This window comes from Diabrotica undecimpunctata, chromosome 9, assembly GCF_040954645.1.
Source record: "Diabrotica undecimpunctata isolate CICGRU chromosome 9, icDiaUnde3, whole genome shotgun sequence".
Lineage (NCBI taxonomy): Eukaryota > Metazoa > Arthropoda > Insecta > Coleoptera > Chrysomelidae > Diabrotica > Diabrotica undecimpunctata.
The window spans coordinates 134,915,060-134,972,691 of NC_092811.1; the positions used below are offsets into that span (position 1 = coordinate 134,915,060).

Here is a 57,632-nt window from a genome sequence, read left to right on the forward strand (position 1 = left end):
GTAATGAACGTAGAAAATTCATATGTTAATTTGAATCACATAATTAAACCAATTGCTATTAATCTTGAAGAGGATAGTGACAGCGAAACAGAATTAGGTATTTAGGAATTCATAAATATATTTTGGTTTTTTTGAGTATTTTTTTTTGTAAATATTAACTTGTATATATTTTTCTATACTTTTTTTTAATTCATCTATTTTTTGTACATTATGTATTCGTTTGTATGTATATACTGTAAATAGAACTATTATTACTGTACATTTTTAACGATATCCGATTAGGAAGAGCAAAAACTTTTAAACACGCCAGTTTTTTGCTGACAGTTCTAAGCCTGTAAAAAGTGTGAAGGTAAGTACCTTTCTGAATTTAGATCCATATACTACAATTATTCACGTAGAACAAAAAAAAACTACTTTCTTCATGTTAAAAATTGTTCAATTATCAAGTATATTCACTTGAACAACCTGAAAATACTATATGAAATAATTTAATAAATTTTTATAATCGTGTATTACATAGCTACCAATGAAATATATTAAGTAACAAACTTTCTGAAGTGCGATCCTGTGTACTTCGATAGTTTATTGAGAGACTCTTGCATACACAATAGGATCAACTCAGGTAACCATTAAGCACTCAACCATTTTTCGTGAAACAAACTATAACTTAAATATTTATGTATTATAAATGCAAATATATAATTTTTTTTTAAAATAAATTTTACAAATAAATTTTTATTTGAAAATAAAATCTACTGTAATTTTTGACTAAAAAATCATTAAAAATATATTTTGCACAAATAAGGGCCAACTCTCTAAGTGGTGACTAAAAGTTAATCTGTTGGGATCTTACAATAAATTCGTCTCAGAAATACAACTCAAAAATACTGACGCCGTTTAAAATTGATACTTTAAAATGCTCAATAAATTGTCCAATTTCAAAATATATAGACAGTTTAAAATTAAACCTTCTCCAACAAAACGAGTTTCTTTAATTCTTTGAACAGTTTCCAACCGAACGAATAATAAAAACTTATTTTAATATTAATAGTTTGTTGCGAAAAATATATTCGAAAACTCTGAGATACCACCAAAATCGGTTTTAGAAAATGATTAAGAAAAAAAGCCAACATTCATGTGCACAATATCGATTCGGCGTTCGTACAATGGAGCAGTTGACCAACTGAAACATAACGGGGAGAAATCAATGAGAGAGCGTTGAGAAACTTCTGGGAGGCAGTATAATGGGGCGTGTCAAGGGAGCCACACTGCACGCCGCTGTGTTTTTACGTAAATACCACATTTGAAAACAGAATTCCTTCCGTGGAAAAATTAGAGCTCGGAATGGGCTATTTGAGTGATTCCGCGTTTGGTATGAGTGACCAACAATTGTAATATCTATTGTTATTATAATGAGTCAGGTGAGTACACGATTTGAGCACTTTTACATTTATGAGTTGAGATAAATCTTTCGCAATTAATCAAAAGATCGCAATTATCTAAATTGCAGGCCATTTACTAGTTTACTAGAAATTTTTTAATGTGTTATTAAATGTTCCCATTAATCACCAATTGATTTATAAGTTTTTATTTACATCATAACTTTTTTATTTAAATATTGTTTAATTGATGTCTAGAATAGTATTTATCTCCCGTGACAATTTTGTTAAAAAAAAAATGGATATCACTATAGCTACCAGACCATTAGATGAAATTGCAATGAAAAATTTGCTTTGGGCTACCACTTAATCATTTTTTCAAGGTTTTCAATTTTTGTATCTTTCTTATTTTGCCACGTTTTTATACAATTTGTCTCTTGCATATTTAGTGTAATCTTATACGAGTATGATGTCTTTTCCAGTTTTTAAGCTTTTTAAAAAGTTAAGAGGAATTCTTGGTTCTCATCTATTCTCTTTAATATATTATATGTTTACATTATTTGCAGTATTTTCTCTATAAATTCAAAACTTAAAGATTTCTGTGATTTAATACAGATATTTTTTTATTATCTTTTGTTTTTCTTCTGTCCAATTTTATGATTTTTCTGTTATTATTGTCAAATTTATATTTATTTATTTTAACATTTAGTGCTTCCGACAATGCTACATTTTATCTTACTTTTTTTCTGTTATCACGTGCAATCTTGTGCTTTAATGTCGATTTATTGTTTTTTTTTGTGTTTTTATAAGTTAAACATTTATTTTCGTAAGATATTTATATTTCATTTTATCGATATGTGTCATTATAGGTCAATTAAGTTAGTTTTTACTCATCACAATTGTATAGATGGGTTTAACAGAGGAAATGTGTAGTATGAGATAATACAAAAAGATTCTCATCTAGAATTCATCAATTTTTTAATGGAACTATTTTTAAATAAACTATCCAAACGTTAAACTCATTATTTTGCTCATAACTTAAAAATTTGCCTGTTTAGAGATTTGACGTCAACAGACAATTTTTTTAGAAAAAAAAAACAAAAAGATACACAAAATGAGATATGCTAAAATAAAATCAGATGATAAACAAAAAAGTTATTACAAAATGAACAACAAAGTCGCTGTTTTTGAATATTGCTAATAACTTTTTTATTATCTATTAAAATTTGTTGAAATGTACCTGAACTTGTGGGTCTTATCGTGTTTGAATTGTATGCAAATTTTGTTGAAAACTTTGGCTTTTTTTATAAAATATTACTTAATTGCAGACCTTAACGTTTTTCATAATTAACGTAACAGTGATTAAAAAAAAGGAGTTATCTTAGCTCCTAAGGGTTATAGAACATTTATTTTTTGGTTTTAAAACATGTGTTTTTTAACAGTTTTTCATTTTTTTAGCCTTTTAGTTTGAACTGAATTCTACGGAGGTATTGTTAAAGCTTAGAAAGTGCTATTTATTATTAAACTAGTGATGATATTTTAGTCTGTTGTACAACTTTCATAACAAATAAGTCACTTTTGGAAAACTGCTGAACCGCAGCGTAATTCTAGTTAAATATTTCATTTGTTGAGAAAGCTCGTGTTTTGTATTATATTTTTTACCGTTCACCAATATATATTTTAGGATCAATATTTTAGGATCAAAAAACTTTCAAAAGAATTAAAAATTAAATTTTTAAAATAAAAACTTCTTGCATAAAAGGGCCGGTCTTTTCACCTCCAGATAAATATTGTCCTATCTGACATAGTTAAGTATCTGAAGGATAGACATTTATTCCTACAATAAAATGTACCCGTCTTTTTACGTCAAATTATGTTGCGGTTACTTATCTGTAAGGTAAACTTAAAATTTATTTCGGAATACATCAATATTTAATTAATTGTCAAAGAAATCACAGTAATATTTTAATATCTCTTTTGATTATACAATTTGTGGTGGCAGGAATAAATTAAACGAATAAAAAAATAGCACATGTGCATTAATGATTCTCCTGAGGTTTCTCCATAAAACTAAAACATTATATAAGGTTAACTGAAACGTCTTCAACTGAAAATTCTGAAGAAGAAGTTCAACTGAAGAAAGTTCAATAATGTCTTAGTTTATAAATTCATCTCCAAAATTGTCTTCGTTTTAACCTCTCGCTAGGTCATAGAATATTGCTGTAGATTAGAACGGTTGAATCTTCTCAACTTTAAAGCCACTTCCATTGGATAAAATAGTACAATAACCTTCTCTTCCAAACATAAAAAATTCTGTTACATATTTGGTTTTAATATGGAATTCATTATAAAAATTTTCTTCATTGATTGTTTGGTGGACTCCTTAAAAATAGCTTTACCGTAGAATCAAAATCTCTAAGTAATAATCCATTTCTATTATCTTCATTTCAACTTCTTATCAAGTCCCTACCTACCAGGTTTCTTTCGTACTATTGATCAACATTTTAAGCCAAACTTGAGTTTTTTGTTCTATTAGCCTCGGCCAGTCTTTGTCATACCATCTATTTTGGCTAGATTTTTGCTTTCCCCCACTACTTTGCTATGTGCCTCTCTCTGACTTCTCACATCTGAAATGTCTAAAGCATGTCTTGCTTCTATTAAGACGCGGCAGATATGTAAACTTTCCAACCGTTTCAATGTTATCTTCATGTATAATGTTTTGTGGAACTATATTTCTTCTCGTCTGTATCATTATTTTTGTTTTTTTTTTGTGTTAATTTCTAGACCTAGCTTTTTTGTTTGCATTTTTAACGCAAAGGTAAGGGTAATGGCGCAAAAAACTAATTCCATAATTTAAGCAAGCGAAATAAGATTTTTCATATATATAACAAGCGAGTCTTCTACAGCTGGCGCCGCTTCTCGCATCCTAATTTCCAGCGTTTTCTGTCGAAGCAATCTTCAGTTGTTAAATCTCTGGCGGTCATTGTATCGTCGACATCGTCTCTCCAGGATCGTCTTGGTCTACCTCGTTTTCTTCTAGTTGGCGGAGTCCATTCTTCTATTTTTTTTGGCCATCTATTTTCAGGCATTCTCTGAAGGTGTCCATACCAGTTAAGTGTTTTGGCTTCGATTGTGTCTATTATGTCTAGATCGATTTCCATTTCTCTCCGAATATCTTCGTTTCTCACCCTATCAAGTCTAATGAGCTGGCAACATCGTCTCCAGTAGTTCATTTCCATGGCCGTAATTTTTTATTTGTTTCTTTGGTTTGTTGTTTGTTTTCTCCTACAACTAAGTACTCGGTTTTTTGTATATTAATTGTGAGGCCCTATTTGGTATACTCATCTTCCAGTTTTCTAAGCATGTAGCCTACATCACTCTCGTCTTCAGCTAGAATGGCTTGGTCGTCAGAGAAGTGTATCGTGTACAATCTATCATCTCCGATTGGAATGCCCATATTGCAGCACTTTCTTCTCCACACTAAGAGTGCCTCATTTAGATATATTTTGAAGAGTGTAGGTGCTATGCAGCATCCTTGCTTTAGGCCCTTACTAATAGGAATTTCTCTAGTTAATCTATTTCCAGTTTTAATGTTTGCCGTCATATTTTTGTAGAGCTGTTGTACTGCTTGTATATTTTTTTGCTTATTCCTTGTTTTTCCATTGCTAACCAAAGCATTGAAAGTGGTACACTATCGTATGCCTTTGTCAGATCTATAAAGACTATATGAGTTGAAAGGTTGTGGGCTAATCTTTTCTCGATAACTTGCTTTAGAGAGAATATACTGTCCATACAGGATCTGCCTGCACGAAAGCTATTCTGTTCTTCAACATCTGTCATCTCTTTTTCAATTTTGTTTTTTATTATTTTTCCATACAGTCTTGAGAGTGAATTTATGACACTTAGCCCCCTGTAGTTTGAACAATTCTTTCTATCTCCTTTTTTGTAGATGTTGTTAATATGTACTTTTGTCCACTCCGGTAGTAAGTCGTGTTCATTATAGAATAAGGTGAAGACATACGCCAGTAATTCCTGTAATACTTGTGGACTATGTTTTAATAATTCATTAGGTATACCTTGTGGTCCGCATGACTTCCGATTTTTTAGAGTTTGTATTGCATTCTCGACTTCCTGTACTGTTATTTCATCGTCTTCACTGAATTCCAGTTCATATGTTGTTGAACTGATGTTCGTGAATTGAGGTCTTGTTTCAGACAAAAGTTGTGAGTAGTGTTCGATCCAAGATCTTTCTTCTATTAAATCTATTCTACTCGTTTCTTTTCTGTTTGTTCTCAGATTTTTTACCGTTTTCCATGCTTCCCTTGATCTTGTTGACCCTACATATTTGTTGAGTTCTTCGCATTTACTTTCCTGGGAAATATTTTTTGCTTTAGTTACTAAATATTTTACTTCTCTGTTTAATCTTGCATATGTTCGTCTATCATCTGGATCATTTGTTTGTAGCCACTTTTGATATACTTGTTTCTTGTTGTGTACTGCATTGGCGATGACATTTGTCCACCACAATGGAGTATTCTTTTTGTTCTTTTGGATTGTGCCGAGCGCTTCGTAAGCTGCTTCATTGATTTTATTGATTATCTCTTTATAGGTATTCTGGGCTGAGGAGTAGATCAGGTTTGCCAATTTTTGGCTGAGTCGCAGCTTATATAAGAATAATGTCGACTCGTTTTGCAGTGCATCAATATTGTATTTAGGTAGATTCGATTCCAGGGGTTTTGATTGAGCTAGTTGGTTGTCATTTTGATGTAGTAGCCGAGGCCATTTTCATTTGTTTTAGCGTCACCATATTTTCCTACGAGTTTGTCAGTTTTTTTTGTTCCTGTCCAAGCGTTAAAATCTCCCAACAACACAATTTCTTTGCGGCTATTTATATTTTCAATGAGTTCCGATAAGGTTTCGTAGAATATTTGTTTAGCTGCTTTTGATGCATTTTCTGACGGAGCATATATTCCAATAATCTCGAGGTCGTGCCCTTTCCACGTAATAGATACTCTAATAATTGTCTCATTGATCTACTTCCAGCTTTTCAGGTTTCCTTTTAAGTCTTTTTTTATCAATATTGATACTCCTGCTTGTGCTCTTTTCTTTCTCTACTCCACTATAAATATGTATAAAACCTCCTATGTAAGATTTTTCAAAAGAGTGAAAGAAGGCCGCTCTGAAAATGACAAGATGAAGATTTTTGCGCAAACCTATACTAAATGGACAACTTACCCCCATAATTGCATAATATCTTATGGAATAAAAATAGGCTTTCATTTGATACACTCACTTGGACTACTTTTAAATTACGGTTAGAATTAGTTATACAAACCGTTCATATATGCAATTTGTTTGCATGCAAACACCATTAAGAAAACTGTTAACATCGTTATCGTCGGAGCGATCTGGCGCTTAATCAACAGTAGAGGCACTGACGGCAAACACATTATTTTAGTATAATTAGGTTATTACTTCACAAGAGAAGTTCACAAAACAGCCACATTGGTGTTTAATGTAATTATCGCCTTCGAATAGAACCTTTTAGTTATTAAAAACACGTTTAAAAATTTGTTAAAATATAAAATTGTTTTTAAAAACTATCCTTCTAAGATAATGTGGCAAACAACTACTCTCTTTATTGGAAATAAGCCAAAACTTTACTTTGTTTAAAATTATTGCTAATAAAAGTAAAATTGTGGCTTATTCCCAATAAAAGCTATAAATTGTTTTAAGTTGCCATGAGAAAACAGCTTCAAAACTAATTTTCTTAACATTCTTGAACGTAAAATTTGAATCTACTGTTATTGATCACTATTTTTGATATATATATTGTTAAGGAAGAATATTATGTTTCTCTTTTATGTCAAAAAGACTTAAATTTTTTAAAATGCTTAGCAAATAAGTCTTGGGGATCTGATGGTCTGATACTACGAAAAATATACAGAGGACTTATTCGTTCGAAAATTGATTACGAATGTGTTGCATATACATCTGCTTGCCCTTCAATATTAAAATGCCTAAACACTATACACAACACCGCATTAAGAATAATTCTAAGAGCTTACAGAACAACGCCTGTAGAAAGCCTATAGTATAAACTGAACGAACCATCACTATCTTTCAGACGAAAAATTCTCATTAGAATTCATCATTTTTCTCATCATAAAGCATAATTGCTTTAATCAATTACTGCTCACGAAAACACTTATTGCAATTGTTTAAAATCAACTTTTCCAAATAGCACCTCCCCACCAAGGAGTGTTCCGTAGTGTTTACCGCTACATATCAACGTTAAATCTCCAAAATTTTCCCAGAACATGATTAATGAATGCGCAGAACATTCCTCCATAGATTATAAAACCTCATATCTAAAATAACCGCAGTATTATAAATATGCTACCAATCCATATCTCACAGGAAGAAGGCCCCTAGAACGTCCACGAATCCGATGGAAAGACAATATATGGTTAGATCTAAGAACAATGGGGCTACCCACTGACTCAACTATTATGTACGACCGTTTAAAATGGAAGCAAGTTGTGCACTCAGGCAAAACCCACCCTGGGTTGTAGTGCTACGAGAAGAAGAAGAATCCATATCTTATATATCAAAATTATAACAAATAGTCTCGAATTACAAAAATTACAACCACATCTTCACTGATTCATCTAAGTCATCTTTCCAAGGTGTACACAGCCCACACATGGAGAACTTTATGCCCTATGCTTCTTCTTCTACGGCACTACAGCCCAAAATGAGCCTTGGCCTCCTTTATTTTTTGCCTCCACCCTTGTCTGTCTGTGGCTGCTCTTCTCCATACACGGACTCCTAAAAGTGCTTGTGCGTCGCTGCTTACTGTGTCTTCCCAGCGCTTTCTTGGCTTTCCAACTGGTCTCTTTCCCTGCATTCTGGCGTTCAGTGCTCGTTTTGGTAGCCTATCCTCTCCCATTCGTATCACATGTCCGGCCCATTGCAATCTTTGTATTCTAATGAAGTCTGACAGGGGTGTTTCCTTATACAGTTGATAGAGCTCGTTGTTATATCGAATTCTGAAGATTCCGTTTTCCCTCACAGGTCCTAGTATTCTCCTCAGTACTTTTCTTTCGAATGTGTCGAGTTTGTTTTTGGATGTTTCTTTCAGGACCCATGCTTCGCTGCCATAACATGCTATTGGCCGAATTAAAGTTTTATAGATTCTCATCTTTGTATTTCGGTGGACACTTTTAGACCGAAATATATGGGAGAGGGCAAAATAAGCTTTGTTTGCCTGCGTTATCCTTTTTCGTATTTCTCCATCCTCTGCTCCATCGGCATATATTTCTACTCCCAGGTATGTAAACTTTCCAACCGTTTCAATGTCATCTTCATGCATAATGTTTTGTGGGATTATATTTCTTCTCGTCTGTACCATTATTTGTCTGTACCTGTATCTGTCTGTACCTATTACAAGCGCTAAAATACATTTCCAGAGCAACACTCTTTAACAATATTTGATTTACTTAATTCACTGAGACTCATACATCAAACTTCACGAAAAACACTATAGCATATTAGCAGAATCCAGTGGCGGCTTTTGGGGGTAGGCAGGATAGGCCGGGCCTACCCAATAATTTTAAGAGCTTTAAAATTGAAAAACACGTATTTAAAAATTATGTTAATGCATGTAAATAACTTTTAAATGTACTAAATCACTCAATACATTGCGTCCGTTAAAACAACTATGTTATTATATTCCCACAGAAAACATCGAATCGTATTCACGCATTTTAAATATCATTAATAGGCCCGATAGGAACTGGCCGACCCAGCTCACATAAGATCCCCGTACAATAAGCGTTTGAAGTTAAACAGCTTGCCGGACAACGATTTATATTGTCGTGTTTATGCTCGCTGTTTAGGCACCAGACGATCGGGCCTACGTCGACCATCGTTGTCACTTGTAACGTAATTATCGAATTGTAATATAAATTATCTTTTAAATTATGATAAAAAGATATGTAACATAATCTATAATTGTAACATATTTTTAAACAAACGACACAATTGCAAACAAGTGCACGGTTGCCCAAATAAATTAAAAAAAAATCGTAAAATTCGAGAAAGAAAAGATTCCCATTCTCACACAAAAAAAATGTATTGCACACACTGGCGGCTACAGAATTTTTTTTGGCGAGGTCATGGATCTTGAGGGTGATTACTTTTCTCTGATGCAAGGTCACTTTTAGTCTTACCACCAATAGGATAAGTTGGTTTCCAAATATTTTTAATGGGGGGGGGGGGGTCATGACACCGTGACCCCTCCCTCTCTGATTACACATAGCTTTATGTAATTTGCTGGCTTGGCCTACCCAAAATTTTACCACACCAGCCGCCACTGGCAGAATCAAAAATAGTTTTTCTTTGGCTTCCCTCTTATTCTGGAATTGAGGGAAATGAAAACACAGATGGTTGGTCTTACACAGCACCGCAACTACTTTAATTAGCATAACAATCAATTACACCCTCAGATATAAAGCAACTATTAAAATCGATGACCCTAACTTTATTAAAAGAAAAATAGAAGACATCTACAAGAAAACTAAGAGAAATAAAAGAAGATACTGGTCCATAGAACCCACATTCAATCAACAGAGCTTACGAAGCTATCCTATCTCGTCATCGGCTAGGACACTGCAAACGTACTCATGAACATCTCATTACTAATACCCAAGCACCAAAATGCAGTAAGTTTAATATACCAATAACAATAAAACATGTGCTAACATAATGTAGTAAATTTAACTTTTACAAACAATCGATACCAGGATATTCAACCAATATGAAAGACAAATAAATGTCATATGGCTTAATTGGGTTACTAAGTACGATAGCTAAAAGTTCTTTTTAAATATTTAGTCAGAGGTTGTAGAATGTAGATCTACCGTTTAAAATTATGGCGAGTGCGCCGAGTCGAAAACAAATTGTTTGGATAATATACATACAACAAATTTTTTTTGAAAACTTTTTCATAATATATATTTGAGGAAAATTTCGTTAAATTCTTAAGAACCACTAATCGAAACTCATTATCAGAATGCACCACACATTAATAGTCATAGTCAAATAGTGAAAATGTAAAAAGAATGGACGATAATTGGTCGAAATAAAAAATATTGGAATTCTTGGAGAAAATATCCAAGACCAAGAAGGATAAGCAATTAAATAAGGAAATGTGACACATAATATCAGTATTTTTCTTTCTAATACATTGGTTGAGGTACAAAATACCTAAAACATGGCAAATTGCATAACTTTATAGATATAGTCCATAATTATTAACAATAAATTCAAAAGTATTCCAGAAGCATGAGACGCAGAAAAATAACAACAAAGTTTTCGAAAAGGCAGCAATCACTATTAACAACAATGTTTTATTATAATATTATAAAACAAATGATCGAAAAGCTAAAAGTATTTAACCTAGAAACGCACATTGCAACATTGCACATTGCAACATAATAACACAATAATGTATTCAGATTGCTGTCCTGGCCAGAATAAAAGCAGTTTTATAACAGTAGGTTGTTTAACTGCTTTACAATGCTCTGCAAATTTAAAAATTATTGACCATAAGTTTTTAATATTAGGCCATACACATATGGAGTGAGATACGGATTATAGTTTAGTAGAAAAAAAATTGGTAGTCAAATAGAACATCCACATTATTGGGCTCAACTAATTCGGCAAGTTGGGAGAAAACATCAATTTTAGTTACAGAAATGCAGCGCTCTGCCTTTTTTTAATTTTGGTGACTTATTTAATTCCGTACTAGTTAACCGCAACACTGATACTCAGAATAACAAGATACACTGGAGACAGTTTCGTTGGTTATGGCATAAAAAATCTAAACAGTTTTAATATAAGTTGTCCTTTGATAAGGAAGAACCTTTTAAGAACGTCGATTTAGGAAAAAGGGGAAAAGCGGCTAAAAATTTATTATCCAAGTAGGCATATAACAAGCCTGTGCTGATGTGCTCCCGGATTCAACTTCTGACGACGATTAAAAGTTTGAAGAATCTTTTAGCTAGATTTGTATGCATAGGTATTTCAAAGGGGTTAAGTCATATGCTTATTTGTGAAAAACGAGGTAAGCCAAACGAGTATCGCTTTAAACATATTTTGTTCCTAAATATTCAGCGAAAAAATGTTAATCTATTTACCAATGAAATAATTTTAATTATTAACCGGGTTTGATTGACTTGAACTGGAGAATTGAAGAAATATCCTAATAATGCTTATATGTCAGAATAGGAAAGAGATACATTGTGAAAACTGTAAAGCAATGTCTCGGACAAGTCTGCTATAAAATATATACAAAAATAGGGAAAAAATAGAGTGAGTTGTAGAGACTTTATGATTTTTAGACTCACAAAGAGACAAATGATAAAACTTTAGTGTTAATAAGGGAAATAGTTAGAAAAATATAAAAGAAATTTTATTTTATTTGAAAGAATTTTTAAAATAATTGTTTTAATAGAAAAGAAGAATTATCAGTTCTGATTTTTATGAATTTTTTAGGTCTTAAGTTTTGCCGTATTTAATGATTTACATAAACCCTTTATTTCATTTAAATTTAGTGTGAGGGGGATCCTTTGGTGATAATCCCGTCGTTCATGTTTCTACGATTAGTAAATTCTTATTTAGTGCGATAAAAAATAATCGAATAATAAAAACAAAATAATATTCTAACGAATTTAAAAAAAAAATTACAAGTGGCGGACTATAAGGGTTTTTAGTCTACTTAGTTTTAGACTATTATTAAAGGAGTATTTAAATTATTTTGATACACTGAGTTATTAAAAATAATTTTGTATATTGTAATCACAATATAAAATATTAGCATACATCTGCGAGAACTTGAAAAAACTGAGAAAATACGATACAGAAATTACCGCAATCGTACCGAAAGTATTTTGCAGTTTCCGCGTTCAAAATAATGTGTCAGATAGAAAACAATCTATCTGATGCTGATATGTAGCAAATCATTGTTGATGGAACCACTACAAAAATAGAAGCAGGAAAGTACAAGTTCAGTCGCGATCGAAATATGTACCCAACAAACATTGATGAAATTCGTGCCCTTTTAGGTCTCCTATATCTTGAAGGTGTAAGAAAATCAAGTCACCCTAATACAACAGACTTGTGGAAAACGGACAACACTGGTATAGAGGTTTTCCGACTGACAATGACACGAGATTCAGAAATTTACTAAGGTACATGCGAACTATGATATCAATACAAGGCATGATGGAGTTAGTTTGGATAAATTAGCGCCAATAAGAGATGTTATTACCAAGTGGAACGAAAATCAGAAAAAATGTTTCTCTCATTCGCAATACCTAACCGTGGACGAAAAGTTGAAGGCTTTTATAGGACGATGCTCGTTCCGTCAGTAGATACCAAGCAAACCCAATAGATATGGTATAAAAATATTTGTACTGTCTGATGCGAGGTTATTTTATATCAGTAACATGGAAGTATATGTTGGCAAAAACCAAGTGGGTGGTCCATACTATCTAGACACTAGTACCAAGGTAGTGGCGGAACGGGAGTGTCAATATCTCTACGAATCTAAGAGAAATTTTACCACCGACAATTGGTACACCAGCGTTGATCTTGGTATAAGCTTGAAGGAAAATGGTTTAACTCTCTTGGGAACAATAAAATTAAATAGAAGACAAATTCCTAAAGATTTCTCTAACAATCAAGAACAACCTATTGGCTCTAGTACATTTGGTTGTATTCAAGAGGAACACTAGTGTCATATAAACCAAAAAAACAACAAAAACGTTCTGTTATATTCCACTATGCACCATGTGAACGACGTTGATCCTATAACTGAAAAACCGTAAATCATATTAGCATATAACAGCACAAAAACGGTGTTGATACCGTAGGTAAATTAAGCGCACTATATGATGTGACACGTTATAGTAGAATATGACCTATAGTTGTTTTGTACAGCCTTTTAAATGTTACAGCAATAAATTCCTTTGTTACTTACAATTAAATCATTTAAAATTCCACAAAGAACCGATGAGAAGTTTTGACAAATTTAGCAAATTTAGCCTTATGTACAACCAACAGAAGAATCAAAGATAAAAGTCTATTATACCCAGTTCAAAGAACTCCGGGAGCAATTGGGAGGTGTGGTGACTGTGGATGGAAAAAGAAACGAAAAACAAAATATTTTTGTTCGATTTGTAAAAAACTACAAACAATAGATTATTTTATCGAAATTTAAACAAAATGCATCCAAAGGACTATTTTTATGACCGGTGTAGTAGACCGTGTGCGACTACCGATACACAAAATTAAACTGCGTCTAATGAAAGGTTAATATGTTAAATATGACAGACTTCCTTCATTTTGAACTTTGTATCTCTTTTACACAATTTGATATAAAAATTATATTACTGTTCAAAGTTCTATTTTTTCAAACCGAAACACGAGGTGATATGGTATTATTTGTAAAGAAAATTAATATTCTACACAAAGATATTTTAAATTATTTATTAAGTACTAGTATTTACCTCTAAATTGAGTTACATTACTGTTAAATATTTAATAATTTCATTTTTATATGTCCTATGGAATCAATACTTAAATTGTAATATTCCCTTAAAATTTATTAGATTTCTTTTATTTATTAGACAAATATATATTTTTTGTTATTTTAATAACCGTGTTATAATATTATTATATTATATCTTGCATTATTATGACAAATTTTTTATAAATATTAATTATTATATTTGATTAAACAATAGTTAAATAAAAGGATTAGTCAATTTTGACTATGCTATTCACAGATATGTTCAAAAAAAAACAGAAATCTTGCTAAATTAGTTGTCTGAACGTATTACATCCATTCGTGAGCGTAAGCAATTTTGTCAGTCCGGAGCAATTTCATCCTGACTTCTCGCCGACGATGACGAACTATGGCAAAGCTATTATAGTGTTCCGTTCTTGGACGTTAACCTTTAAATTGCCCTACAATAGGTATCAATAAAGATGACTATATGGGAACTGACCTAAGCAAATCGATACAACAGGTACGGATTTATTATTGATGGGGTTCCAAACACAAAATGATTAGGGTAAAACGACCAATTGGAGGATTATTACGCTAATGGAGTATTTACATTTATATGATTACTTGTTTTTTTTTTCAATTTTGTACAAACTTTTTGTTTTTATTTTAAATCTTAATGTTTATTTACAAATAAGTTATTTTTCTTATTTACGGGCATCTTTCCCGATGCGGCCTCTTAGTATACATATAACAGAGTAGTTATGATCAGAATAATGAAGTACTAACTTTTTTATACACATGAAAAATACACAAAATAACCAATATACCAAAGGAAAACAAAAGCATTAACGGATGTTGGTACGACATACAAAACACAATTTTAGAGGAAGTTAATTCTCCTACAAGGATTACTTAACATCTACCATAATTGATTATATTGTCTCAAATTTCTCACTTCTTGATGTACGCTCTACAATTATTAATGCAGAACTATCTGATTGTCAAGCAGTATATACCAAGTTTAACACTCTTAACAAACTCTCCTAAAAAGTCCGACGTTTAGGTAGGATTTTTTCCGCTCAGAACTTTCGTAAATTCTAAAATTTATGCTAGACTTCTTGGTGGCACTTTCCTTCTGTGGGCGTGGACTATACTATAGTGATTTTTAGATAGGTTTGTCTGTATTTTCAGTAAAACATTTTCTTTAATTACAATTAAGAAAAAAAACCCGAACCCTGGACTACTAAAGGTATCCGCATATCAGCCAAGAATATGCATTTACTAGTGTACATCAAGAAATTGACTACCAAAGAAGTTGATAATAAATTAAAAAATTAAAACTAAATATTATTGTTTGATTGGATCAGTTCAAATTTATCAACTGGTGTTATAAAGAATGAATTCGAGACCTTCTTTTTAATTAGGGAGATAGAAAATTGGATCTTGTGGATAAATAGTTGCTGTTATATTTTTACTCACATTAACGAAATATTCATTTAGATTTTCAGGGTTTGAAAAAAAATATGGATGAGCTGTGTTTTTATTTCGAAGATCGGTTATTATGGACTAAGTTTCTTTTGCGACACTTATGTACCTTCACAGACAATTTTGATAATACGATTTTTTATATGTTTTAATATGTTTTAGATAGGTTTCTCTGTACTTTGGTGATATACGAGCCCCTTCCCATATCAGTTGACTTAACAGTAAATTAATAAGAAAATTATATTTTAGAGAACAAAAATAAAAGCACAGACAGACAATAAAAGTTCTGACAAAATTCTAATGTAAACGAATCCCATATTTCCTGCAATTTTTCCTTGCATCAATTCGTTGATGGACTTGCAGGATATTTTCTCAAAGCTTTTTTTATTTCGCGCCACAAAGTCTCTATCGGGAACGAGTCGGGACTGTTAAAAACCCATTTCTAAAGTAATATGTCATGGTCTTCAATCCCTTTTAAACTCTTTTTTGAGGCATGACAACCTGCACCGTCCTGTTGGAAGACAAAAATCTTCCGATGATGTTAAACGGCGTTCCATAATCGGTTAAAGAGATTCTTCTAAAATATTCAAATATTTGTCTGTGTTTACAATTCCATCGATAAAATGTAACTTTTTCACACCTTTACACGACATGCTACCCCAGATCATGACAGAAGCAGGAAATTTGATTTTTCTCTTCAGACAGTCGGGATGGAAAGCTTCATTTTTCCTGCGAATGACGCGACCCCTACTGTCTCCAACACACACTTCAAATCTGGACTCATCACGGCATTGTATTAAATCTGATTGCGACAAGTCCAATCTTTATGCTCTTTTGACCATCTTAGTCTATTTTTCTTTTGTTGTAAATTAGTGTTAAATAGAGAAAAACAGAAGAAACACACCAATAAAAGAGTGAAACCGAGACATGGCAGAGATATTGCAAAATAAGGGTAAAGCTCGGCAAGAAGCAACAGAAATAGCGAAGAACAGGAAATAATGGAGAAAATTCATCAAAAGATAGCCGCACCTTCCCACGACACCTAACGGTAGAAGAGAAACCATGTATGTGGTCGGCACATTTATTATTTAATTTTAAATACTGACATATTAAAATAGGCCGACAGTTTTTTTATTCATCATTTGAAAATTATTAATAGTAATGTAACGTCATAAACCGGCGATAAAGAATTTAAAATATTTGAAATTATCTTAACCAATAACAAATAACCAATAAGGTATCAATATTTTTTAGTTCTTCTGCTTTAAAATGTCCTTTATGAAGACTGTTATAATCTTCTGTCATAAAACTATCCTATGATGCATTTTCAAATACAGCATAAAACATTTTAATAAAGTCAGTATATTTAAAATAGATATGATAAAGTTTAAAGCATATTATTTAACAATGTCTACTTTGAAAAAAAAGTAATGGTTTACAGGTAACATATTTTTTTTTGTTTCAGTAAACCATAATGGAAGCAACTGTGATTCTTTCAAGGACTTATTCATCAAAAATCGTTCCTTATAAAACAAATTTTAGAAGCCCCCGATTCAAAACAAGTCATGAGCGTAAGATGAACGTGGATTTTAACCATACCGTATCAAATTTCACCGACATAAAGCCAAATTTTACGTACACAACTGAAACGAACATGTCATATTGGAACCAAAGTGACTTTTTTCATAACCTGACCAATAATTCTGAATTAGAATACGATTATCAAACTTTAAATAGTACAGCCAAGGAAGATTTGTGGACTAGTTGTAAGGAATGGACTCCCGCACAACACAATCTCTTCCAGACTGCTAATTTCTTCTTTGCCGCTGCTTTTCTCGTTCCAGGAAGTTTTAAACAAAGCGTTCTGTTAGTTAGGTAAGGCCAATTCATCAATAAAATATTTTAATATTAATATACACTGCAGACTTATTTTTCACTTATTTTCTTACTATTTTCGTACTATATGTTTTACTAATAACTCTTTTTGTCACATTTTAATACAATTTTTGAACTGATAATTGTAAAAATTCGACATTATATTTATATAAAATTATTTTAAAATAAGGAAGTGTAAAAAATAAAACTTAAAGCCTGATTTCATAATGACAACCTAAACTAAACTTTAACTGATGTTCACGTTAGACTAAATTACGCTTTAGTGTCACACCCAGTTTCATAATACCTACAGCTCTTTACATGATTAAAAGCAAATTTGGTGTTTAAATTCGTAGGTTGGTAATGTGTGCTATCAATTTTGCTTAATTTCTGTCGAAATAACCCTATTTTTCTTGTTGTATGTTAATTTGTGTGTAAAATTGTTAATTGTTATTAAATATTTTTTTTATTTTTACGCACAACAGGCCGTTAAGGCCTAGGTCGTGACGGACATATTAAATATGTCCGTATCAAAAAGAACTAGTTCTTTAAATTTTACATAAAGGGGAGCTTTTACTTATTGAGGAAGTATCCAAATATAAATCAATTAAGTATAGAAACCAAGAAAAAATATTAACGAAAACTGGAAGTTTTAAATAAAGAGAATGATCGATAAGAGTCCAAGGAAGAGAGAGAAATGCTAAGCATGAAAGATATTAAGGCACAAGAATTGAAGACCTTGGGATCAGAAGGGGACATGCCATCAAACAATATTTTGGAGAAAACATCATTTTAAACTTATTTTCAAATCCTGAAATCCAATTTTTACATTTTTCTCAGAAGTACGGTCCACAATCGTTTGGAAATATGTTATTAAATACACAATAAAAGTAACACAAATTTAACAGCTTATCCCTTAAAGATATGTGCTGATTAGTATTTTGTCTATATACATTACAACATTAATACTGATTGGTTTGACTTTTTAATAATTTTTTATCCACCAATGTTAATGTGATGACAAATTTTATTATATCTTAATGATATTACCATTATAAAAACATATCTGTATCTTTTGTCAAAGGAAACCTTTCAAACAAATATAAATCATCATATTATTCTAAACAATTTATTCTTTTCGGTAAACTTTTAAGTACCGTACATATATAAATTCACTTTTGGATTAATTCGAACTTAAAGAATTTATCAGCATTATCTTAAATTTGAAAAAAATAACATTTTAAACAAACTTAAAATAAAGAAGATTGTCAGAATTTTAAGGTTAAGATGTATAGTTAAGAGATTTCTACCATTAAAGCAAGCTAGAGTTGGGTCGTAGTAGGTATTATGAAACTGAAACTTGCACTTATAGTGAACTTTTAATTTATTTAATGTTCACTTTAAATTGATTTTCATATCGGGCCTTATTAAACAGATGATTTTATATTTTTATTAATTGGATTTAATGACATTTAGGATGAATTTTAACGTTCGTGAATCGTTACGAATCAAACCCTAGTATTAATTGTTCACTTTTCTGTTTGTTTTACTATCTTTTATTGACATATATACTCTTACTTCTTATTTAATCGATGTGAAGATTTGCCGTTCTATGCCACTACTCGTAACGACGCCATCTTGTGACGCTAGTTCCGTGACACGCGCTTTATCATTTCACTATAGAGAAAAAAGATAAATACAACAAGAGTATAGAAGCTTAGCTTCAAAAATATAAATATGTCAATTGATGATGATGCATTTTGCTTGCAAATACTTGCAGTCCTAATTTTTATATCTTATACTTACCGTAGGGCCCTTTTGTCAATTGGTTACTTTTTTCTTACGATATGGGGTGGCGTAGAGATTTGTGCCCCAGATATTTTACTATGGAATCTAATAATTGTGATATTAAATGCAGGCCACACCGCCTTACTCACGTGGAAATTTCTGCCTCCGACACTAACTTTGGAATTGACAGATTTATATCTTAAGGTAAGTCAAAAATCTAATTTTTTGTTCTCTACAAATATTCTCTACTCACTCAAACACAACAAACTCTAGTCTGTTCGATAGTTAAGTGATCTTATGCATAGAAATAGTACAAATTTTAAAGAATTTTCGTTACCATTCTATGGAATCATCTTTTGAATTTTTTTTTGGTTACCTTTTGTTGTGTTTTCGTAAGAATCTTTGGGGAATTATTTAGGCCAACTAGTATTATAAACAGCAAGTCAACAGGACTAGATAAAATACATAACGAATTGTTAAAATATGGAGGTGTGACACTAGTATAGAAAGTCACAAAAATAGCTGTAGACAAACTATAGCGGAGCCCTGTTTACCAAAGAAGAGAAGCAGAATCATTCAAATTATACACTTTATAAAAAAGCATAAATTTTATAAACACAATTCTACACACAAAAGAGACAACTTAACACTTCTACACTATAGAAATGAAAACGGAGACCTTCTGACGGACCTTTGCGGCATCAACGAAATATGTATTAATAATACATTTTTTCCTCACAAAGAAACAATACAAATACACTTTTGAAAACAGTAGAAATCAAAGATGTATGACAGACTACATTCTGTCGAACAGAGAGTTACACCCCTCTCAAATCTTGGATGTAAGAGCACTAACATCAGCAGAAATAGGAAGCGATCATAAATTGATAGTGTGCAAAATCCGAATGAAAACACATATATGTGATAACAACACACCAGAATACACCACAAAGATAAAAGTCGAAAGCTTAAAGGATGACTCCATATGATACCTATTTCAAAAAAGAATAGCCAAAAAAAGCAGAAACACATATATCACAGAATGTCGAGGAGTCGAAGAAAGCTGGGCAAAAATTAAGTTTTATAACTTAGCCTCGGCCAAAGAAGTTCTTGGTCAAAGAAATATAAATAAAAATAAATCGTCCCCAAGGCGAAGAACTCCATGGTTTTGTACAGAAGCGAAAGAAAATGTAAAGAAAAGAAAAAAGCTTACCTGAAATATACATGTCAAGCAAAACACAAGAGACATACCTTAATTACAAGACAATTAGAAACAAAACACATGCACTTGTACGAAAAATAAAAAATGATCATCGGGAACGCTTTTCTAAAGAAATGGAACATACTTTTATAATCTCTAGAGTATAATAGCCACTAGAGTATAGAAACCAGCATTTCTGTGTCTGATTGACCTAATGAAAGCGTTTGACAGAGTAAGACTCAAAGATGTAATCCATCTTCTGTATGATAGAGAAGTTTCCCTAAATATTATAAAAACTATCAAATACATCAACGAAAACAACGAAATGGAAGTCAGAATAGATGGGCAACTTACAGAACATATAGAAATAGGCAGCAGAATAAGACAAGGGGACTCATTGAGCCCCATTCTTTTCAATTTAATAATGGATGACATCATCAAAAGCGTTAAAAAAGGAAGAGGGTACAAAATGGGAAACAAAGAAATAAAAATACTCTGTTACGCAGACGACGCAATATTGATAGCCCAAGATGAAGATAGTCTTCAAAGACTGGTCCACAGGTTTAACAAAAGAAGCAAAAAAATCTCATCTCAGAAAACTAAAATAATAGTAGTCAGCAAAGAACCAACCAGATGTAAAATAGAAATTGATGGCATCAGTATCGAACAAGTAATGGAAATAAAATACCTGGGAATTACACTGTCCAGCTATGGAGACCTGGACAAAGAAGTGAGAGATTAAGTACAAAAAGCAAATAGACTGGCAGGATGCCTTTACAACAAGACAAACAACAACAAACAGACACATTAACACCGAGGTGAAGTCAAGAATGTATAAAGCCAGTGTAAGACCAATAATGACATATGCCTCAGAAACAAGACCCGACACAGCCACAACACAAAGGCTACTGGAAACTGCAGAGATGAAAGTACTGAGAAGAATTACAGGAAATACGCTTAGAGATCTAAAGAAAAGTGAAGAAAATGTAACGTAAAATATATAAATGAATGGACACAAAATAGAAGAAAAGAATGGAATAACCACATAAACAGAATGGAGGAGACTCGTGTCGTAAAAATAGCAAGAGAAGTCACCAATCGGCAGAAGAAGTATCTTATGACCGCGCAAAAGATGGAGTGACAACCCTTCATAGAGGTATTAATCCTCCAATGAACAAGCAAAATTGCTTATAAAGAGGAAGAAAAGGAGGAAGAAGTAGAAGATACTAGCAGAAGAACAACGAGGCTTTAGGTCTAGTGTCTGATTAGAACAAAATGCCATCAAATACGAGGTATATTCCAGAAATAAGGCTTGATATAAGTAGAAAGAGACGAATAAGAGAAATTTTGTAAAAAAATTTATAAAACTAATATTAATACTAACCAAATTATTCCTTGCTTACGTTATTTCAAAAATAACTTAATATTTGCTCTCTCCAAAGTGGTACCCATAGGAGAAAAATTGGACTTTTCGGGTCATTTAATAACTCACTATTAAAAGGTTCCAAAAAGTAATTGTGTAGTTTGAATGTTCTTTTTGGCGTCGACAACCTAGGCACTTGCCACTTTCTTTAAATTAGACTCCAGTTACTTTTTTCTGTTTTATAAAGTTGATGATGACAGTAATGTCGAAACGCGTCCTTACGGATCTTATTAAATAAATATTGTTTTTATTTTTAAAAAGTTATTAAAAATAATGCTATAATTACGATAGTTTCTTGCAATTATTAAGCAACAAAATTAAAGAGAAATTACACTATTTGATAAAATTTATGCAGTTTTTCTTGTTAATCTACAAACTTCGTATGTCCATTAAAAAATAATCTAACTAAAGATCATTAAAACCAAAGTTGTACTGATTTTAAAAGATCTTGATAAACTGTCAAGTAATTTCGCAAGTTGCTATCTATCACACGGAAGGTTAAAGAAGAATGAAATTAAGCTAAAATGAAAGGTTTCCGATTAAGGCATCTTCGAGATAACACATTTTATGAACCACACCTTATAGCGTGTGGTATAGACGATTGAAGAGGTAGATAACTGTAAAATACGAAAATACACTTTGGAAAAGATTTAACATACACATTTTAACAAAGATTTAAAACAAAACTTATAGTAAGTATGCTTTAAAATGAACTCAACAGGTAAAAACCTATTTCGTCTTCTTCTTCATACCAGAGTTTAGCAAATTAGACATTCCTGGGTATTTTTTTTTCATTTTGCCACGAATATTTTGATTGATTTTAATCTTTTGTAGGTTTTTAAGCCCCTTAGGGTGAGTAAAAAACATTTTAAAGAATTAGTCAGAGAAGCCAAAGTAATGAACTTAGAAGAAGGTGATATTTATGCTGTAGAAGATGTCAGTCCTGCAGATGAAAGACTATCAATTTTGCTCAAAGGAAGGTAAGTAAGTAGGCCCCAATGAGTATGCAACACATAAGTCACGTCAAATACTGCTAACCTCTATACCTGCAAATGTAACTTGATTTGCTAATTGTACAAGGTATAGAAAATCAAATACCTCGTTTACTAATAAGGAAATCAAAATAATATAAGTTCATAATATTTTAATAGCTTTCCGTTCGTTTTAATATGTAATATGCTGTGCCTTAACAGTGCACCAGTTGTAACAACAGATATATTCACGATGCATTTTAGCATATTAAAATTTGGTCAGCACAAATTATGATATTGCCCCTGTTCTCACGCAAAATTAAAGTTTTTTGTGTATTTTTAGAAAAGTTATTAATTATTTTCAAAAAATCGACTGTTGAAGCTATTTTTGCAATAATTAAGCAACAAATCTGTAACAAATATAGCCACAAAACAAAGCCAGTCTTCCATATAATTTACCCGTCTTCACCTTTAGTATTTAAAACCTAATAGCGATCTTACATTGTTTATCTTTGTTTTTAAGTTAAAGACGTTTATTCTTTTGCATATTTTGTTTATTACATATTGTTATCACCAAATGTATTAAAAGCAGATGTTAGATAAATGTATCAAAGAGTATGAAAAAGGCTTCTTTTTTTGCTAATTTCGTTGGTCTAAGTGTGCCAGAAACTATGTCGTATTGATAACTTATTAAAATTTTATAGTTAGGAATAAAACATCTGTAAATCACAAATAAATTATTATACCAACCGAAAATGTATTTTCTAATTAATTATTTAAAGATAAATTTCTTTAAATTAGTTTAGGTTGATACGCTATAATTAATTCCCCTTATCTTTTAATATTTAAAAGACACGAAGCTGTGTCCCAATTCACGTGTTTCCATTTAAAACATTAATTAGAAATTATAATTAGGAAATTATTTGTCACAAGTTGACGATTAGAGGATAAGGGTTGCGTTTTTTCATTCATTGATTTATATGTATTTTACAGTATTCAGTGAGTTTTGAGCAAACTTTTTATTAGATTATGAAAACAGCAATAATTTTTTCTTGGTTTATAGACTGATAAATACTCGCTTTTGTAGATTAAGAGTTACTTGCGACGATACCCATTTGCATTTTATAAACATGCACCAGTTTGTGGATTCTCCAGAATGGGAAGCAAATCACGAACAATCAGACGACGTTTTCCAGGTGACGATTACTGCAGAAGAGGACAGTGTCTATCTTTGCTGGCCTAGGATGAAATTAGAGAGAGTTTTAAGGCATAGACCGATGTTGAAAACTGTATTGGACAGTATTATAGGTAAGGTATAAGACGTGTCAGATATTTTGCAGAGTTTCTGTAAAAACCTCTTCTACACGAACGTTGGAGAATGTAATAATGTCTCGTGGTTTTATCAATTGTATATAGTCGATATTTTAATGTTATGACACAATATACTACTTCTAATCCAAATTAAAGGGTATCAAGGATAATCATTCCTTTCTGGATATTTATAAACAAGTAATAAGAAAAACTCGAAAGTATTAATGAGATTTGTCTTTTTAGTTTGGCATATAGCCGCTTAGAGGGTGTCACTAATAAAACCTTTCGACACAAATGTATCTTCAATCTTTTGTTGACATAAATCAATACAGTGATTTTTTGGAATTAGCAAGTCGGTCGAAAAATGGATCTTAGCAGACATTTCGAACAATTATTTTTTACAATTTTCAGAGAGGATTATCTCAACAGCAATGTCTCGCTAAAATGGTTTCTGTGTTTGTGAATTAAGTACTATTTCCTATTGGTATTGCGAATTTGAACGTGGTCGCTCTAGTCTCAGCACCTAATCCAGGCCAGGTCCACCCAAAACAGCCGTCACACAGCAAAACATTGATGCGGTTTGTCAGCTAATTAAGGATGACCGCCGTGTAACACACCGGGAGATAGAGGCATCTTTGGGCATTTCAAAGACCTTGATCCAAAAGTTCCTGCATGAAGAACGGGGTATTACGAAGTTGGTTTCTCGTTGGATCCCTCATTTGCTTACAAAAGAAAGCTCAAAAAACGTTTATAGTATTATTAGTGGCGATGAATCTTGGATTTACTCCTACAAACCGGAAAATGAACGCCAATTCGTTGTGTGGTTGTTTTACTATGAGGAAAAACTAACAAAAGTGATCCGTTCTCGAAGTGTGTCAAAGAAAATGGTCGCAACTTTTGTGTCAAAATCAATGTGGCAACAAATTGCTTTAGAAAATCAAAGAATGAATACTTCTAATTGGTATGTAACCGTTTGTTTAACAGAAGTTATCGCGAAACTCCGAAAAGGTAATACAAAACGGCGAATCATTCTACATCAGGACAATGCAAGTGCTCCGACCCAAGTCCCAACCACTTCTTCACGTTCCCAAAGATGAAGAATTTAATGCGTGATCAGCGATTCCAGTCGGGAGAAAAAGCCATCGATGCCTTTAAAACAGCGATTTTGCTGGTGTCAATTGAAGACTGGAAAAATTGTTTTACCAATTGGTTTCAACGTATGCAAAAGTGTATCGGTTTTAGTGGGACATATTTTGAAAAGCAATAAAGCACTTTAAGTCTATATATTTTTTGTCTTTATGGCTATATGCAAAACTAAAACAACAACCCTTAATAGAATAGTTAATATTGTAGCGGTATCTGGAATTTGTACCGCCAACCTATTTGAGAGAAACATCAAATTCGAATATCAAACCTTCTGCATAATTTATCGATTGTCAATGACGATATGGAAATTCTGCCAAAGATCGACTGCCTGCCGTAAGAAGTTTGTACGGGGTAACCTTTGTATTATAAACATTATCAAAAAGGGAAAATAATTTTCCCTAGAAACGCGTATTGTATTTATAGATTTTGACAATACCTTAGACCTGGTCAATTAGTACTTAAAAAGAAGAGGATCATCATCATCATTAGTGATGATATAGTCCTAGTTCCCCACATTATTTCGCCAGTTATTTCGGAAAACTTTTTCCCCATTTTCGGCAATTTGACACAGTACGGCATTCATACACAACGTTTCATATCGGTATATAGATAACTTTTTGGCAACGCCGTAGATTTAGGGCTGTTCGCGAACAGTTCGTTGAAAATAGGTTTACGGCGAACTCATCGCAAACTCGTCACGATCCATGGAAAGTGACGAACCAACTAGAACCAACTTTTGCAAAGTCAAAGTTACAGTTTTCTGTTTTGAAATCATTCCTGTTCCGAGGCATAATCCTATTTCTATGAGCTGTATGTTTTTAAAGTTTGTCAGTAGGGTGCTAAAGTGGCTGTAGACACCTTCTCCTCTATCCGGGCTTGGGACCATCAACAGTTCTGTCTAGCTACTCTATCCACCCAACAAAACTAAAGGCGATGTGTATAAATGAATGGACACAAGGTATTAATCCGCCAATGAACAAGCAGAATTGCTTATAAGGAAGAAGAAGAAAAAGAAGAAGAAGAAGAACAAGAAGAGTTTCTGTTTTATTCAATGCACCCTTTCTTGTTCCGCCGGTCCCTGTAGATACCTTTTTCTTTTCGCGCATAAAGGATGCCAATAGGGTTATCATTTCCGTTTACAGTCTTCTGATGGCATGTCCACAGTCTCAACAATTTCGCGCCATGCATCACGTTTTGAGTTTTTTTTGGAAATGATCACGGTCTTTCTTTTCCTAGAGTATCATCTTATTTTGATATAAGTCAATACGTTCAATATGTTTATTCTCGGACCACTGTGCCATTATGGTAAACTTGGGTTCACGCCAAAAATATACACTAAAGGGACTAGGAATACGTCACACAATCTCGATGCGACGATACTAACAGACAATATCGCTGCGAACACCGTAAAAATTGAACTGCGAATATCCTATGGGTTCGTCCCAACCAACAGGCCGTGGTTCTTGCCGAGAGACGAATGAACAGAACTCGCAAACGGTTCTTCCCGTTGTTCAAATTATACGAATATAAAGTTCGCAAATTGTCCACGAACAGTTCAGCTCGCATATGTATAAACTCGGTTCGCTAATCCCAGTCCGAACTGTCTAGTGAATTTAGTATTTATTTTTTTGCGAAGTTAGTTACTTTTTGACAGACGTTAAGTGGCTGGAAATTACTATACAACCAAGCACCCGTACTCATAGCCAATATTAATAGTAAACAAACTAAATAGTAAATAAAATAGAACTTTGCGAATTACCGACAATCAATATTTATTTATCTGCACCATATAATAAATAGTTAAGTTAAATTATAACAACTAAATATATATTTTTTAAATATATACTACCCAAAATTTGATGGGTTTAGTATACACTTCGACTATTTAGAATAATTCTTCTTTTTTTAAAGAAAGAAGTCTGTAATAGCAGGATACTTGAGCTATTAATACTGAGAAGTAGGAATTGTTGTGTTGTAGGTTTCCGACAATGAATCTGTCAAAATATGCCCGAGCTAAGAGAATGGAGTTTACCCTCATTAACGTGTTTAATTTAATAAAGTTCCAAAACAAATCATTACTTATGAGTGGGAAGAGATTTGGCTTCGAACTGTATTCAATAGCCAGAGATCATAAACTGCAATACATACATACTTTTGAACGTCCAAAAAAAAAAAATGTGATCCAAATTACAAACGACTCCACAAATCTCGCAATTTTTTCCTTTAACCAAACATTCAATACTACCAAACTATAAATTCAATTAATGTTTAAAGATAACTTATTATCTATTTCAGTCTGATCTTGAAATCTAGTTATGTTCTAGGTTCTAGTTCTGTTGAAAGTCTGTTTGTTTATACCACTTTAGTCTACGTACTTCACAAATAACGTCAAACAGCTTACTCGCAAGCACGTTGGAATGCACACTTTGTCCTTGATAATGAAAACTTTAGGATCTCTATCTATCACTTTATGGGGCAAGTACCACGGAGCATTTACTATAATTCGTAGAACTTTGTTTTAAAATCTTTGAAGTTAAAATTACTGGTTGTACCCCATAACTGTATCCTCTAAGATTTTTTCTTTTCTGTTGTTAGTTGCAATGCCAATCATCCAGTTAGGTTGTGCCAGGTTGTGTTAGGTTTGGTTTTGTTCCAGTTAAATGTTTCCGCCAATCTTCTATCCAAATGTATACCTAGATATTTTGTGGATTTTGCTTGTGTTAGTTCAGTATTATTTAATTGAACTAAAGGACAAGTTTCAAGAATGTCTTACGGCACGATTTTGCTTAATTTGCTCTGATTTTCCATGTTGTAAGTCATTTTTGAATTTTGTTCAGATTAATTGTAAGTTTTGTGATGCTCTGTGGGTTTATCTGTGATGCAAGAATAGCCGTGTTATCAGCTTATGTAGCAGCTATGGTTAGACTAGTACTTTGTAAGTCAGCAGTAAGTAACAAATATAAAACAGGACCAATAACGCTGCCTTAAGAGGACATATAAAATTTAACTTTTAGTAGCTTGTATTTGGCTTCGTACTGTTTAACTACAAAATAACGGTCGAATATGTAAGTTTTTTAGATAATAATCGTGGAGAAGAGTTTTCTTGAGTTTATATAGAAATGCGGTGTGCCAGCAAAAGCTTCAGTTATGTTCAAAAAGTTTGACTGCAATATCTCTTGTTCTCCAGATCTTTATTTATTTGTTGTCTCAAGCGATGAACTTATTCTATGGTTCCTTGTCTGCCAAGGAAACTAAATCGATGTTGTGGGATTAAGTTTCGCTAGGTGAGGATGGCTCCAACCGTTTCATGAGAAGTTTTTTAAATCTTTTAGATATCATTGGTAGAAGACTTATATGCCTGTAGAATGTCAACTTATTGGCACATTTTCCAGGTTATAATATCATGAGCATTTACACAACGTTCCATTAGTTAGAAAGATAATTGTCGACTAGAATTGCATTAAATACTTATGTTAATGCCTTTTTTGTCTTTTTGAAAATATTCTTTAATATTTTTCCGGTTATTAGGTCGTATCCAGGGGCCTTTTTAGGATTAATTTCGTTCATTGTCCCATTAGAGATTTTTTTACAAGTTTCGTGTAAGTTACACTTAAATCACTTAAAACATGTTACGTTTTTTAGGTAAAGATATCACACAAAAGCTTTATGCCCTGAATGAGCATTTAAGCGGACTAAGTGAGCGACGAGAACGAGGTAATAGGGAAAAACTGTGGGCTAAAACACAAAGCCGCAGTATGTCTATGGATGCTGTGAACACTGGGACGACTGGCTTAGTTAGATCTCAGGCTTATAAGTTAACGCAGAAAAACACAAATAGTAAGTACCAGAATCATCATGTTAAATATTATGTTTTTATGGGATTAATCCACAATTTTATTGGTTGTGGTTGTGATGAAAATCACATTTTTAATTAACTAATATTTGAGCTTCATTATTTAAGTTTCAAAACCTTGTCAGAATCATTAAAAATTAAAATCATATGTATGTTAATTGTTATATTGTTATTTTCTAACCGTTAATTTTCAAAATATTTTTATCTGTGGATTTGTATGTCATATTTAAAAAAAGAAAACTAAGAAGCCAATATGAGCAACTTGAAGTAGATAAAAAAAAAACAAAATCTAAGGAAGTGTCAGGGGGAGAAACTATTTACGACGAGATAATGGTAGACAATTATGCCACCTAGCAGCAATAACAAATGGTTACACCATAAGCACAAACCTCAAGCATACAAGAGAACATAAAGTAACATGGCTGGTACCTGGCACAATAGATGGTAATCAGATAGTTCACATAGTGTTATCCAAAAAAATGGAAACAGTAATAATTATTATTATATAACAAATGAGGGCAAATGAACGAGCTCCTATTATACCCAAAAAACAAAGAAAAATATCCTTATAAAACTAATACCAATTATAAAGTTACAATTAAGTACATCATACAAAAATTGTAAAACAATTAATAAATAATGCGGTCCTAAAATAACACAATCCTATAAATAAAATAAAGCGCTATCAAGTTTATTTTGAAAGATGTTAACACTAGTTGCCGATATGGTGTCTTGAATCAAATTGTTCTAGATATTAAATATTCTATTTGGCAAGAAGTTCATCCTGGACCTTGCAGTTTGTTCACTCTTTAATTTGTAACGATGGCCTCTTACTCTTTCGTCTTGATTTAAAGTGAATATGGTGTTTAGGTTCCCAAAATTATGTTTTAAATTACGGAAGGACATAATTAGATCACCTCGAAGACGTCGCTGCTTGAATGTCGTGAGATGAGCCATGGATAGTCTATCTTCATAATTAGGTTTTACATGGCCGTGTGCCATTCTTGTGGCTTTACGCTGAATATTTTCAAGTAGGATTTTATCGTGACTGAGATCTGGATTCCACACTGGCCCGGTAAACTCAAGAATCGGTCTAACGTATACTGAGAAAAGTTTACTAACAGAGGTTAGAGATAATACGCGCAAAACATTTACGGATCAAAAACAGTTTCGAGTTTGCACGTTTACACACCGACAATATGTGATCAGACCGAGATCACATAGTGCCGGAGAAAGTCCGAGTTTAAGGGATGTCCATTTACACAATGAAGTAAGTTTGTGATCGAAGAACGACCTTTAATAAAACCATGCTGTTGGTGAGGGATAACATTATCTTGAAGAAGAAACTCAGGCATAGCTTCCGAAATAATCGATTCCATGGCCTTGCCGACAATAGGAACCAGGCTGATTGGACGATAATTATTGAAATCAAGTTTATTTCCTTATATAAATATGGGAGTAACCTAAGCCAATTTACAGAATGAGGGGAGAAATCACTTGATTAAAATAAGCATTCGGTATGAGAGATATAGGGATGGCTACAGATTGTTTAATAAAAAAAGAGATGAGTCCGTTTAATCCAGGTGATGAATTATTGCGTAGTTTCCATAAATTATGTTTAATTGCATCCGGTGTGAAAGATATGTCATTAAGAGTTTTAGACAAACGTGGGCACATTATTTGAGAAATGGTTTCGTTAGGTTCATCTGTAAAAACCCGAGAAAAGAATAATGATAAACATTCCGAAGATTCGTTACTCGAAGAACATAAAGACTCGTCAGCTTTTTGAAGTAATTGTATGGAGACTTTAGAAAATAAAGATGTGGGAATGTACAAACCAAATTTCATTATCTTTGGACAGCCATTCGCATATTTGATCGTAAGGTCATTTTCTCCATTATTTTTCGAGAGTTTCAAGCTCAGTACGAAGTTGCTGAATAGGTGTGTTGTTATCAATAACAGAATAAGTTTCAGTAGATTTGTTTTCCAAAAGTTTATTAACTAGCTTTATGATGACCACTTTAGAGACATGATTACTGCCTTTTTCATTCCCCAATTGAATAACCATGATGTGCAGGAGCTGTCGTTTTAATAAGATGGCGCAACATGTCACACAGTTTGTGCCACAATATTGACAGAAAAGTTTGGTAATCGCATAGTTTCGCGTTTCGCACCATGAATTGACCTCCAAGATCGTGCGATTTAACACTGCTAGACGATTGACTACTTGGATGACAACATTCTCCATTTTATTGCCGATATACCGCTACAAATATTGAAAAAAGTGATCAAAAATTGGACCTATAGATTAAACTACGTCAGAGCCAGCCATGACGGTCATATGCCAGAAGTCACGTTTAAATGATAATGCCAAATGACTATCTTTCGAATAAAGTCAATTTCATATCAATTTATAAAAATCATCTTTGTTTTATTCCATTAATAATCTAGTTTTGCAAAATAATACAAAGCAAAATCTAATAGGTGAAAGAAAATTTTCTTATAATACTTTTTTTATCTTTTTCCTGGAAAATTGTTACTGGTAGCGTTGAAATGGACAGTTGAAATCAATGATATATCCTTTTTATCTTTCCATATAAGATCGCACACCTTGCATCTTTGAAATACTGTAATGTTACGTTTTCGCAACTTTTTGTTTTTTAATTCTTTTGGAACTTCTTTTGTGCATGCCTTGGAAATAAGAGTATCAGCAAGTTATGGGAATTATAAAAATTGTCCATAGTCAAACAGTATCCTTCATTGAGTAATGGCTTCAACATATTTAGACTATCTGAGCTGAAACTGAAAGATCTGCGTAAGCTGGATCAAAATTGGTCTGCATTCCTGTGTAGACGAAAAAATTCCAAACGTAACCACTTTTTCATTAACACAATAGATAGGTTTTTATTCCAAATCTGGGTTCTTTTTAATGGAACATACTGGATCCATTCAAGCTAATTTTTGTATAATAATAAGTTTTCATCCACTGTTACGTGTTTTCCAGGTGTCACGAAATTTATCACATATTTTTTCGTACACTGGCCAAATTTTGTTCAGTTTAGGATTAGGATGTGTTGCTGAGTCGAAATTGACATTATTCCTGAAATGAATGTTTTGGTTTACAACTTTAAACCGTTTATTACTTGTACACTGTGAAAAAAAAGGTGTCATCAGTGCATATTTAGACAAATACTGTCGTATTTTAGGTTTGTTGACTACGCTTTGCAAAATAATAAGGCCCAAAAAAACTCTCAGTTCCGAATAAATTACCGGATATCAACTATTGCCTCTATTGTTTTGATCCCCATATAGGTTAGTTTCTTCTACAATGTATTTATAAGGTCATTATCCACGAAATGTTAAAAAAATGCGATATAATCCAGTCGGTAGCAGTAAGATTTATACCCGAAACAATAGTAAATGGAAAATATAGGGGTGCAGGAGCATTTGGCTGTAATTCGCACCATGTTCGTATCATAGTCATACTCCCAGTATCATCCAAAGTTAAAGAACTTTCTGAAGAAAGGTCAATAGCTAATGCACGTTATGCATTCTAGTCGTCAGTCGATCGCTAGAAGTTTAAAATTAGAATCGATAAATCAAATGGGGAACCATTATTTAGCGCTAGACGAGTTAAAACGGGTAGGCGCCTTATATGTATAGCGTAAAAATATTTTAAGTCCGAGTTAAGCACGAGTTTATATGTTAAGCGGTTTATATCGAGCTAGCTTGAGTTTTGACAAGCTTTGTCATATTTTTTTCTCTTATATTCATAGCACTGTAATTTTGTTCGTTAAACCCAATAAAATGTTTTTATAGATTCCTTAGGAAGACTAGAAACGCAAAGTTGGGTGCCTCTAGTAGCCAAACAGTTTCCTGCTAAATCTCCATTCAATCCACAAAGTTCATCAACGAGTTTGCGTATTCCCGAAGTACACACCACTCCTAGTAGAAGTCGTTCTTTAAAAAAACCCAGAGAAGTCAAATTCGAAACGAAGAAAAAATAATTACACAACTCTATTAGGTGCGTATCTGCGAAAGGTTGACAACTTTTCATATTTGTATAATTTTTGGTACAGGAAAATGTGTTAAAATCGTAACAATTTTTGTTTTTAGCTGTTTTGTTTTAAAGCTTTTTCTCCAAAAAACAACTGTATATGTAAATTTAAAAAATCTCTAATCTTCCAGAACTCTAAACTCTGGCGCTGTCCAGTTCCGTTTAATATCTTTGTCCATAATTCTTTTTTTTTTAGACAATTTTGTCTAACACTAAGACTTCAGGAACAATGACTCAGTGTTTCCCTGAAAAGGGAAAAGCCAAGGAAGAAGATATTCTGATTTTTGATTTTACTATATATTTTATTTCCTCTTATATTCCCCAAATTTTTGTACACATTTTTGTTTTTTTTATACAAAAGTGCTACAATTTTACGTTATTTTTATTGTTTATAATGTTCATGATCAAAATGTTCATATTTTTGCGCCCTCTTCTGTAATATTTTTGGCCTCACTTCTGTGCTCGTGGTTGCTCCCTACGTCGTAAGTGCTGCTACCTGTTTCAACCCTCCTCCAACCTATCCTTAATTCTATTCGAGATCGGAGAATTGCTAGCGGGAACTACTTTCATGCACTGGTAAATCTGTCTATTATCTCAGAGATGGCGCGGCAAACGTTGACTGACTTGTCGAGTAAAATACCCTACAGATTTACAGTAAAATTGTTTTATTTTTTCATTATGTTGTGTAAATGTAAACGTCTATAATTTAAATGAATCTTGTTGGAGAAAAAGATTTATTTGACTATTCATCTATTTTTATGGATTTTTAGTAAATCATTATTTATTTATCAGTATGAAATACCTATATAATAATTATAGTTATTGTATTATTTCACACTTCATTTCTAAATATTATTAGTTTTGGGTGATTTAGTCAAAAAATAACGATTTCTTAGTGTCGTAAGCAAAATATGGCCAAATTAATAATTATTAAGTTTTCAAAATTGAGTTTTTATTCAAAATTTTATCGTAGAAGTATATATCGTTGCACAAAACATTTCTATATTACATATTTTATCTGTACAGGGTTGACAGGATTTACTATTGACTCTGTTACTCTTTTTAGAGCTTTATGTGGTTTGTACCTATAATTTGTTACCCCTTAATAATAATTCATAGGTTTAGGTGGGCATACATTAGTTCGCTCCTACGGTCAGATTTTAATACCCTACAGAAAAGGGTCACAGTAACAATTCGGGCAATGTCTTAGATATATGTTTGATCTACCTTTCTTAGATCCATTAGACGTATTTTGCTTTAGACTTTAGTGAGATATTACCAGCACAACACCAAGCCGTACAAAAATTTGCTGACTACTTGGTGTCAAACTATATTTCTGAAAAGGCAGACTATCCTCTTGAGATGTGGGCGAAAAACAGTTCAGCACTTGAGCACACAACCAATGCCTGTGAAAGTTTCCATTCTAAATTTAATTTTATCCGCACCCTAAATGTTTAAATTTTAGAGTTTTTCAAGTTTTAAAAGATATTCAAATTAACACATATAAAAATACGAAAATGAGTAATGAGTGTAAGCCAAGAACAGGGAGCTGTAAGGATGGAGAAGGAAATATCCTAAGTGATATGGCCTCAATCTTGAACCGACGGGTTGAATTTTTCGACACAAAATTTAACGGAAATTACATCGAAGAAGCAAATAACACCGTAGCAGATCGAAATGATTGGAATCTATTCAATCCAAACGAAAGACCACCTACCACTGAAGAGGTTGCCCAAGCCATAAAAAGTCTAAAAAATAATAACTTACCAGGAACTGATCAAATTTGTAGTGAGCTCTATAAGAATGGCGGTAACGCCATGCTACAAGTACTGCATAAACTTTTACTTCTTGTCTGGCAAAATGAGACCATTAGACCATACCCATCATGGCAATCAGCTCCACAGAGGTATAACCATGTTAACAACTGCTTACAAAATACTAGCAAATATTCTCTACGAAAGGCTACAAGTTTACACAGTTGGAAAATACCAGGTCTGATTTACTTCAGAAAAATCAACAATTGACTAAATTCATTCAATAAAACAGATCCTCCAGAAAACATTAGAATTTAACATTGAAACCCATTGAAGGCCGCATACGACAGTGTCAAGGAACAGTACTATACCAATAAATGCGTGAGTTTGGTACCAGAAAAACTTATCCGATTAACAATAATGACAACGTCTAACTTAAAAGCCAGCGTTAGGATGCAAGGAGAAAATTCTCGATCCTTTGAGATAAAGGATGGACTAAGACGAGGGGATGCCCTGGCTTGCCTCCTATATAACATTGCTTTGGAAAACAGAATTAATATCAAAATAACTAACAAAATTAGTAAACTAGAATAAAATTTCTAGTAAAATTTCTAAATTATTAACTAACATTTTTCAAAATACGGACCATAAAAGTGACGTGAATATAATCTTAATAATCTAATTCCTTAATAATCTTAATAATCTGGCGACGACAGTGAATGAGAAGTTGGTTACCTGGAAAATATATATCGAAGAACTTTTCTGGGACGACCGCGGCAACCTTCCGGAAATAAATTGCATGACAGGGCCGTCAATTCTAGAAAGCGAGGTAAAGGCTGCTTTAAAACAGTCTAAGAATGGTAAGGCTACAGGTCCGGACGAAATACCCGTTGAACTTATTAACGTGATGAGTGAAGTGAGCACAAAGGAGTTAACTGAACTGTTCAACGCCATATACGATTCAGGTAATATCCCAGATGAATGGCTATTGTCAACATTTGTAACGCTACCAAAAAAAAACGATCTGCGAAAACGTGCGAAGATTTCCGAACTATCAGTCTTATGAGTCATGCACTTAAAATTTTTCTTAAAATCATACATGCCAGAATTTACAAGAAATGCGAAGAAAATGTCGGTGAAATGCAATTCGGATTCCGCAATTCTATGGGTACACGTGAAGCACTTTTCACCTTACAAGTCCTACTTCAGAGATGCCGCGATGTCATTTGTGATGTCTATATTTGTTTTATTGACTACGCCAAGGCATTTGACCGTTGTCAGCACCAGAAGATGGTCACCGCACTACAAAGAGTAGGATTGGATGAGAAGGACATTCGGATCATCATGAATTTATACTGGAACCAGCGTGCTCAAGTCAAGGTCGAAGACCAACTGACCGACCAAGTGAAGAACATGCGAGGATTAAGGCAAGGATGTGTGCTATCGCCGACTCTTTTCAATATATACTCTGAGGAAATTTTTAATGAAGCCCTCACAAACCTAGACATGGGAATCCGAGTGAACGGTAAATACATCTATAATATCCGCTACGCCGATGACACTGTGTTACTAGCAACCAGCCTAAACGATCTGCAGGCCTTACTAGACCGAGTGCGAACTGTGAGCGTATCATACGGACTGAACCTTAATATTAAGAAAACTAAATTCATGGTTGTCAGCCGTACAAATTTAGATCCCGGGGCACTAATGGCAGGTAGCGAAGAGATCCAGAGAGTCGACAGATTCACTTACCTCGGAACTACCCTCAACGTACAATGGGACTACGCTCAAGAGATTAGATCCAGAATTGAAATGGCACGGTCTACATTTATTAAGTTGAGATCCTTGCTGTGCTGCAGTGATCTCAGTTTGGGAACCAAGATGCGGATAGTGAGGTGCTACGTTCTTCCAGTGCTACTATATGGAGTTGAAGCCTGGACACTGACGCAAGCCACTGAAAAACGAATCGAAGCCTTCGAGATGTGGATATACAGAAGGATACTAAAAATATCTTATGTGGACCATGTCACCAACGTTGAGGTCCTACAGCGCATGACAAAAGCAAATGAAGTGCTTAATTTAATTAAACAACGTAAGCTTGAGTACCTCGGCCACGTGATGCGGAACGAAGAAAAATATCGAATTCTTCAACTTGTTATGCAGGGTAAAGTATTTGGCAGAAGAGGACCGGGACGCCGTCGTATCTCATGGTTGAAAAATCTCCGACAATGGTTTGGGATGACCTCAGCGGAGCTGTTTCGCAGAGCAGTCAACAAAACCATGATAGCCTTGATGATCGCCAACATCCGGACCGGATAAGGCACTGAAGAAGAAGAATCTAATTCCACTGTCTCGTATATAAATATGTAACAGCTAATATTGTATATAATTTCTATATAAAATACAAAAGTTACAGTACTAATTTTGCCGATATTAATTTTCCCAGAGCTTAGTTAAATACTTAATCCACTTACTAGTATACGGTCTTCGGAGGGAACTAGTATATAATTAAAATGATTTTTTGACCTCAGAAGCGAACTAGTATGCTCCAGTTTAGGTTTATTTTTTTCCCTCTTTTGAGTTCTTTCAAAGGGCCTTAAGTCAGGCGAAGTTGCTGGCTACTAAAATTTTTGCAATTCTATGAGTCAATATAATTAACTGTCAACTCCCCATATTATTTGGCATATTTTCTGAAAAAAGACTGTCTTATTTTCCACTATAAAAGTGCATTTTAATAAAATTATGCCATTGTACTCACCGCGCACGAATATGATATATTTTTTACTTATGAAACCGTGCGAAAACAATCTTCATCGACCTGTTTTCACATAAAGTTATTAAATGTTTAGATATATTTGATGTAAGTACTCCATGTTATTATGATACCTTATAATAAGTGTTATATTTCTACACAATGATAACTCGACCACAAAAAGTGCGTTTATAATGTTTAAGATCAAAAATCAAATTGTAAGTAATTCAAAATGACAACAATCTTGGTCTTAATAGATTTCCATTAGTATATATTTCGATATATAGAGCATACTTCTCAAAATAACTACTCCTGTATATATTTATACACTACACACTGAAAGTTCTGTACCTGACTATTAAAAGAAAGATATAAGACAAATACGGTACTGGCACACGACAAATGACTTAGTTAGGTAATAGGTAACATAAAAAATGGACAATATGTCTCATCTAAAAGCTAATTTGAGAAAAGCTCAAAAAAGGGATGAATATCCAACAGTCATTGCCAACCTACATTGAAGAATCAACATTTAAAAAAGAAGCAGAACGTGCAAAAGAGAAAGAAGGTTGCGGATAAAAAGAAAAGATTTAACTAAAAGTATATTGAAAAAGAATGTTGAAAATGATATCATATTCATCATAAGCTTGGCAACTTGACAACATTCTGATCTGTTCTTTGCTTTGTTCTCCCAGAAGGTAATTTTTAAAGTTTTCACATCTTATTCCACTTGTTCCATATACCAGGTAGTGAAACTTCAAACGGAAAATAGGAAACTCAATGGGAAATTCTAAAGTGTTGAATTCCTGCTTTCCTAATTATTTTACATCAAAGTCATGGGATATTATTTGTAGAGGACTAAAATCTGCATCCAAAACAAATGTTAAACTTGTTGTACGAATTAAACACATTCCAAAATGTTGCAAAAATATAATACATTTTTGTCAGAGTATCGTTGTCAAAGTTAGGCCACACGCCATACGAAGTACAAAATGTGTATAACTGGTTGCGTTCTTTTACATTGAAGTTAGATATTACCAATATTTGATTTATCGATATTTTCAGCCATATTTTATTCAGGCAATCATGCGAGCATTACCAGATCTTTATTTAGCGCAAAATATTCTAATAGATCAATTCCAGGTTAAAAAACAATCCAAAGGATTTGTTTGAAAATATTGGGATTGCGATTCCTAAATGTTTAAGTTCAAGTTTGTGGAGTCGTCACCCTTGTTCCACGGCCGCCATCTTGGAATAAGGGGGAAAAGGGTTTGGCGCTTTATCTCATAAATTAGCAATCATACAGAAAATTTCATAAAACATTATTTGTAGCAAATTAAATTTTCTACACCTTTTTTTGTTTACTTTTTATCGTAAAATTGAAAATAAAAAAGTTATAAACAAAAATATTTTTGAACAAATTTTCTTTTGGGCCTTATAACTTTTTCTTTGCTCATTTAACAATAAAATAGAGAAGAAAGCAATATTATAGAGGATTTTCAACTAATAATTTTCACTACAAATGTGTTTAATTTTATTTATTTCTCTGGTAAAGACCAGATTATTGAAAACTCAAAAGAATACGATAAAAAACGTATTTTGTTAACACTCCTATGGTATTATTAGTTTATTATTGACCTAGTTATCAGACTTCTATAAATAATTTCTCATGACTTTTGATGCAAAATAATTAGGAAAGTAGGAATTCAACAATTTAGAATTTCCAATTGAGCTTCCTATGGACCGTTTGATGATTCACCCTCTGCTATATGAAATTATGTCTTTCCTTTGACTTTTTTCTTACTGGTGTATGTCTTAATATGTTCTGCGACATTTCATTCTTATGCATTGACACTGTCGCAAGAGAGTATATGAGTGAAATGGATAAGGAAATAGAGAGTCTGGAAGCGGGGGAAAATGTGGAGGAATTGTGGACAAAATGTAGAAATATAATCACTGAGAAAGCATTGGAAATATTGGGAAAAACCAAACCAGTTAGATAAAACGAATGGTTGGACGAGGAGTGCCAAGAAGCAACAGATAACAAAAATAGAGCATACTTAAAGACAAATCAAGCTAGATGCACAAGGAGGCAAAGAAGAAATACCGGACACTAAGAAGGGAAGAAAAAAGATTACATAGAAGAAAAAAGGCAATTTAAAGAAAAGCAGTTGAAAAACATAGAATGGCTAACAAATCAAAACGAAACTGGAAAGTTCTACACAAATGTAAATAAAATGAGTTTACAGTTTAAGCCAAGAATAGGAAGCTGTAAGGATGGAGGAGGAATTAAGTGATACGGATAAGGATATCCTCCCTATACTCACGTATGGTTCACAGACGTGGACACTCACCAAGTCTAATATGGATAAAATAGTAAAAGCACAAAGAGCGATGGAAAGATCAATGCTCTGGGTGAGCCTTATAGGCAAAAAAAAACAAACAAATGGATTAGAAGCAAAACCAAAGTAAAAGAAGCAGGAGAACATGCTGCCAAATTAAAATGGACCTTGGCAGGACACAATGCCCGACTAAAGGATAAAAGATGGAACCAAAAAATACAACAATGGAGACCATGGTTAGGAAAGAGAAGCAGAATAAGACCACAAATGAGTTGGGCTGATGACATGAAGAAGATGGGAGGACACAACTGGAAGAAAGTGGCGCAAAATAGAAAACACTGGAATGATTTGTATGTGTTTTCTGGTATACCAGAAAAACTTATCCGAGAATGCGAGAATTAGAGAGGATGGTACTATTTATAATAGATTGATACAAATCTTAGCATACGCTGGTGATATTGACATAATAGGGCGTAGCAAGCGAGATGTTGAGTAATATCTGCAAGTACATGTTGGTTACTAAGGATCCTATAGCAAATCAGGAACGGGAAAGAGCATTTGACAGTCATATCTTTGAACGTGTTAACATACCTTGGCTCGCTAGTGACTACTACCAATAAACCTTATAAATAAGGCATAATATGGACTTCAAAAATAATTTTACTCAAGAAATATTCAAAGAAAAACTAAAATTATTATATAAAAAACACTGCTGAGGTCGGTCCTCACATACGGGGCGAAAACATGGACTCTAACGCAGAAGGATGGAAGACTTCTGGAAATATTCGAGCGTAAGATACTCTGCATACTATTCGGAGCTACAAACTATCAAGGGCAGTGGCGCAAAAGATTCTATTTCAAACTATACCAACTCTCTAATGAACCAGATGTCGTACCGTTCATTAAAATACAGCGACTTAGATCAGCCGAACACATAATACGACAATATGATTGCTAAAAAGCTAACAACAGGAACACCTATAGAAAGAAGTTAAAATCTACTCTACTACTAAAAAGGGATACTAGAGATCAGAAGACGGTAACACGTTGCCAGAAACCGAACAGAATGGTGACAGATCTTACAGCAGGCAAGGATCCACAGAGGATTGTAGAGGCAAAGATGATGATGATGATTTCATTATCTGCATATCGTTGTTCTTGGTCTAAATTCTTTTCTACTTTTGATACGGTTTTAATAGAAATTACATAATATAATCTAAATATAATATAAAAAAGTTTAAAATCAGAAATTAGGAAAATGGTGCAGCAAATTGGAAGATGTGGAAAAGCATAATACATCACCAAGCGGTTCTATTTATTGTTAATATTTCATTAACTGTTCCTTGTATTTCAATTACTATTTTGAGGTTTTTGCATTTATTGTAAAACTTCCCTTTTTTCTTTCTTTTTGAATCAATGTTCTAGATAATAACCTGTTGGGCAACAGTTAAATTACATATTGTTATAGTTAGATTTTTTTAAACGGACAAAACTTGAATTTTGGTTTTGTACATCTTCCTGACACATATATTGACTAAAAGGTCAAGATTGTTGTAGATATAATAAGATTATCAGATCCCTAGTACTTTTTCTTTATCTGTACATATTTACCGTTTGTTTGGGCCGAGTTAGAATAGGTGGTTGCTACAAAGTGGCCTAATTGAATGACAATTTTCGAGGTTCTTTATATTTATTTACGATTTGTTCTGTGATAGAAAGTAGTCGATAGGAAACTTACCATTGGTATTTGTTTAATATTTTAACAATTAAGCGATGCGTATTCATTAAAAACTACACCAGTATGTAACTAGATGTTTGGATATAATTATTGATACGTCGTGGCAATGGTAACAACTTCTTTCGACATGATTTTGTAACTTATGCTTTATAAAATATTTTGTAAATTACACAGGTCTAAACTAAAAAAAAAATCAGTTTCCTCTTTTTCGACTTATTTTAGGCATTGGGCTAATTCGACTGGCACCATGTTCCGCGAGCACCAACGATTAGAGGTGCCATGCAAATCTGTTTCGCTGGATATCGGGTTTGCATGGTCTGAAGAAATCGAGGCTCAGTGTACAGCGCTGTTTTATTGGCAGCGGCTGTACTAAGGGGTTCAGGACCCTCCCAGCTGACGGCAACGTCCACGACAATTACCTGCTCACCCAGATGCGCGACAAGGTCAGGTATCTTGAGAGTCCCGTCGGCGCATCTAATTCGCGGCTCAAGCTTCACGAGCTGATCATGTCTCTTTATGCGGCGCCAGTGTGTTGCGGGGCACTTTTGAAGAACGTGACTAAGGCTCTCGTTACGTTCGCATCCCTTGCGGCACCGTCTTTCATGAGGTGGATTTGAAGGGATGCTTCTCGTTGGCAGAAGATCTCCTCGCAGCTGAGTTGCCTTGATAAAATCTCTCCCCGACCAGTAGAGCGGTGGATTGCTTATCCAGGCTGAGCTTTCTGAATGTGAAGAGCCCTGGCGAAGTCCCTTTCCACTATAGCCGTCCTCAAGTTTCTGACTCAATTCACGTGCGATGAATGCTGAATTGCCTGATGTTGTTCGTGTCCATTTAAGATTGCCCACCGATTTTAGAGGTGTAGGCCGTAGGGTAAGGTCTCCTAATTTGGATCACTTTTCAAATATCTATTTTATTACACGTGTTAATATGAACCTTAAGAAGGCATTTGACCGCGTCAAATTAAAAGACGTTATCCACTTACTGTACGCAAGAGAAATACCTCTAGGAACAATCAAAACGATCGAAAATATCTACCAAAACAACACAATACAAGTAAAAGTAGAAGAAAAACTAACCGATCCTATTGAAGCTGGCAATGGAATAAGACTCGGAGATTCCCTGAGTCATCTATTGTTTAACCTGATTATGGATGAAATAATAAAAAAGTAAAAACTAAAAAAGGATACCAAATGGGAGAAAAACAACTTAAAAGAATCTGCTATGCAGACGACGCAATATTATTCTCTCAAAGTGAAAATGATTTACAACGTATGCTGCACTAATTTAATATAACTGCCAAAAAATTTAACATGTTAATTTCCCCCCAAAAAAAGACAAAATGCATGGTTACCACAGCAAAGAGAATGACCTGTTGTCTCTCTCCTGTTGCCCACCATAATGTAGCTTCGCCTATTTTAAATAATTTTAAACCGTTTGTCCTTGTGTAGTGTAGTGTTATGTACAATTTTATGTTTATGACATTTTTTTGATTGTCGGATAGGCCAAAATTGACAAAATGCCCCTGAAGATGCTCTAGGAAGCGAAAGTACTTGGACAAGATTGAATTAACAAAACTGTGCTCGATATCTGCCTTTCATTTGATCAAAGATCAAATATCAAATTTCACCCAAAAAGGGTTTTATCAATTTGGAGTTTAGGTCAAGAAAATAATCATTAAACTATGGCCTCTTTAATGAATCTCGAGAAATAAAGATATTATAAATCTTGTTATTACTTACTTGAACAGTAAGTGGTAGTATCTTTGTATCGGAAGTTAAATAATCACGAAAACACTAATATTTTCTCAATCGTTGTTTACAGCTTCACACGTTTTGAAACTCTAACAGGTTTCGGGATGTAGTTCTAATTGGTATTAACGGATAGCACCACTTGTCGGTTCTCTCAAATCTGCAAAGATCCAATTTAGGAGCCGGTCCAATATAGACGACCCTACCCTAGTAGTATTTGTAATTGCATCGTTTTGATAACAGTATTTTTATTTGTTTTCTGCCCACCTCATATCCTTGTCCAGTATTAAATTAAAAGATATTGCGCCTAATCCCTTCTCAAATCAAACACAATGCAAAGCATTAATAGATCAATGCTACAGATTTTATATCACCAATATTGAAGAATCTATTCACTTAGAATCAAAACAATTTTGGAATCATGTAAATTCCTTGAATAAAAGCCATAAAATTTCAAATGTTATGAAAGTGAAATTGAGGAAATAGCAAACTTGCTGCTACTTGCGGGCCATTTCTCTCTAGTGTCGATTGCTTAGATAAAGTTAATTTATTCAATTTGTACTTTCTGAAGTCTTTTTGTCTATAGATGGTCACAAGGATAAACTGAGTTATGGTTCTGATAATATTTCTGCATAGTTCTTAAAAATATGTGTCTACAGTTTATCTACACCTTTACATGTATTATTTAATTTATATAACTCCGGTATTTAAAAACTATGACAGAGACTATATAAAAAATTGCATATGCCTGCTGTTATGGTATCTGCCACCCATAAACTTTTTGAAGTGATTGTAAATAAATATCTGACTTAGCATTGTAGACATCTCTTGATTAATGAGCAACATGGATTTAGGCAGGGTAAAAATCTATGTCTACAAATCTTATTTTGTATCATGACTACATTGTCATGGCTTTCGAGGGTGAGTACTTAGTGGACTCTATTTATACCGATTTCTTGAAGGCGTTTGACACAGTAATTTATTCTTTGCTCATCCTTACATTAAGATGTATAAGATGTATTAGTTTTTCTAAATGGTTTCTTTCATGGTTAAATGGTTATCTTGATGAAAGAGTTTAGTTTGTTTTTATAAAGAGTTAACTCCTTATCTTGGTCAGTTCAGGGGTGCCACAAGCTTCACATGTCAGTCCTCTTCTCTTTAACTTGTTTAATAATGATATTTCTGAGGTAATAAAGTTTTGTCAATTTTTTCTATTTGCTGATGACCTGACTTCGTTATATAATTGGTTCCTTTCCAATGATCTCCAGTTGAATAAATATAAGTGTATTGCTATATCCTTTAGCAAATCTAAAAATAATGTTGTGTTTGACTATCACAATAATACAAGCCTTCTCTGAAGAGTGACTGAACTAAGAGATATGGGAAGATGAGTAACGTTTAACTTGGAGTATTCATTTCATTTTAATAAGATTTTCAGGTAAATTTAATTCATTATAGTATAATCATCTGTTTAACATTATTTTGTAATTATTTAATCATTATTTAATATTTTTCTTATGGTTACAATATATTATTTTTGTTAATATTTTATAAAAATGGAGATACCGTTATTATTTTGTTTTACTTCTTATAAATTTTTATATCCATTATTGCGTTTTTCCTTCATTTAATGAGTTTCTAAATTCTTCATGCACATGAGGAATAAATGGTATACATAAAACATTACATTTTATTTTAAAGACGTTTTAAAAATAGAAATTTTGAATCTCAGCCAAAAGGACCAAAAGTTAAGTCGTTTGAGATTTCTCATGCTACTTTAGCTAGTTTTTTTTTTACATTCCAAGAATATTTTGCACTACTTTTCACTACCATAAATGAGTACGTTCAAAAATGAAGTGTTGCCGAACAATTATTGAGTTAGTTTTGGCGAAGATGTTACTATTGTCATGATGGATTTAGTACTGATTTTTGTTGCTATTTAGCACAAATGTGATGATAATTATAGCACATCATTATAAGCTACCGTTTATGCAATATTGTGTATCATAAGTCTATAACTCTTTCGGAGTGTTCCACAAATTTGCCTTCCACTGAACTAAAAATAGGAAGTTTACTTTCTTCGATATATACTAACTGTTCTACTGTTTTCAATTATTATTGTATATATTTATAAATATATAAATGTTAGCATTGTTTATATGTGTATATAACTATATTTGTATGTTTATATTTGTCGTGTTTATATGCAGCTAACAGAATAAAATTTTACATAAAATAGTGTCTTTTATTAACCGTTTCCCATTCGCAGTTCCTTCTCCTTATTCCTAAAGCCCTTGTCAGTGACACTCTATATTGTTACCATGCTAGTGTTACCCAAAATCGGTCTTGATCTTATATATATATATATATATATATATATATATATATATATATATGAAGTAACAAGAAATCCAGAGACCTCTCTCTGATAGTAAATTAGATGAACCGCAAATTCAAAGCCTCTTACTAGAGACTTTTAACGACGCTAGAAGTATCTTTTTACTTCAACATGCATCTACGATTCACCTTTGAAAATTACTATCTTTTTCGCTCTTTACGTAGCGAAACACGTGTAGAGCAATGGTGGAGTTCCGATTGAAATGAAATGCAATCTTTTACTTTCATTTAAACTTCATTCTCTACGTAAAGAGCGAAAAAGATAGTAATTTTCAAAGGTGAATCGTAGAATGCATGTTGAAGTAAAAAGATACTTCTAGCGTCGTTAAAAGTCTCTAGTAAGAGGCTTTGAATTTCGGTTCACCTAATTTACTATCAGAGAGACGTCTCTGGACTTCTTGTTACTTCGTATAGATGTCGCTGCTAGCGTACCTGGCTGTTATTTTGGTTATAATAACCAAATACTAGACTGCATTTCATTTCAGTTGAACTTCCACAAGTGCTCCTGATGATGAGTTGAATAACTCGAAACACGTGTAGAGCAATGGTGGAGTTCCGATTGAAATGAAATGCAATCTTTTACTTTCATATATATATATAATATATATATATATATATATATATATATATATATATATATATATATATATATACAGGATCAGTTTCTAGTGCGACATCGGTCGATAATTCCATTGTGGTAAAAGATAGCCAAAGAACTTATTTAAAAACAATGTAGGCAATGATATTTTTTCATATTTATATTCCTCCCATAATTTTCGTTCTTATAATATTGGGCTTTGCATTACTATACAGAGTATTTAACAAGTTATGACCATTTTTATTTCGAAGTCCCTATGAAACCAACGCCAGGTGTATAAAGAAATAATGGATAAACAATTATTTATTTTATATAGTAAGGTAAACAATATATTGTAGCTTTTAAATTAATGTTAGTTGAAATCATTGACTAACATTTGTATACAGGGTGAACTACAAAACAAAATTACGATTTTCCCAATTTCTTAAATGTAATGATCACCCTGTATTTTATTTTTTAGAAATATTGTATTTATGGTACTCTTTTATTTTTATATAGCATTTTCTATATCTAAACTCATAACAAAATTATTTTTATTCAATAAGTAACTAAAAAAACCTGTAAACCATAATAATATGTAATGAATGTAACAATTAATGTGATATTAAGGAAATAAGTATGAAGTTAATGTTCAAAATGTTCACTTTCAACGTCTATACAAGTTTGTAACCGACGATTCAAATGATCGACCCACATTTCAATTTTACATTTTACATTTTACAAGTCAATTTTATTAAAAGCTTCTCTTATTCTATTTTTCATATCATCCGGCGTTGTTGGAGGCTTCTGGTATACAAGGTCTTTTATATAGCCCCACATGAAAAAATCAGTTTCGGAGAATTCCGGTAATCGCGGTGGCCAAACAGTTGGTCCACCTCTGCTCATCCACCTCCCAGGAAAGTTATTATTTATATGATTGTGAATAGGAGCAGTGTGGTGAACTGGAGCACCTTCGTGTAAAAACCACATTCGTTGTCGAATATTAAGCGGTACAGTTTGCAGTAGTATTGGTAAATGATTATTTAGAAAATCCAAATATATGGCATCATTCACACCACCGTCAAAAAAATGTGGGCCAATCACATAATCGCCAACAATACCACCCCAAACATTTATAGTCCACCTAGTTTGACTATGAATTACTTGATGCAAAGTAACGAAAATTATGCCGATTCACCGTTCCATGTTTGTTTCTACATAATCGAAAAAAAAATTGGTCTCTTTGTACTTGCTGCTGAGACCATTGACAAGAAGCTAATCTGCGTTGATAATCATCAACTGTCAATAATTTGACAGTTGTGACAAATGTGACTAATTTCATGACGTGAAATTTCACGAGTGCTAATGTGAGGATCCTTATAGCTCGAGTCACTAGAGAATGCTCTAATAACGGACTAAGCATAAATACAACAAAGACAAAGTTACTTGTGGTTAGTAAACAAGGCCTCGGAGCTATACAACTAATTGTCAATAATGAACCGATAACAAAAGCTAACCATTAATACCTAGGATGTTGGATAAACGAGACACTAAATCCGGATGAAGAAATTAAAACTCGTATAGAAATTGAAAGAGGAGCATTTATGAAACTTAGATCTATTTTGAATAATTCTTAGCTGAACTTACAGCTGAGAATTAAGTTCCTAAAATGTTATGTGTACTGGATTTACGAAGAACAACAAGAAGAGCAGTAATAGCAGCAAAAAAGAAACGTGGGAAACACTTACATAGGCGGAAGAAAGTGTTCAGAGACATGGAAACTTTTAAACAAAATAAAGAACACAGAAAGAAATAGTACTTCTATTCAGTTAATACCAACAGAAAAATGGAAAGAACACTATGAGAATTTGCTAACAGAAAGTAGAGCAGAATATACCACACAATCACCAACGGAAGTATTCGTTGAAGGCGAAGAGATAGTAGTGGGAGTTGATATGGTGAATAAAGCTGTAACTGAACTAAAAAATGGTAGAGCTCCTGGCCCAGAAAACATTCTAGATGAATTAATAAAATGTGGCACAGATAAACTCTTTCTAGCACTTACTCAGTGTATGAACAAATATATAAACGGTGTCACACCACCCAGTTTATGGAAAGTAGCTTATATTTCTTCCATATATAAAAAAGAAAATAAGTTGGACTGCTCAAATTACAGAGGAATATCGGTAGCTAGTACACTAAGCCGGGTGTACGGACGCATTCTTAGAAATCTCATTGAAATAGAGTATAGGGAACAAGAAGAAGAAGAACTGGCCGGTTTTCGCGCCGGAAGGACTTGCACAGATAATGTCTTCTATCTAAAACAACCAATCGAAAAAAAAATTAGCAACCAATCAATAGACCCATCTCATGTTTGTTGACCTCCGTAAAGCATACGACAGCGTTCCTGTGACTAACTTGTGGAGATTACTACAAGAAACTAACATTAGTTACACTACACTCTAATCAAAGCTTTAAAAAATCTATATGAAAATTGCTTGATGTTTGAGTTTTTCTGATGTAAAATAAGAGCAGGTATATAAGAATTTTCTGATTGGTTAGCGAGTTTGGAATAGGGATGAAAGAGAGTGAATGTTTTGAAAGTTTGGAGTAGAAAAGATTATTATGTGATGGTATCCGAAAGAAGCAAGTGAAGTTTTGTGTAGTCAGTTAAGAAGCAAGTACCAGTGGTGTTAATAGTTAGAAGTGGGTGGCTGAAAGGTGGAACGAGAGATAGGTCAAAGTTGAGAAGTCGAATACCTCCGATTCTATAAAGTCCAAGTGAGTAAGTCACAAGAACTATAACTATTAAAAATATTTGCGACACCAAGTAAAAAAAATATTTGGGTCTTAGGAGATTGTAACTATATGAAAGAGAGGAGAGAATTTTTAAGTTTGTTGAACGAGTACTGGTAAAAGAGGCCTGCTCGTGTTTTGGAGAAAGAGTTGCTGGTATGCTGATAGTTTGATACTTAGAACGGAGAAGGCCTTGATTGGTAGCCTAACATAATCAACAAGAGGGAGCTGTTTTGGTCGAAAGGAGACATCGTCGTGTGTGAATTAAAAGGTCAATCAATAATTTTTTGTGGCAGAATTTTTGTATGTTTCAAATAAGAGACTCTATACCATCAGAAGATAAAAAATGATCGCTATTTTAAAATACCATAAATTTTATAACAGTTTTTTTTTACGTCAAAGGATAATTATTAATATTGCTTAATAAATTTAAAAAGTTTCTGTTTATAATATTAAGAATTTTATATTTTTTTGAGTACAAAAACATATGAACAAAGATTCCAATATTTCAAAATTTTCATAGGAAGTGTAATTATTTTACGAATATCCAAATTTCTTGTTTATGTGGTTTTATTAATGTTATAAAAAACAAACCGATAAATATTTGGTAAATTAAAATTATTTTATGTGGTACAATTTTCATTGGGACAGTTAAGCCCATGGAATTTATTTGATAAATCTTCATATTACATATCTCTTTTGATTATAAAAGATATTTGTATTTGTTTATTTATGTTATTTCTATTTATTTCCTTTTCCTATTTTATCCCGATAAGGAACAACTAAGAGATACTGGAAGCCACGAGAAAAGATAAGTATAACCTAAGCAGATTTTTTTTTGTATAATAAAATGGCACCCTGAGAATGTTTTTTTATGTATGATTTGCGACACTTAGATAATTAGAGATAGTGCAAACACTCCTGGCTATGGAGCTGCGAGAAGGCGGAGTCAAAATTCACGTAAAGGCAGAAAGGTTCTATTGTTTGTAAGTGGAATTAAAGTAAATAAACTGAAACGTTCTACCTTTCACGTTGCATTGTACGGTGCGTTTCGCATGGAAGTGGGGACTAAACCAAATTTCGTCTACTGCGCAGTGGTCAGGAGTGTTTGCATTATCTTTAATTAAATAATTAATTAAAGTCATTAAATAAATAAAAGGTTAATATAAAAGTAAGAAAAAGCAGATCATAATATTATATATATATATATATATATATATATATATATATATATATATATATATATATATATATATATACAGTAAACTCTTAAATATTGGGGAAATCTGCAAGAAAGACTCTAATGAGTATCAATTGTTTCGCCGAACGTTTTCGCCAAAGAGAATTAATTTGGCTTCTTCAGGGCTGAAAGAGATTAAATTATAATTAGCTACCATATATTATCTATTAAAACATTATTGATCTTACCGTAACTTAGAATTGTAGAGTTAGAATATTAAAAAACTTTGCTAGTAACATAGTGGTGTTTTTTGTTCATCATCATCATTGGTGCTACAGCCCTATAAAAGAGCCTCGACCTTCCCAAGTCTATTACGCCAGTCAGTTCTATCCATTGCCAACTGTTGCCAGTTTGCTGCGCCTATTTGTCTACCATCCTCATCTACACCATCCCTCCATCTGAGTTTTGGTCTACCCCTTTTTCTACTTCCCACAGGTTGTGACATAAGGATTCTTCTAGGAGGGTTGTTCTGCTGTGATCTTGCCAGATGTTTTGCCCATCTTAGTCCTCCTATTTTTATAAAGGATACTACGTCTTTACCACCAAATATATGTTTATATCTGTGATATATCTCGTAGCTCCTTCTCCAAACACCACTTTCATAGATGCCACCAAATATTCTTCTCAGGATTCTTCGTTCAAATATAAGCAGGAGATTTTCATCTGCCTTGGAAATGGTCCATGCCTCTGACCCATATGTCAACACTGGTTGTATAAGGGTTTTGTATATGGTTATTTTTGTTTTTTGGCTTAAGTTTCTGCTTCTCATATGTCTACTCAGTCTAAAATAGCATTTGTTTGCTAGGATTATTCTTCGCTTGATTTCTTCCGTCATGACGTTCTCCTTGGTGATCAGGGAGCCTAAGTATGTGAATTTGTCCACCACTTCAAAGGTAGAATTATCAACTGTGAGTTGGTCGCCGATGTTTCTGGCTCTATTGTTGGGTGTTGATGCCATTATCTTAGTTTTATTTTCATTTACTTGCAGGCAAGGTGGTATACATTTCTTCTAGCTTGCGTGTTGTGCGGGCAACTAGATCAACATCATCTGCATATGCCAAAATGGCTTATCATCAATGGCTTCATACAATTTATTTCTTAGGACACTATCATAGGCCGATTTAAAATCTACAAAAAGATGGTATGTGTCGATATTAAATTCATTGGTTTTTTCCAGTATTTGCCTTAGCACAAAGATCTGGTCTGTTGTTGATCGACCAGGCCTAAAACCACTTTGATATTCGCCAAGAAGCTCCTCTGAATATTCACTCAGGCGACCATATGAAATACTCGAAAATATTTTGTATGCTGTATTAAGGAGGGTTATTCCCCTATAGTTTCTACATTCTAATTCATCGCCCTTTTTGTGTAGCAGGCAAACGATCCCAATACACCACTCTTCTGGGATTTGTTCCTCATTCCAGGCTCTCAGTATGATTTTATATATATGATTAGTCAGAGTAGCACCTCCACATTTAATAAGTTCCGCGGGTATACCATCACTTCCTGGAGATTTATTATTTTTTAGGTGTTTTATTGCATCCCGTACTTCCTGAATTGATGGAGGCTCCAATGGTGTATTGTTGTTTGCTCCTAGGGGTGTTGATTTGGATCTTCTACTTCGATAGTAAGCAGTTCTTTATAGTGTTCCACCCACCTTTTCAATAATTCTTCTTTTGTATTGAGTATATGCCCCTCCTTATCCTTACATAGTCCGATCCTTGGTTTAAATTCTTTTCTTGCTTTATTTAGATTTTTATAGAATTTTCTTGTTTGATTTTTCTTTTTTAATGCCTCAAGTTCTTCCAATATTCTATTTTCATAAGTTCGCTTTTTTTTTCCGATGGATGTACTTCTCTTCTCTTCTGAGATCTTTATATTTTTGTTCTTTTTCTCGGGTTCTTCTTTGCTGCATCAGTTTATATGCATTGTTCTTTCTTCTTGTAATGTCCTCGCACTCAGCATCGAACCACTCATTGCGTGGTGGTGGTCTTTGCGGCCCTAGAATGTTATTTGCTGCGTCTTTAATGTAATTTTTACACATTTCCCATTGTTCACTAATTGTTAGATTCTCTTTAGTTATGTATTTAGTTTCGATATAGTTTTGAAACCTTTTTACCGTTTGCGGGTTTTTGAGGAGTTCAATATTAAGGCGCCTTGTTTTGGTACTTCTCTCCTTCTTCGCATTTGAGATTCTAGCCCGAATTCTTGTGCCAACTAGAAAATGGTCTGAATCAATATTGGCGCCTCGATAGGTGCGGACATCCATAAGGTTGGAGAAGTGTCTAGCATCTATGATCACATGATCAATTTGGTTGTTCGTTAATCCATCAGGCGAGGTCCAAGTCCCCATATGTATTTTTTTGTGTAGAAAACATGTGCTTCCTACGATCATGTTCTTTGAGGCTGCGAAGATGACTGCTCGATGTCCATTCGAATTAGTATTATTATGGAGACATATTTACCAATGTGCGGTAGATATATTTCTTCCCTTCCGATTTTTGCGTTCAGATCACCGATTATTATTTTAATGTCATTTCTGGGACAATTGTCATATGTTCTTTCTAATTCATCATAGAAATTGTCTTTTTCTTCGTCTTGCTTCTCCTCGGTGTTTTTTGTTACTATGTGCAAAAAAAGTTTTTTTTAAGGTTTGAAATGTATGGTAGCTTTAAACTTAACACGCAAAGGTTTACCCAAGGTTAATCGAAAAACCCAATGTAACTACATTTAAAAGGAGGTAATTCTTTGAATTGTCGGCAATAACTAAATTTTTGATTTTTAGAAAGTTTAAAAGTGAGGTTCTTTTTTAGCCAGAACGCAAGCGCTGACAAATTCAGTAGTTCTTATGAATCTTTATGTCGTTAAGGTCATTGGTAAAAAACGAATGAAATTAAATCCCAGTATAGGGAAATTTTTCGATTAACCTTGGGTAAACCTTTGCGTGTTAAGTTCAAAGCTACCATACATTTCAAACCTTAAAAAAAACTTTTTTTGCCCATAGTAACAAAAAACACCACTATGTTACTAGCAAAGTTTTTTAATATTCTAACTCTACAATTATAAGTTACGGTAAGATCAATAATGTTTTAATAGATAATATATGGTAGCTAATTATAATTTAATCTCTTTCAGCCCTGAAGAAGCCAAATTAATTCTCTTTAGCGAAAACGTTCGGCGAAACAATTGATACTCATTAGAGTCTTTCTTGCAGATTTCCCCAATATTTAAGAGTTTACTATTTAACTTATCTGCAAAGATTAAATTTCTTTTCTATATATATATATATATATATATATGTATTTCCAAAATTTAGCCTGACTGGACAGCAAAATTGTATTCGGATTCAGACTCAAATAATGAAGATAATAAAGAAAGACCAGGATAAACTGAGACAAAAAAGTATAGGTATTTATCATTGTTCTATTTAAAAATGAAAATCTGAATAGTCCTGTACAAAGATTTTTGTAATCTCCGTCATAAAATCTTGGCTCTCGTAAATTTTCAAATTAAGTATAAATTTTATAAGTTTTTCTTTAAAAATCTGTCTTACCCTTCCACTCTTAGCTTCAATTTCTTTTCGGGATTTTCTCAATAACTGGAATGTTTCTAGTAACTGATTTAAAGCTAACGAGGATACAGTCTTAGAACTGACCTTAAAGCAATCCTACATCTTTCCTTCCTACATATTTCCTAATAGGGATATCTGTAATATATAACATAGATTTACTCCTATCTTTCATCATCATCGTTCTGGCTTTATAACCCTGCGTTGGTCCTAGACTCCTCAAGAATTTCTCTCCAGTCGTCCCTATCCATTGCCTTCCTCCGCCAAGCACGTATTCCCATATTTCTGATGTCTTCATTGATGTTATCAAGGAACCTTGTTCTCGGTCTTCCTCTTCTTCTCTGACCAATGAGTCTATCAAGGAGCGTTTTTCTAGCTGGGTCATTTTGTTCCACCTGCATTACATGCCCTATCCACCTCAGACGTCATATCTTAATATGTTTTACGATAGCTGATTCCTGGTATACTCTATAAAATTCGAAGTTGTATCGTCTTCTTCATACTCCATTGTCATTCACTGCTCCACAGATTCGCCTTGGTACTTTTCTTCTTGAAACATCCTAACATGTTCTCATTATTTTTTGTTAGAGTTCAGGTCTCTGAACCATATGTTAGGACTGGGCGTATTATTGTTTTGTAGAGTTTTATTTTTGTATATATATATTTAGGGATTCTACAGTATTCACTGCCTTCCCTCGCTCAACCGTTTCCATCTCTCTCTGTTGTTCCATTCTCCATCGTTTAGGCCTCTCTTACTCATCGCGTCGTCTACTTCGTTCCTCCAGGATTTTCGGGGTCGTCCTCTTTTCCTCCTTCCTATGGGGCTCCATTCGGTTATTCTCTTTATCCATCTGCTGTCGCTAGTTCTTCTTACATGTCCATACCACTTTAATCTTTTTTGTTCTATAGATGTTAGTATGTCTGTTTCTATTGATGTTCTTTGCTTTATTTCGTATTTTTGTATATATATATATATATATATATATATATATATATATATATATATATATATATATATAACTACAATTAGTTTTATGGCACTATAAAGCATATATCGTTTGAAAAAATAATTTGCTAATCAACTAAAGATAATACATTTATTGTAATTTTATTATTGAATCACAGGAATAAGAACAATTTAATTATTTAATAACCAAAATGATTCTAGCGTCTGACGATACCAGCAATTAGTAACGAAACAAGAAAATTAAATAGACAATCAGGTCTCACAATTCCAGCACCCGATTTTTTTGTTGAGGTTTCTGGTGCTGGTGCTGGTCCTGGATCTGGTTTTGGTGGCTCGGGGTCCTGTGCAAACGCAAATTGTACCATGATAACGGCGATTATGCATATCAGTAATATTCTTTGCATTGACATTTTCTTTATCTGAAAATAATGATTTGTGTATAAATTTGCAAATATAAAAAAACAATTTTCAAAAGTTTAGATAAGAGCTGAGACAGTACCTGAGAACAGTTTCAGCAAAGAAATATGAAATGCTTAATCTTCACTAAACACCCTCTACTACATTTTCCAATTTTTTTTTTCAATTGAAATAAAATTAGAAAAATTATAAAATTACAAAACTTCGTAAAATATGAATTATTTCGTATAAGTATCTATATTTGAGGTAAATCATGTCCTAATTCACATTTACAAAAAAAAGATTTTTAATTAATTATCAGCGTGTACTTGTATTTATGATTGTCAGCTGTGAATGTCACAAGTAAATGAAGCAAAAATCACTTTTGTAGTCAATAATTTTAAAATATAGAATTACAAACGGCATTAACGAATTAAAAGCAAAACTAAAAAACCCAAAATATTAAAAATGAAATAAAAGATAAGTTTCTAATAAAATAATGAACAAGTTTTTATTTCATCAAATAGATTTTCAAATGTAGTAGAAAATACATCAGAAAATAATATTTGATAAAATGTTTAAGATTAACCGTATTTAAAATCTAAAAAAGTTAGTAACTCACCGTTAAATATATTAATATGTTGGAGCTAATTTGATGACAGTTCTGTCTCCGAAACAATCTTCAACTTAATATCAATAAATAAATTTTCGTAGCAAGGTAACAAAAACAAATGATTAGTGGGTAAATTGATATATGATATTTTATTCTTCTTTTTCTATATATTTCTATGCCTTCTACCATCCGGTACTACGCTACTTTTTAAATTTTCAGCTTAGACAATCTATGACAATGTCACTGTCACTCAGATCTGTTATCTGGTAAATTGAGGATCGTTTTAAGTAGAAACTATTACATTTTGTTAATAAACTTTGTATCCACAATATGTATTGAAATGATAAAGCAAAACCTAGGATATAAGGTTTTAATCAACATAAATTGTACACATAATGTTAACAAAAACAATAGAAATTAATATAGCGGTGGCAGTGACTTCTGTGAAACACTGACAGCATAAAGTTGCCTACAATATTCGAAGTCTACAGCCAAAGCAATACCAAGGAGGTTAATATCATATCACGTATCCTTCTTCACTCTCCACAGATTAAGATTCTAAAAGATTCTGAACTCTCGGATAAGTACATAAAACTAGTAACTTTTATATTCAACGCAATTCTGCATTTAAAGTACTTCCCTAGTGACTGAAAGGTTCACAAATCTTAATGATCCTTAAACCCAAAAAAACGCCAGAAAATATATACAGTTCACATTTCCGGCACCATCTTTTTACACTATCTTTACAGTTCACCCAATATAACCGTTCTCGAACATTTTGCAGAGTCTTTGTAACACCAAAGTGTCTACCTGAAGCACCGTCATGTAACTGACGCAATACTTCTGACATTTTCTCATTAGATGCAATAAATTAAAGCTTAGATTCTATACCATCATCTTTCTGAAAGGTTCTATTCAGAAAATCATCTTTTATTACCAGGCAATTCGTTTGGCTCCAGTAAGACTTGACTTCTGGACCACATTCACTAATGTCTTGCCAAGAAGGTCTATGACTTCGACGCATCCAATCCTTTTTATACATGGATTACCTGCTTGGGTGTTTTCAGAATGGTGAGACGAATCACGGTGATTAGTCTCACGTAATTCGTCTCACGGGGCAAAGTCGTTCCTCTAATTTACGAAAGTAATTACAATTTGAATTTTAATTTGATCATATGCAATAACGTTTGATTATATGCAAAATCTTCAACTTCCACTTATTCCTGTACTTACGTCAACTAACCTACATCGTCTTTGGAATTCACAATATGCACAAACAACAAAGGATGTGTTACACCTACGACGAGGGTTAAGCCAGAAAGGGTCCCAATGAAGTTGCTTCATTTCTTATGGAGTATATGAAGTGCCTACTGCTGTGAAACATCTTCATTATTTTCTGGCAGCTGTACTACAAAACTGGAATCATACTGTAGTGAGATTTCTACTTTCGTTAGTAGATACTGGAAGTTTTAAAACCGTAAACCAGTACTTTCCACAACGTGGCCATTTCTTTTTGCCCAGCGATAGAAACTTTGCGGCAATAAAAAAAAAACTGTGTTTACGACCCAAATGAATATACAGAAATGATAGTAAATTCTACACGACACAAAAAGTTTCTGGTTAAAATGGTGGCAACATCGAATATTTTTGAATTTAAAAAGTGGTGGCCTAAACATTA

General features: G+C 33.1%; 1 protein-coding gene and 1 long non-coding RNA gene across 2 annotated transcripts; one reads left to right on the forward strand and one right to left on the reverse strand.

Annotated features, from left to right (window-relative positions):
* Positions 1 to 1,270: 1,270 nt before the first annotated feature.
* Positions 1,271 to 35,492, forward strand: LOC140450056 (popeye domain-containing protein 1-B-like). The gene is made up of 7 exons (XM_072543486.1): positions 1,271 to 1,421; positions 16,907 to 17,316; positions 19,128 to 19,308; positions 22,563 to 22,708; positions 23,787 to 24,007; positions 28,799 to 28,993; positions 32,829 to 35,492. Exons 2-7 carry the CDS (start codon positions 16,916 to 16,918, stop codon positions 33,014 to 33,016), a joined length of 1,332 nt encoding a protein of 443 aa, XP_072399587.1. The 5' UTR covers positions 1,271 to 1,421; positions 16,907 to 16,915; the 3' UTR covers positions 33,017 to 35,492.
* Positions 35,493 to 55,061: 19,569 nt separating this feature from the next.
* On the reverse strand, positions 55,062 to 56,111 carry LOC140450057 (uncharacterized). The gene is made up of 2 exons (XR_011951939.1): positions 55,964 to 56,111; positions 55,062 to 55,364 (listed from the first exon to the last, which is right to left on the reverse strand). It is a non-coding gene; the product is annotated as an uncharacterized lncRNA (long non-coding RNA).
* Between the last annotated feature and the right edge of the window lie 1,521 nt (positions 56,112 to 57,632).

What these genes read in the sequence shown, in the direction of transcription:
- LOC140450056 (XM_072543486.1), top strand. Translation starts at nt 16,916, where the DNA reads ATGGAAGCAACTGTGATTCTTTCAAGGACTTATTCATCAAAAATCGTT. An exon ending in CAAAGCGTTCTGTTAGTTAG is followed by an intron (nt 17,317 to 19,127) that starts GTAAGGCCAATT and finishes TACTTACCGTAG; the next exon opens with GGCCCTTTTGTCAATTGGTT. An exon ending in AACGCAGAAAAACACAAATA is followed by an intron (nt 28,994 to 32,828) that starts GTAAGTACCAGA and finishes ATGTTTTTATAG; the next exon opens with ATTCCTTAGGAAGACTAGAA.